At 36.6% G+C, this 71582-nt stretch overlaps 6 protein-coding genes across 17 annotated transcripts in view; 2 read left to right on the forward strand and 4 right to left on the reverse strand.

The window, feature by feature from the left end:
- Positions 1–3184: 3184 nt before the first annotated feature.
- On the reverse strand, positions 3185–14427 carry LOC140759080 (uncharacterized). Of its 6 annotated transcripts, XM_073095552.1 has the most exons (8): positions 13920–14426; positions 10948–11073; positions 10624–10824; positions 10347–10535; positions 7883–10268; positions 6229–6341; positions 5986–6077; positions 3185–3707 (listed from the first exon to the last, which is right to left on the reverse strand). In XM_073095552.1, the coding sequence occupies exons 3-8, from the start codon at positions 10742–10744 to the stop codon at positions 3597–3599; spliced, it is 3012 nt and encodes a 1003-aa protein (XP_072951653.1). In that variant the 5' UTR covers positions 10745–10824; positions 10948–11073; positions 13920–14426; the 3' UTR covers positions 3185–3596. The 6 variants fall into 6 exon arrangements, with proteins under 6 accessions (XP_072951653.1, XP_072951649.1, XP_072951650.1 ...); XM_073095548.1 differs by having other exon boundaries at positions 10624–11105; positions 13920–14427; XM_073095549.1 differs by having other exon boundaries at positions 10948–14427.
- A 5234-nt stretch (positions 14428–19661) lies between these two features.
- LOC140759101 (protein FAR1-RELATED SEQUENCE 11) lies at positions 19662–27656 on the reverse strand. 6 transcript variants are annotated; one of them, XM_073095577.1, is made up of 7 exons: positions 27515–27656; positions 23154–23220; positions 22916–22988; positions 21638–22147; positions 21137–21550; positions 20629–21072; positions 19662–20345 (listed from the first exon to the last, which is right to left on the reverse strand). In XM_073095577.1, exons 3-7 carry the CDS (start codon positions 22916–22918, stop codon positions 19731–19733), a joined length of 1986 nt encoding a protein of 661 aa, XP_072951678.1. In that variant the 5' UTR covers positions 22919–22988; positions 23154–23220; positions 27515–27656; the 3' UTR covers positions 19662–19730. The 6 variants fall into 6 exon arrangements, with proteins under 6 accessions (XP_072951678.1, XP_072951672.1, XP_072951673.1 ...); XM_073095571.1 differs by having other exon boundaries at positions 21137–22147; XM_073095572.1 differs by lacking the exon at positions 22916–22988 and having other exon boundaries at positions 21137–22147.
- A 648-nt stretch (positions 27657–28304) lies between these two features.
- On the forward strand, positions 28305–32863 carry LOC140758569 (uncharacterized). Its single transcript, XM_073094765.1, has 9 exons — positions 28305–28394; positions 28482–28601; positions 28698–28765; positions 30557–30665; positions 30768–30836; positions 31027–31084; positions 31898–32133; positions 32448–32499; positions 32582–32863. The coding sequence occupies exons 1-9, from the start codon at positions 28392–28394 to the stop codon at positions 32647–32649; spliced, it is 783 nt and encodes a 260-aa protein (XP_072950866.1). The 5' UTR covers positions 28305–28391; the 3' UTR covers positions 32650–32863.
- Positions 32864–36829: 3966 nt separating this feature from the next.
- LOC140758596 (protein WVD2-like 2) lies at positions 36830–46733 on the reverse strand. The gene is made up of 7 exons (XM_073094815.1): positions 46581–46733; positions 44673–45114; positions 44061–44149; positions 43872–43965; positions 43706–43777; positions 39662–39772; positions 36830–37416 (listed from the first exon to the last, which is right to left on the reverse strand). Exons 1-7 carry the CDS (start codon positions 46655–46657, stop codon positions 37138–37140), a joined length of 1164 nt encoding a protein of 387 aa, XP_072950916.1. The 5' UTR covers positions 46658–46733; the 3' UTR covers positions 36830–37137.
- A 4167-nt stretch (positions 46734–50900) lies between these two features.
- On the reverse strand, positions 50901–57200 carry LOC140758924 (uncharacterized). The gene is made up of 2 exons (XM_073095329.1): positions 56368–57200; positions 50901–51125 (listed from the first exon to the last, which is right to left on the reverse strand). The coding sequence occupies exon 1, from the start codon at positions 57093–57095 to the stop codon at positions 56379–56381; it is 717 nt and encodes a 238-aa protein (XP_072951430.1). The 5' UTR covers positions 57096–57200; the 3' UTR covers positions 50901–51125; positions 56368–56378.
- A 13965-nt stretch (positions 57201–71165) lies between these two features.
- LOC140758779 (myosin-binding protein 1-like) overlaps positions 71166–71582 on the forward strand; it is a 7723-nt gene continuing 7306 nt past the window's right edge. Inside the window, exons 1-2 of one of the 2 annotated variants that reach the window (XM_073095072.1) lie at positions 71172–71268; positions 71434–71582. The exon at positions 71434–71582 is cut by the window's right edge and continues 11 nt beyond it. The gene's annotated coding sequence lies outside the window, so the exon portion shown is untranslated. The other variant, XM_073095073.1, reaches the window with a different exon arrangement.

The raw sequence follows: 71582 nt of genomic DNA on the forward strand, positions 1-71582 counted from the left end.
AAGATGCCCACATAAAACCCTAAAACCCAACATTTTTATTTATAGGGCCGATTCACATTGGGTTTTTCCGCGTCGCGTTTGAACGCCCTCGGGGGCACATTTGAACAAGCTCAATATTAAAGCAGTAGAATCAAAGGGGCGTTTGAACGCCCGTGGGACGCGTTCGAATACGTCCAGTATAAATACAGATTGGCGTTTGAACGCTAAAGCCCCGTTCGAATGCTTGCAGAAATAGCTGCTCTCGAGTTGGCTCGCGTTCAAATACGACTAGGTCATTTGAACGCCTATATCACCTAATCTCTGTTGCGTTTGAACGCACTGGCACACTAAGCCTGTAAAATGTTGAAATTTGAATTTGAACAAAGATCAACAAAAGGCCCTCGCCCGCCGATGCCAGCGGCGGTCTTCCCTCCTCTTGCCGAGCCGTCGCTGTGGCCGCTGGTTCTGTCAACTTCTATAGAGCCTTTTCCGTCCTCGACGCCTCTCTCGCCGACTTGAAATGGCTTCTCTCCATCTATTCCTCCTCCGACGCCCTTAGCCTTCCTTCAATCGCAAGCACCGACCCCATACTCGCCTGGTTCTGGTCTTACATCACCGCTCTTCAGATGTCCCCCCCCCCCCCCCCCCCCCCCCCCCCCACCCAATCCATCCACCGCAATCGAAAGATCATCGTCAAGGAGGACGGTGTGCCGCCGCTCCTCACCCTCCTCGACGCCCAGATTGCCGCTGCCATGGCACTCGCTAACCTCGCCGCCGACCACGACCTGGTTGAGTCCCTCCTCGCTGAATTCGCTGTCTAGGTGATCGCCGACTCGCCTATGAGGTTGCAAATGCGCGTCGCCGAGCTCGTTGGTCGGATGGCCGACCATGACCCGGGGCGCGCAAGAGGAGTTCGTGAGGGAGAACGCCGTGGGACCCCTCGTCTCCTCGCTCTCGTTTGAGGTATCCCTTGATGACTCCGCTCCGTCCGCCACCAAGAAGCCCACCAGCATCCATTCCTGGGTGAGAGAATCAATCACGACAGCAAGGGGGAGGGCTCCTCATCGGATCGCGACCACCACTGGTACCACCACAAGGAAAGGGAGGACGAGAGCAACGAGGTGAAGCTAACGCCGGCAGTGTCGAGGCTCGTGTACTTAGCCCCCGTTGCCTTTTTGAATAAGAATAAGAATTATGGTGCTGTAATATAATAATTTATCATTCTCTTTCATTTTTTTCGTACCAACTTTAAAAAAAATATATAATAATAATAATAATCCATAATTAATATATTTTCTTTATATTAGATATCACTTTATTATATGTCAATCTCAACTCTTTTTTCTCTCTTCTTTTTTTAAAAATAGTCCCAGCGCACTAAAGCGCATTATCATACACTACATAAGCCGCTAAATTATCATGCACTATAGTGTATTATGACACATTACATAATTACTATATTGTTATATTCTACAGCGCATCGTCACGCACTACGTTACTACTATATAGTCAATACATTATTATACATTGCCACACACCATTATGCACTACTATGCACTACTATGTATTTATAAATTTACATTTATTCTTAATGCAGGTATATAAAGCATTTAAGCCAGTATTTATAACAAAAAATAATATTATTTTAGAAATATATTATTTACTACTACTTTATATACTCAAAGGCTATTTTATTATTTGATTTAAACACCGTCTATTTCTAATACAATTTTATTATTCTTTAATACTTTAATATTAACTTTATATTACATCAAATATAATTATTACTCTTTATATTATAAAGTATTGAACTAAATATTAGATTAACTTATATTAGTAGTAGCTCTCTTCTTTTCGTATTAAAATTTGGAATATATATCTATTGCACCCTTATTCCAAGTAAATGAGGGCTTAATATTCACTTTTCTTTTGTTCTAAAGTTGAGAGGGACACTATAATAATAAAAAATAATTTAGGGTCTCCATAAAAATTAGGTATAGTTCAAGAGTGGTAGGTGTAATTAACCCTTTAATAAATGAAGCTGGGACACCATATTATATTACTCAAAACCTATATAGCATCATTGTCGATACTATTGTTAATAGTCACAAAATTTAATCCAAAATAATAATAAAACTTATAGATCACATAATATAGTATTCCAGACAAATTGGGTCTAGTATTCATGGACCAACAAATAGTCACAAAATTAACCCAAATAATAATAAAATTAAATAATAAAACTTATAGATCACAGAATATAATATTCCTCACAAACTGAGTTTAGCATTAAACATTATGTCCTTAAGATTAATTTTTCATCCACCGATTATTTCTAGATCAACTTTCTAAGAGGCAACGATTGTTTTACACACAAAATAAACGAACAAATTCGAGTGCAGTTATGTCATTCTCTTATTGCATTAACAAAGGACTTAAAAATAATGAATGAGTGCATTATTTTCTACTGTAAACCAATAATCTATATATAAGGGATGAACAATCACTACAAAAGGGGTGCAAAAATCCAATCAGCTGGGAAAACTGCCAGTCGAAAGGAAGCATCTTTCCTTCAACAGAGACATTCTTTCGCAGAAACATCTCACCACAATTACTCGAGCCAATTGGCAAATCGCTCGAGCGAATCGATAACAGGCTCAAGCAAATCGAAACTTATAATTGTTCAAACAAAAAGACACTTCTGTGACTAAATCAGAGAAAAAAATAAGAACAATTTGAACTTCGAACATGCATATAGGTGATGCATCTAAGTGTGAGTTGAATTGCATAGATTCTTTTACCACAAAAATGAGCACTCTCTTAAGGTCTAAAGTTCACTAGCAACTTAGTACCTGCATGTATTACTAATATTTCGCTAATTTCTATTCACTTTCCTTCATAAAACTGAATAAGTAAATATATAATATTAAAATATTCTTTGAGCTCTTTTTCTTCCATCATTAATTCATCATTAGTTAATGTGTGGACCCCCTCAAAGTAGTTCAAATCATGATTTTTCCTACATATAAAACTTATGTCATTGAGAAACTAAAATAGTGATCATACATATTTTATTCCAGAAAATATAAGATTGCAAACTTGACTAATCTCCGTTAAGAAAACAACCTTGAAACCCCCTGTCTTGATTTTGGTTTAGGAAAATTTAGGACTCCTAAGAAATATACAGCATACTCTTGAACATCTATGCTTTGAATCTTTCTTTCTTCCTCTAGAAAAAAAAATTCTGAACAGGTATGAAAACCTACTTTATACATCCATAAGCCCACAACGGAAAAAAAAAACCATAATGCATATACTTGATCAGCTGGCTGTATAATTAAAACTCTGAAGAATGTATTCTGAGATCCTCTAATTGTTTCATGATGCTTGTCATCAGGTTGGACACATAAATAGAAAACTCAACTACTTGAGCCGACGGCATGCAGATTTGCAGTAACAACTTACTGAAAGTATTTACTGATTCCTAGCCGAGTCATTTAAGAGATTTGTCGCAGGATTAAGAATGAGTTTTGCAACTCGAACAGCTCTATCTGCTACAAATAAGCCTTCTTAATTGTCAAGATGTAGAAACTGGTAATCAAAAGTTAATTCACATGTCACTTGAAATCAAGCAGCTCCATCTCTTGAAGCTTCTTGTTCAATTCTTCTCTTGATGGTAATTTGATATCACCTCGCATTACAGCAGACCACCACGCCTTTAGTTCATCCTGCAAGCATCAAGAGATGTGGCTGAGGACTAGTTCTGCCACTTCTAGGAACTGATGAATTTGAAAGCATAAAAGTTCACGGATGATTTTAGATGATGGGATGTAATAATACAAGGATTTTACAACATGGCTAGCAATGTGTGTTGTCCAAGATAAACGGTTAGTAGCCACATGATGTCAATACTCAATACACAAATAACTTAGCATATTTTCTGTAGTTCAAAATCAATGCGTTTCTCCTTATATATTATATATAAACTTTATTAATGTAGAGAGAGGAAGAAGGCCCAAAACAACCTGATAGGAGTTTGAAGAAGACGGGCCTTGGGGTTTAAGGTTACAAAGATAAATGGGTAAAATTTGGAAGTTGGTAGATCTTAAGTCAACAGATAAGAGTATTTAATATATCAGCAAAGATTAAGATCTAAAAGATATTGTAAATCCTTCACTACAAACCTTATTCGAGGTCCAATATTTCACTCAAAAGTTTACGCAATAGATTTGTAACAAATAATATACATATGTATATTCTGCAATTACAATTCAGAAAAGTTGAACATCAGTGACCTAGACCTTACTCATGTTTAACTTATTGATCTCAAAGTACAACGTAGATGTATGTGAAATTGACTCTCGTCCTTCTCTTCCTCAGTTAGGAAGTATTGGAGTGGAGCAGATTGGCGGAACCCTCTTCTTTCTTTCCATTTGGATCATTAGAGACCCATATATTAGATGGCAGATTTACTTTGTATTTTGAAGAATGGTAATTGTTATACTTATATTCTGACACCCCCCTCATTTATGGAATTGAGATATTTTGATAGGTCCAATAAGTGAAATTGATTTAAATTTATGGCAGAATTTGAACTCCTGAGCTCTAACTTTAATATTATATAAACTCATAATTACTCTAAAAGCTCAAGCTATTAGAGGACAGTGATTTTTATATTTATATTCTAAAACTCTCATCCATTTCTAGGCATGAGATTCCTTGATGGTCCCAAGAAATGGACTTAAATTAAATAGGTGGAGATTTTATAATTTAACAAAAATGTGACCGATAGGATTCGAATTCAGAACCTCTATTCTATCACCATGATGACTTACCACTCTAAAAGCTTAAGCTATTAGAGAACAATAGTTTTTATGTTTATATGCTAACAATATTCAATTAGTCAAAAGCATGGATTCTAGTTTAGCTCGATCCCGATCCTGGCTAAACCAGCCCTTTGGCTGGTTAGCGACCGATGCCCGAGTTATTTCGGGTTTGAATTGGACGCATCAGTCAATCCCGATTCGAAATTAGCTGGAAGGTTGGCTCCGACCCAGGCCCCTCCCACTCTCCTAGCCTTTTTCTCTTATTTTCTTTTTCATTCCCTCTTTTCTCTTCTTTCTCACCTCTTCCACGGATCCACCACTGGTGACCTCAACCTTCGGTGGCGTTTCTGACCAAGATCCGATAACCTCGATCTTCGATGGCCTTGGGTGAGCTTTTTTTCTTCTTTCTCTCTTTTCTCTCTCTTTTCCTGCTGCTGCAGTAGAATTCTGTTACGGCATGAAGTGAAAGAGAGGGAGAGAGAAAGGGGAAAAAGGGGAGGAAGACAGAGAGAGAGAGAGAGAGAGAGAGAGAGAGAGCGTGAGGTAGACAATAGAGGGATGCGGCATTAAGAGGGAGAGGGCGGGAGTGGGGAGAGAGAAGAAATAGAGAAAACAAAGAAATACAGAAATATTCTTTCAGTGATAAAGAATTTGAAAGAGGAAGAGAGAGAATAGAGAAAAAAAATTAAAAAAAAATGGGAGAGAGAAGGTATTATTTTTTAAAATAGAGAATAAAAAATTTAAAAAATAGTCCAATTCGATATGAATGGTGGTCGATACAATCGATACATATTATTTTTTCGGACAGTTGATCCCGATTTTAATACTGAGTTTTGGAACCTTGGTGAGAAAAAAAAAACAGAATTATCCAATTTAAGCTTAACCCACATATTCAGTCCAAAATCCCAAGCTTTTTATGAGGCAGTTCAGGAGTTCCCTCACTAAGGTTGCTTGAACATGGTTTAGTAGATTGGAGACCAAGCTATGCATTAGATTAACCTTCACAATCTCTTTACTCAGGGATTGGAAAGGACTATATTATCCTTCAGAATCTTCATAATAGAGGAAATGTAACAAAAGATCCAATTAGTCAGAAGAAGCTGGTTGTACCATTGCAGGTGTGATACAATCACAATTTTAATTGAAGCAGTATATACTACAGGATCTGATGCACTTTTACCTCAAGGAAGTCATGATTAGACACGAAACGGCAATCCACTAAGCATGTGAAATTTCCTATGCAAACAGAAAGGCGATTCTTACATGTTGCACCTGCAAAATAACAAAATATTACTTCGAAAGAAATAATGGAATTGACTTGCAAGTTGTAGATTTTCTCCAACTGTTTTATAAAGCAAAACATCTCAATTTTCCTTTGCGAAATTTTCTGCAAGAGATTCATAAATGTGGTGTAGATAAATACCATTAATGCAAGCAACATTGTATCCTGTTCCTCCAAATCCCTCCCATTTTCCAAGTCGTAAGCGCAAGAAAAACCCCTTCAGGGTGACATTTGCAATTGGTGATTTCAGCCATCTAAAATGAGCAATAAATTAGAAATGACGGATCCATAGATTACAAGTATATTTCGATACCTTCTAGCTTCAGAGAATCAAACTTTTCTTTCAACAGTTTACATATATCAGAGTAAAGTTATGTGAAACAATACTAATTTTAAAAAACATGCTAGATTTTAGAGATGAAATCTTTAATCCACACAGGAAACTGGTACAGCTTCAAGCAAGAAGTGCGGATTATATACCATCTGGCATGCTTCAGCAAGCTATGGCTTACTGTTACCACCTTTCCATGCAATATATGAAATGAATAGAAGAGAAAAATATAGATCCTCAAAAGGCAAGGGAAGTCAACTATTACCACCCTTCAATGCAATTAATGAATAAAAGAGAGAGATGAGTTCCTCAAAAGGCAAGGGAGGCCAATTTACATGCTGAGAAGTAATGATACTGTTCAACATTTTACACAAAATGATGTTCATTCCAATTAAAAATATGACAATGGTGAACTGAAAAGCAAATCAAGCTTAAGTGGGGAAAAAAATGGCTTTTAATCTACTGTACGGGCAGGAGAAGCGACCTCAAGATTTCAGCTTTGAATTTGACCAAAATTTGTAAGAAGTCCCTAAATCAAGGAAATCGAGCTTATTTTTTATAATTTAGTATATTACATATATTAAATCGGCATTGAAAAGAACACTAGTGACTGGAATTTCCCCATAGAAGACAGAAATATAGTTTGATGGTGTCGCCCATGTAATCACACACCTTGTCAAGCTTTTAAACTTTCTATCAAGATCACCATGATAGTTATATGATTGGATAACTCATGTCAATAATGTAACTTTAAAATTTTACATGATATTACCTCAACAGCGCATAGGACTAATCACTGACGTTATGTTACTGGAGGTTTACATAATGTTCTAAAGAAGTTGGGAAAGACAAGCATGTTAGATAACAAGAGTGTCTTTTGCACATACTAGAATGTATTTTAGAAATTTATCTTGTTTGTTATTTTACCTAGGTAAAGACTATCTAGGGCTATTCCCTTTTATTATTCAGAAAGAGATTTTGGACAATTTTCTAAGAATGCAGACGTACATAACAAAAGATTTACTAGATATCACTTTTATCACAGTAATGTAGCATTCCTGGATACTCTTTGTCAGCATACTATGGTATCTCACAACTTCAGATAGATCTATGTTTTCTGATCATGTCCAACACCACAAATTTCTATTCTAACAAGATGATTTCCCCAAATTATATCTCCTAATTATTAGGCTGCAATAAATGGTATTGATGCAACAATGAAACATAACAAAGAGGAAACAATCGATATTTTTTCTCATCCAGGAAGAATGTAACTTTATTTTCAATTCCATGCAGCTATATAAATAAAACCTAATTAATGCTGGTAAGAGATGCAACTATTTCAATTTACAATTCCGTGCATACATAAACGAAACCTAATGAATGCTAGTAAGGGATGTAGAGAAAAAACTCAAAAAAGAAAAAAGAAAAAGAAGAAGAAGATGTGGAAATCACTTTCTCTACCTGATGATATCCATGCGAGACAAACGAAGCTTCCTCAGGGTTCCAAATATTGCAGTTGGTTCACCACTTACTTTGTTAGGCAAAATGTTGTAGTATGACACAATCTGATTTCCCTTTGACAGATTCTCCATAGAATCCGAAGCCATTTGGTGTCCCTCTAATGAGCTTTCTGCAAGATCCTCCCGGACTGGATTTGAATCTGCAACATTAGCACAAGGTGTCACTAGTTTACCTGTGCTGCTGGCTGTATGAATCACAGGCTTATATTTTTGTATAAGGCCTCCTTGAGGAAATACACTAGCATGCTGTTGATCCTTCTTTTTGTCTACAGACCACAAAATTATCCTCCCATCATAACTAGGAGAAGTGCTAGTTACTGGGTTTTTCTCTGTCTGGACATGACTCACATTGCAGGTACTGGAAGAAGTAGTATTATTATTTTTCCCTTTCAAGGATGCATGCCTGCATGCAATGCCCCGGTGCTTCCTCTGAGAACAGAGGATGCATCCGTCAGTGACACTGCATGACTTATTTTCAGGAAAACCCTCAAGATTAGAATTAACTATGTCTGAACATTCTTTTAAGTTGTGGCCAGTCCTTCCACAGAAAAAACAGATTGTGACTTCATTTGACACGTTATTCGAACATGAGGGCTTTATGTGTCTGAGGGCATCCAATCTCTTTGCAAAATGAGAAGCTATAGTCTCTGACTTCTTAAAGTTTTGTGAAGGCTGTATTGGGCTCAATCTAGATTTGAGCTTCTGATCCCTTCTTTCGGTAGGACTAATTGGATAACTCTGTTTTCCTCTACTTTGATGATATTTTTCACTTTCAAGGTAAACGAGACAACAGTTATCTGGACTGTTGTGTTCCATGTTTGAAGCAGCATTTTCTTTAGAGGAAGAACTTAACATGTTAATAGTGCCATTTAACTTCTCATCAGCTAAGTCACTAGTTGGACTGCATGGTACCGACTCCTGCAAGGTTGACAAAACTTTTGGAAAAAGCCTAGTTATCCATAAGCTTCCCAAGAATCCGCTGCTGCTATCATTCGCCAAAGTTGAAGAGCTCTGCCGAACAGAACCAAGTACTTCAATTCCTTTTTCAGCATGAGACCCAGAACCATCCTTATTTGATGAGCTCGAAGATCCCATTTTTCTCAGTCCACGAGTTTGTCCTATGCCATTCTCTTCCTTCTCAAGAGATGCAGATTTACTGGTAGATCCATTAAATCTTGACAAGGGGAGCTCTTCAACTTCATGGATATTCTGATTGAGCTTCCCATCAGAAACTACAAATTGATTTTTTAAATTGCCATCCTCATGATCAGAGACAACATGAAGACTGCCAATAGCTGAAGTTCCACTATTAACATGAACTTTCTTTGAGCAAGAGTCCATATCTTTGATTGTCACAGGGGTGAAGCTATTTGAACCGATCTTCAGCCTATCGCTGGCTATATGATGACTACAATGACCACATTCTTGAGTGGCTACTTTTAGTTTCTCCAAGTGATTCTTGGAACTTATCTTGACACTTGGGCGGGAAAGGGACTGAAAGAGAGAGTTAAATCCAACAGTTGCACAGGTAATTTCCTTGTCATTATTATGTGAGGTGGCAGGAGAATCAGAATTTACTTTCGCAGCGCTAGATGATTTCTGAACAAGTGGGACAGGTGTGGATTTATAAGACATGGAAAGACTGTTGGTTATCGTAGATATCCAATGCAAGAAGGAGCTATCCTTTCTGAGCAAAGTTCCTGAGTAAGAACTCTCTCCTGCATCATTTTGGAATCTTTTACTTCCAAAAGGCGCCTCTAGACTGGAATTCTGTGCTCTTTTTCGTTTCAAGGTTAGCCTCTTACTAGTACTGCTTTCCACACTTTCATGGCTGCCCTCTCTCTCTTTTGCGATGTTTCCACCATCTTCGTCATCATAGAGAACTTTCTCTTTACACTTTTTGTGATCCGTAGGTTTCGAATTGTATGCTGCCAGATATTCACTTATTGGAGGATTATCCTTATTATTTGCTTCTAAATTTTCCTCTTGGCATACATCTAGAGATTGTGAAGCTGCAACAGCACCAAAATTAGTTCTGTTTTCCATCTTTTTAGATTGTTCGTCATCTGAGTATTCTCCACAATTCAAATTAATATCTAGAACTAAATCAGCACGATTCTGATCCGCAGACGAGCTTGATGCTGACCTTACTTTTGTCACATCTTTTGTCATAGAATTTTCATAAGCTGATATTACTGCCGAGCGTGAAGGCTGACAATTCTTTGTTCCAACCTGTTTCTTAGCTGCACATGGAAGTTCTTTTGATGCAACATCAGGCTTTAGTCCCTCTCGACTATTGGACGACTCAGGACTTGGGCAATTATTATCTGGACCAATGAAATAACATCTAACATATTTTAGCAGTCAACTAATAAGAAAAAAGTATAATTCCTGGCTGGAATTACCTGGACTTGAGATCTTATAGTGAATAACGTTATCATCGACTTCATCTTTTTCAACACTGTTAACACCACGAACCTTGTCACTGCTTGAGGAGCATGTGCCAACTTCCTCCTTCAGTTTTTGATTATCTTTAAGTTCATCATTAGAAACTTCTTCGAGCTTGTTCACTATATCGATGTCTCCCCTGGATCCTAAGGATATTATTGACATAAAACAAATTTAAAGAATTACCTATAAAATGGTCATAAACATACATAAAATAAGAAACTTCATACTTACTTGAATCTTGCTCCTGTGACCTTGAAGGAGATACCGAATGCACATCAGCAGTGCTTCGAGGAGAATGGATCAAGCTTAACTTCTTGGAACTTGCATCCTCAGCATTTAGTTCCAACTGCATTTTATCTACAAGTCCTACAGAGGGATCTCTCGTCCCATCATTCACATATTGTGGCGAAGAGATTATTATGTTGAATGACTCTGCATTCCATAAAACGGAAGCCTTCTTTTCAGCTAAACTGGAACCAGCATGTCTAAGGCTCAAGCCTCTGTCCGGAGACCACACTAGCTCCGAGAGAGGGCTGGTGGCAATTAATACCATACCTGCACTTGAAGATGCATTTGCACCTGCACCTGAATCTTTATGTGTTATGTTTTCAACACATTTTTGGGCAGAATCTAGGAGATGTTCTATCTCTGGCAATGGTTCCTCAAAGAAATTCCCTACATCTGCTGAAGGATAAGTATTTTGGTTGCAGTTTCTGGAAAATTTAACCATATGATGAAGAATCCATTCCATGTCTATAGATGCAACTCATGCTAATACATGCATAAAATAAGAAACTTAAACAGTAAATATACCTACAAAGCAAATGAGGAAAAAAGAACAATAAATAATATGCTGAATCAACTTCTATCTGAACCATTTTTACCAAAATAACACCACTGGTAAGTATTGGATAATTCCCTGATGCATGAAGTAAAAGTAAGCTAATAATGTAAATTTACAAGTTAAAAGTTCAAAAGTATTCTCAAGTGCAATACAGTCAATGTGTCATGATCTCACAATATCCATGGTTTTAAGACATAAGAACAAGAAGAAATTTAAATACCTAATATAAGATGATGCTTTGCTACAAAGCAAACTCATTCATTGAAATAGTTTAAATATATCTGTGGATCTAAGGCAGTGATATGTCCCAGTTTTGGCTGGCTAAGATGGAAGGAAATAGTGTGGTTTAAGGGTACTAGGGCTACGGTGGTGGTGGTGCAGTACGGCTAGGGTTGATGGTGGTTGAGGCATGGGCAACAAGGGTGAGGGCTTGGTGAGTGGATAGATCAAGGGATCTGAAAAGAAGAAGGGGGAGAAGAGGCCAGCCCTAAGAGTCTAGGGGGATCGGTAGACAAAAGAGGGAGAAGGGCAGCTGGTTATGGTGTGCTCAGCGGCTAGGGATGAGCCAAAGAGGGAGATAGAGATAGAGAGGAGAGATCAGGGTTTGAGGAGATAAACTTTAATACTTGCCTAATAATATAACGAGCTGCTCTCTACATATATATAGAGGTTAACTTGACTCAGACTCGAATTATGACTCCTATTACAATAAGTAACTGACTTATCCAACTAAATAACTTAGCTAACTAGGACTCAAAATAGCAAGTGACTTTTACATAGGATTCTATCAAAAATAGCAGGTGACTTAATTAAGATAAGTTGGCTCGACTCATCGAGCTCAATGTCTTTTAAGATGATTCAATCAAGTATGAATCACATCATGTAGCAAGTGGAGACCCTCCTTGTTAGAATTAAAAAAACTATCGTTCTCTAACAACTTAAACTTTTAGAATAGTTGGTGAGTTATTATATAGTATAAGAGTAGAGGTCCTAAGTTCGAATACTGTTAGGCTATTATGTCATTTAAAATATAAAACTTCTACCTATTTAAATCAACTCCATTTTTTAGGCCCATAAAAATATCTAAGCATCAGAAGTGAAAGAATGTCAAAATATAAAATATAAAAAACATTGTTCTCCAGAAGCTGAAGCTGTTAGAGTAGTAGGTGAGTTATCAACCCTATATGTTACTCAAATAGATACTAACTCTTTACATATTGGAGCGAACATGGACATAACAAAGTAGAGTAGACCAGCTGGTCTCCAAAAGGAATTCTGCAGAGCTAAGCTATCAAAGCATGAATATAAGATAGAGAACAACTTGTAAGAAGCTCGCAAACCATTAAGTATGATAACAACAGATTGTGGACCAAAAGGTAAAGGTATTTCAGACCTACGAAGAAGGTGGTTAATGATCTGTAAGACTAATAAAAGGGGATTAAATCACAAGAGCCAACAAATTTGCAGTATATCTGAAACTCCTTGATAAATTAAGCCAATGAATATGGCTTCACTGAACCAGTTTTTTATATACAAGAAACCACATAATGGGAATTTCAATTTGGCCTTTGATGGCACCCAGACCTTTGATTCAAGTTGTTGAAAGTCGAATTGACCACAAATGATACAAAAAAAGAAATATGGACAAAGAATATACAATCTGCAAAGACAAACTCACCAATTAAAAGAGAGAAGGTAAAGCCTTTAAAAGTCTCCACACAATCACTGCAAAGGAGCTCATACTAAAATTTCTCCATCTCTCAACAATCCATGAATAAGCATCCGTATATACAAGCCATAAAGGAAAATCACACATGGTGCTGAGTATCCCAGTGACACTCCTGAGCTGGTAGGAAGTACTAAGACCTATTTGCAATTTCTTATGCTAATAGGATTCCAGCATTGAACTAAGACAAAATACTAATTAGGGCTTGAATCCCATTCAATCATCAGTGACTGTTAATATCTGAGTAAAATCTCACATGGTTTACATTATAAAGTTTATAAATGCAGCAGGCTGGAATGTGATAGAGATCTTAAGACAAAAATAAACACATGCTTATGCTTAACTTCCTATTGTTCAAGTGACTGGAAGGTTACATGTAATCAGGTAGAGGTAGGCCATATATGTGATGCATTGACAAATATAACCCCGAAAAAAAGATAATCTCAAAAGAATAGTCATGTAAAACAACTTAATTTAAAGCAGTTCCTTCTGGCTCTAATGATGCTCAAATTGAGGGGAAAAAATTAGAACAGCAGAGTTGCAATTTATTTTTTTCTACTTTGTTTTACTCAGAAGGAAATATAGTTCAATAAAACTACAGGATATCTACGGAACAGACAGGAAAGAGACCCAATTCCAGAAAATCATCAAATAATCTGAAAGTACTAATCTTATACATCTGGACATCAACAATTTAAAAGAAAAAAGAACCTTTTATCCCCAACTCTGAATCAATTCAGGGCACTTTCTAGGGTTATGAACAATTGTGCCAAAATATATCCACGAACTACAAGCATACAGCGGAAAACAAAAAGAAGCAGATAAATGTGCAGAAAAGCACAAAAGAAAAACATATTCCAATTGAGATGAGCTCTTAAAACCTTCGTAATTGAAAAGAAGAAGAAGAAGAAGAAGAAGAAGAAGAAGAAGAAGATTAATGTCTTTTTTTATGACTACCTCTCTGAGTCCTCAACTCCAACCATGTCGAAGGCAAGGTCCTACAAATCTTCGAGCCGGAGAAAGAGCTTCCCCAACCAAGCAGACAACAACACAACAGAAAATAAAACTAAAATACCGCTCGAATTCGGCGAGAGAGCGGTCGAGGAGTAGTGACGGAGCAGTAGAGGAGCCCGCCGGGGAGCGGCAAAGCAAAGAACAACACAAATAATAGGAGAATTTAGTGAAATAAACTTTAAAAAAAGAAAAAGAAAAAAGATGCTCAGATCCGGCGTCTAGGCGCGAATCTAGCAAAGGGGTGACGAGGCGAAGGTGGAGGAGCGACAAGGACCACAACGGGGAAGGACAACGGAGATGAGGTGGGGGAATGACGGGGGAGCCGGAGCGGGCGGGGCGGGCACCGCAGAGGAGTGTAGAGGGAGTGCAAGGGAGAAGGCCGTAGGAGAGGAAACACGGAGAGATGAACGGGAAAACAGAGGGAGGGGAAGGGCTTCGGGGGATTGGGGGGGGGGGGCGGGGGGGGGGAGGAATACCTCCTATGAGAAGGTAGACGAGAGAGGAAGCGGGGAAGAGAAGTAGCAGCAGCAGCAGCTAATGGCAATGGACATGGATCATCGCTACAGTGGCCATGAAAGCAGGGTGTCTTTTTCTGTTATAATATTTGCACTTTTTAATGGTATTTTAATTAAAGAGGCAAAGGTTTTGCCACGTGGGCCTTCCACGGCCTCTAATTACGGTATGGAATGTACCCTCTTTTCTGTTTGACATTATCTATGGTGTGCATTACTTTAATGGGTTAGATATTTAGCTAAGTACCAAGATGGGGTTTGGTTTGGTTTATAAATATTTCTTTATGGATTAGAACTCTCTTAAGTATATTTTATTATTAAAATATTTAAGGTGATAAAGTAAGATTTTTTAAGTATAATTAACATACTTATTTATAATTTATATTTAATAATTATGTTTTACAGTCAAATAATAAAATATGAGTAAAATTATATATGTACTTAATTTATGCACGGAGAAAACAAGACCTAATTGTTAAAATGTTGCTTTATTAGTTGGGTGTGCCATCTACGGCACCGGTGTATTAATCGTGAAAATTTAGTGGTCTTGATTGCACCCGAAAAATAAATACGACGTAGCTCATAGAATTAGAGCAGGTCCCATGATAGACGTGCATGATCGATGTGTTAGCATGCATCGGACTACATAACTAGACTTATCCTACCATAACTTCAATTTTTAAAGAAAGAAAAGATAATGCTATTATTAATCACTATAGTTACAAATGCTCCACTTATGTTAGGGACTAAAATTTGTACAAGTTGTTCAGGATAGACCCCTTCTTTTAAGTGCAATCAAGACTCATAACATGAATTGAGTTCACGACCTAATCTATTACTTTGTTGGCCTCACGAAAACTATAAGATATAGTGCTGCTTTAAATGAAAAAGATAAGATAGCAACAATCTTCAATAAATTGGTCCAAGAGGCATTGTAGACCCCATGAAGTGTATTAACAGGATTAGAGAGTCTTGACTTGATCAAGATGTTATGAGGTTGTAAGCAAGACACACAGAAGAGAGCTTCACATAAGGCGACTACCGATTGCCGATGAGGATTGAAGAGCACAAGATGAATATAACTCTACTTGAATTAAAGGGATTAGTGAATGATCCATCGTATTGAGTTTGAAAAATCTTGAGGTGGGGTTTCACTGGATAAGGCGGTGTGACTACTAGAACTTAGAGGGAGAGAGGACAAGACGACAAAGAATTTAAAAGCCAAGGATAGGGATTCCTCCCAAACTAGCTAAACAAGTTCGCAATCGTTGTAGAAGAGAATATTATCTCGATGCTTCTATGTATGCTAGAGCACGATGCTAATGATCGCAACTAGCAGCATCTTTTTAAGATGGGGGCAAGAGTTGGCCCTCAAAAGTATCGAAGCCCTTTTTTATCATCTAAGATCAAGAGAGGAGATTCCCAAGTGTTGTAGAAAGTGCTCATCCTACATTGAGTGAGCACATCGACAAGCCTAAAGAAGGGGCAGCTATAAATATTAAGCTAACTTGGTCAAGATAAGTATAGTTGAAAGTTTGTTCTAATAAAGCTTCTAGAGGAATAGTTTGATTCTGGGAGGAATATATCTGTTGGCCCGATTAGGTAACCCAAAAGGGGTGAATTAGGTTTACAAATTATATACGAAGATAAAATCCAAGTATACAAGTGTATATGTAAATTGCAATGATAATCATATATTCAAAACTTTATGCAAATTAAGAAAAATGTACACAAATAACTTCATGCTTATGAGTCTGATTATACTATGAAAACTTTTATGAGATAAGTAAAGAAAAGAGAGGAAATATGACATCTTGATTTATAGTGGTTCGACCAATACTTACTTCACTCCTCAAGGTTCTTTCCTTTAGAAATTACTATATATTAGAAGATATACATCACTTGTTAACTAAGGTGCTAGCAACCTTTACACGAGATTATTCTCCAAAATCTCTTTTTTCAAAATTATTTTTGTTTTGAGTCAAAAAGTCTATCGACTTTTTCTAAGAGTTTTGCCTAATATCTTACTCACAAATTATAAAGAATTTTTCACATTCTTGACAACTAAAATCAAAATCATAAGCACCCCCGCAGGATAGTCACTTTCAAGGAATTTAACTTACAAATAAGTTTCACTAAAACAAAGAGAGAAAAAAAAAACTTGTCAAGTGGAAATTTCTCTTATTCTCTAATATGAATTGAACTATGTTGCTCCCTTCTGTATTCTTTAATCTTCAAAACTCTTACTTTAATATAATGTATATACCTCTTTTATAGGCTTAAAAATACTCTATCCTCGTTAAAATAGTTTGAAGCAATGAATACCATTTTATAAGCATTTAATGTGTTTAGATTCTAATTAGATTTTTATTTTAATTTGCAGCACCTCGTTGATAAACAAAAAGGTTGAATTGGACTTTACGGCTAGAAGATAAATTGTAGATATTCGAATTTTATTTTCTAACCTAATAAGAATTACATTAAAAGGGCATTTGACTTGAAATGTTATAGTTAAAAGAATAAACATGTGTCCAAATAATATCAGTATGAAAAACAACATGTATAGTTTAACTTATATGCCCTGTTGCATATATGTAATATTTAAATTTTAGATATATATATGAAAATTATAGAATATCGAGTGTAATTTTCACATATAAAATATCATATTTATTAGATTATTATATGGAAACTATAAACAAAAAATTAGACAAGCGTCAATAATCTATTTTCTAGAAATACAGGTTTGTAACATCTTAATTGTGACATAAGTTTAAAAACTAAAATCTGAGAATTAAAAATTATATATTATTAAAAAAGACGTACATAAATAAATCTTCTATTTAAATAAAAAAGAATTGACATTGATATTATACAAGAGAAAATATTGCTCGACCGATGAGTACTATTTTAACTTGTTTGGTATCATCAAAATAATATAGCTAACTCGTTTATTTATTATCATCAAAATAAAATAATAAATCATTAAAACCATAGGGCTAGCATTATGATTTCTAGAGGGTTTTCCACATTACCTAGTTGTTAGCACCCTTGAGCTTTAACTAAGTACAAATAAAAAAATAAAGCTCATTTGCTTGCGAGGCTCAGCTCATTTAGTTTTTAAGGTTAAAAGGCTAATCAAGCGGAGCTAGAGACCGCTTGCTCGAGCGCGGCTCAAATAGATTTGATATATAATATGCGAGATAATATTATATATATATATATATGACCAAAATAAATATATAAATATTAGATTGCATAGTTGGTCAGAAATAAATTTTATTACCCATGGGTACCTTTCGGACCCTATAAATTACCATAAAAACTTACAAAATCATTGAAATAAGTAAAGATTTAGTAACTACAAAATCATAATAAGAGTAACCTAAGCAATAGAATTATGCCTGTAATGAATCCTGGCAGACATGAAAAAAAAAAATGGCATTCAATTCACTATCACGGATCCAATTGACTCAGGATTTGCCCTGCCGCTTGAGGTTGATCTTATGAAGGAGGGCAACACACCTGCAATGGCCAGGGAGCAACTATTCATCCTCACAAAGAAGAGGGTCTCCCTCTCTCAACTCTAAAGCTGAGATGCATGCCTACATCTTATCTCAATTAACCTCAAGCCTACCCAATCTACTTAGATTCCACTGGGACACCAATAAAGCCACATTCAACAAACAAGAATGGAAAATGACAAAGGGGAATTTGGCTAATAGGCCACCAAACATCTCACCATAAATTGGCCACAATGTCTCTTACCTCAGGGTAGTTCAAATCAAAACAATTCGTACATAAATGAGTCCTATATAATTGTTCACATTGGCAAGAGTGACCAACAAAAGTGAGTGGTACAAGGCAATCACGCAGCAAATGAGCAACAATGTCGCAAAAAGCAATCAAGAAAAGGCAAATAAGAATACAAGCAAGTCCATATCAGTTGTTACATCAGGTGAAGGAATTCGCAGAGAATTACCATTGATAAAGTTCAATGTAAGAAATAAAACGTCTTAATGCTAAAACATAGTTTTTTTTTTTTGGTTGAATGAAGGACTAGACCGATGTTATAAGAGTAAGGTTGGATTACAAATAGCTTTCAGTTGCTCTCCTGACCTCGAAAGTCTAGGGAATGGAGGAGAGCATGCTGGGCTAAATTGTCGGCGAAGAGATTGTTACATCTGCTAGTAAAACCTAACTTAATCCATGGATACTTCGAAAGGTGCAGTTTGCAGTCGAGAACAACGTGGTGTGTAGATCAATCTGGAATGACATCAGAATTATTGATCCAGTTAACTGCTGCTTGGCGGTCACTAAAGAGTCACGTTTCATTAGTAGTATGGATATTGCCAAGCTCCCTTAACCCTGCTAGGATAGCTGAAACATAGTGAGTAATAGTAAAAGAGCAACCTCCACTTTTGTCTACTGAGGAAAATGTAATTAAAATGATATGGCATTAATCAACCATTGGTTAGGGAGAGTCCTCTTCTTCTGCGAGGAGATGCTGTTCATCCATCCCATCATCAGCTTCATCCTGGTGCTTATCCCCACTTTATTGAGTGGAGTAGACTCTGCACAAAGTAGTCATTTTCAAAAAGTAAAAACTGTGTTCCTATCCGCTTATCCTAGAATAAATAGTTCCATTTACAAAAGAAGAAAGAAGAGGCCAAACTACTTTTATCACCGTATTTATCCTATTCTATTCATGCTCTTTGGCTAATCAAAAGAGTAAGCTGGGGATAATCAGCAATTCCATTTCCAAATGCAATCAACCCGGAGGGATTCCTCACGCAACCTTTGTTGAAAATTTGGATGTTGACATAATGCAATTACTGCCTCCTGCTTCGGCATCTATAAATGTGGGGTCCAGCCATCAAGAACAAGTTATAGGAATTTGTTCTGCTAACTTAGAAAGCAAAGCACATATAGACCATTAATGGAAAAAGAAGGTAAGCATAGGATGAACTCATGGCGCAAATTACACATTCAAAAGAGCTGTGGAAGATACATCATTGAGGATCAAGAAACTTCAAAAACTACAGAGCCTGCATAATGTTCTGCGTCAGTGGAGGTGCCAAAATCCAGTTGCAGTGTACTCAGCTCCTAATTGCGCCTATCAGCCACTTGAACTCCAATAGCTTATATGCAGCCTCCAATTCTTGCAATAAAAGGTCGGCAATCTCTCGATGAGCTAATCTTCATCTTTTCTGCGATAATGATCTGAGAATGAAACAACTTATTAACCTTTATGCACACCATCTCTTGAACAATTTGTTGAAACAGGATGCTGTCTTATGCGAGACAAGAGAATAGATATCTCTTGTGATGCAATATCCGTTCGCTCTTTTGACTTGGCTGCTTCTGATATCAGACATGAGACCATTGACTGCAATGTATGTACTCTCTCAGCCTGCTCAGTTGAAACAGCTCCATGCACTACCTTTGAAGGCAGTGAGTTGATTCGACGCCATCGAACAGGTAGATAGTGGTCTGGAATCTGAAAGCAATTGAGCATTGAAAGAACTCGGAGAGCATGTCGGCAGAGAATTCCTGAAAACTCAAACATACGGCAGCTGCAAGAAAGCAATTCTTCCCCTGGGATCCAAATCACCTTCCGTCCACCATCCATCTTTGTATGATGTCTGACAAGAAAGCAATTTTCTTCCATCTGGAAAGACGCATAGTGGGCAGCCATGACAAGCTCGTCTTGCAGCTTACTGAAAGCATAGGGAGTGAGAACCGCAGCTGCATGAGCTTCCATGGGAGCACCTGTTTTGAGGGCAACATTCTGTAGAGTTTGTTGCATGGTTTGCTGCTCACCAGCTTGGTCTCTAAAATCAACAGCTACAGCAACCTATGAAACAAGAGGTGTCATAACCATTTTTTTTTTCACTTTGGGCAGTTAAATATTTAAACTTCAATGAAATAAAACATTTAAATATACCAAGATCCATGTTTTAGGATGTCAAGAGAAACCGTAGTGTTAAAAGTTAAGCTTTAGTCACTTATGAGTTATGATCATTCTTTGATTTTAATGCCCAAGCTGTATGCTTCCACATATCATGCACAAATTTTGTAATCTAATAAAGAGTCTTTATCAACGAGTAGATAAAAACTCCAGAAACTCAGAGGCACACCTGTTCTATAAAATGTGCGAGACGTTTTTGTGCACTTAAGAACCGCTGAATGAAAGCATTTATTGACTTTGATAGACCTGTCGCAGTCATTCCTGCAAAGAAATGACTTCTCAAATATGGTAATGCCCAGAGTGTTCGAAAAGCAAACAAATTAGCAATGTGTCTATTTGTGTGAAGTCCAAATGAGTTCACCATCTCCCGCCATCCCAGTTCAAAGTCATCAACACTTTCCATATTATAGAGCTTATAGAACTCGGCTTTCCATTCATTGTACCGTTCTCCAAGAACTGCATTAAACCAAGATGGAAATTTTGCAACTATAAGCCATATGCAGAGGGCATGTTTCGTGCTTGGCATCTCAAGAGCTAATGCTTCCTTAAGAAACATATTCTGATCAGTTAAAATTGTCCGTGGAGCCTTTCCATTCATGAAGCTCAGGAAAACCTGCCACCAGAAGAAGGCTTAGAGAAGAAAGAGTTAACAAAAGATAAGGGCTTTAGAATTTTACCTGTAATGCCCATGTGAAGGATCGGACATTCTCCTCTCTTAGAAGCACACAACTGAAGAAGCAAGGCATTCCATAATTGTTCATGCCAACCCAAATTCCAACTGGCATATCAAAAGCAGCCAAACGATGAGTCGTATCAAACACAACTGCATCACCGAAGACCTCATATAATTGGACCGATGAGGCATATGACCAAGCAATATTCTCCAGCCTGTTATCAGCATCTACACTGAAATCATACTTGAAGTTGGGATCCTTTTCCTTGATATTCTTGCACATTTTGAGGAGGTCAATAGTCTCCTCATCCTGGTCTACCTTTCTAAAAGATTGTATGAGATTTCTCACATCCTTTTCAGTAAAAGGCAAATTTCCAGGTTCAACACACTTCTCTAGCTCCATTAGTCTCATCATTTGCTGCACAGAAATGCCGGTCTTTGTGAACATCAAGATGCGGTTTCTATCAGTGTCTGAAATGGTGCGATAAGCTGGAAGAAAGCGTACTTGATCTGGTTCCAGCAGTTCATGATTGTGGTGGTTAGCAAAGCCTGTGACACGCCATTCAGGAATGCCCATATCCGTGCTTTTGCTGATCCGCATGTATGCTTGGCAACCACAACGAGAAGATTTTCGATTTCTTTGTGGTTTAGTTTCACTTGCTGCTTTTGAAGGAGTATTGCCAGCACGATGGCACACAAAGTACCGCCTTGTAAGTCCCTTTCCAACCCCATCTTTTCCTTCTGTACGATGACGACGAATAGAGAAGCCACAACGCTTTGCAAATTCACTATAAAACTCATATGCAGCATCATGTGTCACAAATCTTTGGCCAATATAAGGGATGGTGTCATTTGAAGTTTCCAATGAAAGCCGTGTATCCTCTGGAGATTCCTCTGCGCTGCTAGTGTCTTCCTGAGAGAATGACCTTTGTTCTGAGGGATCATCATAAACCTCTAGCATCACTCTAGCTTCTGACATTATTCTTGCATCTGAACAATCGATAGAATGACAACCCTGCACATGACAAGAATATACACCTGAAGAATCTTGGTCAACAATTTCTGCGTTTAAAACTAACTGACATAGTTCCTCAAATTTCAGGAACTTTAGAAAAAAAGCAAAGACAAAGTGATAATGATAATGGCTTCAGTCATAAATTAATATAAGAGTTGCTCCTCAGCATCACAACTACCCCATTTGTTCAAATACCTAAGCACAAGGTTGTCTATTTGTATTGTCAATATCAGCCATTTCATTGACTCAACACCAACAACTGAATTTGATTTATATAATAAAGTAGACGGAGAATGATTGAAGATTAGCACCATAATATCACCAGAATGTCCATTTACTTGTCATTATTGGGTAGCGAAAAGCAAGGTTATAAAATTGCAACATTAAGAGAAGCAAAGTGAACAAAGTCATCTCCACATGTGAAATGTAGATTTGCAAAAAGAGTACAAGTTTGTTCTTTATCATCATGGGTCCTCAGACAACCAGTGGCAGGTGGGATTTCTAAAACACATGATTCTACAGAAGCCCTAAATATATTAGTTATCTTCATGAACAATTATTTCCAATTTCACCAAAATGAACAGTTTAATCCTAATCTGGTCAAAGGTCAGTAAAGAATAATAGAAGTACACACTATCCCATGCATGTCATGTTGCTTTTAGTCCAGGCCGACCCATATTAGGTGCTGGAAAAGAAATCGACTATGTAGAAAAAACAATGCAACTTTATAGTTGTCATGTGCATACACTGGCATCGGTGGACACTTACCATATGCAACCGCAGACCTATATGTGGTTGGACCTCACAAGCTTATGCAGAGTAGTTTACTCATCGCCACCACCTAAGCAAGCACATGGCCGCTTTTTAAGATGGCGATTCCAATAACTATGTTGAAGAGAGAAAAGGAACAGGCAGCCAAGTACAAGCCTAGTATAACCAATCAAGGTAGAAGAAAATAGAGTCTGAAAAAATTCAGTGGTAGATAAAAATAAAATGTGTTTGATACCTCATAAGTTATAACTTCTGACAAGGTATTATAAGCTTAGTCCAGCAAAATACAGAAGCTCTATTATCTGGAATTCAGAACAAAAGAATACCATATTGTTAGTGAGTACTTATTGGCGGTAACATGTCTCGCTGGTACCTAAGTGCAAAACAATAGAGGAAACAATTATTTGCAACTAAGAGAAATAATTTTGAATGTGTAATATGTTATGCTATATAATAGTAAATGAACTTCCTCTCCACAAATAGTTATTTGCTTGAAAATGCCAGCAACTTTAGGTTTAGCTATGAATTGTCGAATCCACATTGCTTGGAACTTCACATCCTTCAGTCGACTTGCAAGTCCTTGCAGAATGATGACATAGCATCAGAGAGATTGGTGCAAGGGGGACATTAGAAATAACCGTCCTGTTTGGGATTTCCTAACAGGTAGATTCTGAGTATGACAACTTATTACATTGCTAGTATGGATGACAGACTGTCTAAAGTGTAGTAAGTAATTCATATATCTACAAATTATTGATATAGATTGATCTGATTTGAATGAATTCGTGGTTTTTTTCTTTGAATGCATTCAGAGGTTTTCCAAGTTAAAGAAAAATTATGGTTGTGTGTGTTGTGTTTACTTTTTCTATTTCTTCTCGGCTTTGGCTTTCCTACTCTTAGTTTTTACTCTCAGACTTGAGTTTGGTTTTCCTAGTTTGATTAGTATTCAATTTTCCTAATCCCAAAAGGATTCGACTGTTCTGATCAAATTAAGATTTGTATTTGACTGTTTGACCTTGATTTGAATTTTGACGTTTTATATCTTCTTTACCTAGTCAAACTAGGATTCTTATCTCTTCCATGAAACTTTAATTAGTATCGGTGCATACTTTGGCTTCACGTTTTCTTAGATTTTACTATCATAATTATCAATATGACATAACTTCAGTAGATTGCTGAAATTCCTTTGGCTTATTTATTTTAAAAGAAAGAAAAACTCTAGTTATCAAAAGTTGTCGTTTTCACCTATCTTGTGCCTTCCCAAGTTTTGAAGATATTTCAGAGGTCTAAATCCTATTGTATGATACTAAAATAAGTTAAGAGTTGCAGTTCAGATATCCAATTGTCATTATGAATGTAATTAGCATTTTGTCTTTCAGTGGTTTCACATTTTGGCAAAGTTTAAAATAGAGATAAAATTTAAAAAATATATAAATATATAAATTAGGAAATCTAGAAAAAATAGAGAACACGGATTTTACAATAAATGTCACCACTACTATGGTACCATCAAAGAGCAACATCCAAATAGATCCAATTATCCAATTAGAAATAGTTTTGAAGTTACAATGTAGTGACATACAAATCAAAACAAGAAGAGATAAATCATGAGCAGTCTGAATAATAAATCACTAGACGCCCCATCAATAAATTGTTTGATCATGCAGTCCACAGGGTCATTGAACCCCTGTGAAGTATGGATACGGATACGGGATATGGGGATACGGAGATACGGATACAGGGATACAATAAATTTTAAAAGTAGGATATGGATACGACATGGATATGCCAATAAATAAATAAATAATATATTTTCGATTTGATGTCAACCAATATAATATATGGTAAAAAATAATTATTCCATAAATGATAAAATAAAAGGAAAGAAAGCTACTTATTTAATATCTATATGCCTAAAACTTTAGAATAATATTGTAATAGAATCTGATTGAAACTTAAAATGTTAGTGAAACATTAAAACCTAATTCAACTATTAGTCTACAACTAATTTAGATCTTTAAATAGGTTTCAAGTTATATGTTTAGTTCATTATCAAATAAACAAAGCCTTAAAGTATTATGAAGGATTAGACAATCGTATATACATATAAAGTATATATTTTATATCATCTTTTAGCACAAAAAGAAAAAAAAAAGGATTGGATGATCAAAAAATGTATCGAAGCCGTATCCCGCCGTATCGAAGTCGTATCGTGCCGTATTGGAAAAGTAAAATTATTTTTTTTAATTCGGATACTCCTCTGGCCGTATTCCATATGTATCTGGCCGTATTGAGGTCGTATCGGTATCCGACATGTATCGGATACTGGTACGGAGGGCAAACGAAGTATCCGTACTTCATAGTTGAACACACATGAAACCCATTATGTAATTTTTTCTATTAAATTTGTTCACGCATAAAAGTAAGATGATACCTCCTCATATGCACAAAATTTCTACTAATCGTTGAAATATATATAATTTTTGAGGTGATCTCCCCTAAATAACTTCCTCGTTAGTAGATTATTGCATACACAATCCTCCATGAGTTAATTGGTGGATTATCCAGGAGATCATATCGTGATATTTCCAACAGTTGTACTTTCTCATGTACATCAGTTGCAGAACTCATTAAATCAAATTTAACTGAAAACTAGACGAGCTTTCCATCATGCAAAATGTTGTTATGCTTAGTCCCCTTTTAAAACAAGCCTCTTTAGCATGGACAATAAATCAAGAAAAGGTAATTCCTTGTCTTGCGTGGTGTATTGTTCATTTGATCAATAAATCCCAAACAAGAAACACCTTTCTTTTCCTTCTTTTCTGTTTAAATGACATAGAGAGAGATCTCAATCTTTATATCCCATCAGTTATTGGTATGTGTCTTCTCCCTTGCTTATTGTGTTAATGTGCTTCAAAGGGAGACAAAAGTATAGTTTGGACAGTGGAGGATTTGATATTTCCTAGAATCTGAATTTGCTCTTTTTAAGTGAATCTACATCAAGAGGGTGTGATACAAAGTAGGAGATTAGCCAGAGAGTGAGAGACGGGACATTTGGACAAGAAGGAACAAGTCTTTTGGACGTTGGAGGATTTTATCCTTCCTCAGCTCTGCATTTGCTCTTTTTAAGTGTCCCTACATCAAGAGACCATGATATGAACATGAGTGAAGCCACAGGGGCAATGAAGGGAAACTGCATCGTGATATAAGCAGGAGTGAAGCCACAGGGGCAAGGAAGGGGCACTACACAACCCCACCCCATCAGGTGTCCCATAAAAGAACTGTTACAGATTAGTCATTGATGGTGGTATTCTGAGGCAAAAATGAAGGAGGTTAAACAAACAGTATTTTAGAAAAAATTAAACAACCTCATGATTTGAAGCAATAGCCTGCTCTTTGTTAATACCAACTTATGCCAAACAAGTGTGATTGGAATATTAGTATGACCTCCCCTTTGGCTCCTAATTGGTACTTTCCAAGAACAGACAAATTAAAATTCCGGCTATTATGGTTCCGCTCTTGTCAACTACAGTTGTTATTTCCGTATAAATGAATTGTACTATATTTCTATTAACATGAATTGAGAATTAAGGGAAGATCTTGATTTAAGGCAAGGTTCCATAAGTAATCAGAACTAACCCATACCATTAAGTTAAGAAATAGTGTGTGTGTGAGAGAGAGAGAGAGAGGATGCCGATGAATGGGAGATAAAATAGAGTTCATGGCATATATACTCTGAATCCAATTTTCAAAGTAGACATAGTTATCTAGCATCAAACACTATGGCACTTTATTAGTCTGGACATTTCTTTCTATCATATATCTGGGTTTAGGTTAGAATCTTTAACTCATTCAATTTGGATCCTTCAAATTGAAGGGAAAGAGTATAGTATTTGCCAAATGCAATTTCGCAATAGTACAAATCCATGAGATCTATGCTTTATTTTTTAAAATTCTAATTGCAAAAAACAAGATGTTGCATTTATCTTTTGAGCAAAATGTATAAAGTGCAGAATCGAGAAAAATGCAAGCTGGTTAAACATCTTATAGATGCAGAACAAGAAAAGGAAAAGAAGTTGACCACGAGGTAAGAAAAACAAAAAGATCCATTAGGCACACTAATCCAATTAGATATAACCACTTACTGCCAAGTTGGATCGAAAAATATAGAACAATAAAAGACCAGGAAACCCTTAAAAAGCAACTCAATGAGTAAATCTACAGTTAAACTAGTAATGTCGCCAGCGATCATTGTTTATCTTTCTACTTTCTACAACCCGTTCCAAGCTATCTGAATTTGCATTAGCAGGCGAAGCTTTCGTTCATGGGTCATTACTAGATAAGTTAGCAATGGAGGAGATACAGAGGTCATAGGACTACATGCAGAAACACAACCTAAAAGGACATAAAATCCACCATGATCATTCGCTTCTTTAGTAATTACTCCTTTCGTCTTTCCCTTCTACATCTTACCCTTCCCTTTCCTTTCAACTACGATAGCGGTCGCGAATCAACAACGAAATCGATTCGAAGGGCATCCAAACAAGTAAACAAAAAGAAATTGGTGTAGTAAGATCAGCAACTATTCCCAAGTACCTCGTTGTTGCCTCGACGAACTCTACTTGCGATCTTCTCCGAGGAAGAAGCTATCGAGAGAGCGAAAGAGGGAGAGGAGCCGATCGCCGGGAAGAAATGGAACTATTTGAGCACTCGTTTTGGGGAGAGAGAGAGAGACACTAAACCCGAAGGCCGAAGGTCTTGTAGGAAATTGGGCCTCTTCTATATAAAGCCTATTGGATAAGCCCAATCTTTGTACTCGAATTTGTAGCAAAATTAAGAAAATAGATTAATTATACTTAGATCCCTAAATTAAAAATTATTACCATATTTTCCACATAAATACCTACTAGTTCTAAATTAATTTCACTTACTCTAATTTTATTTATGTTATTTTTAAATTTAAATTTATTTCTCAAAGGCAAAGTCATAGATAATTGGATTAGATTTTAGATAATGAATATATAACAAATATTTTTAATATATTTTTATTTATTTTTATCATCTGAAATTTAATTTATATTATTTTAAATATATTAAAAAATTTATCTAATTATTTATAATAAATATTTTTAAATGCAATCTTTAGACTAGCTAAATATGATAGAAAATGTAATAATTTTATTATATCCCCCATCACCCAAAAAAAATAAAAATAAAACAAGCCCTAATCGGATCAGAGAACCTTAGGATCCGAGAAAGCTAATCACAAACGTCGGGTTCGAACCGAATGCCGGCCCGAATCCGGATCCGGATCCGAACCCGAACCCGGCCCTGCCCGGCCCGTAAGAGGACGATAATCGAATTGATTCTTTTCTTATATTGAAGAAAAGAAGAGTGGGAAACGCCTCTTTCTTCTCCACCCAAAACCCTAGGTAGGGTTTCTCCTCACCGCCGTTGCTCGCCGCTTGCCGCCATGGTTAGTCGATTTTTTATCCTTCCTTTTTCTTGTTTTCTCTCCTATTTCGGCTTCTCTTATGGTGCATCTGCAATCTTGTTTATTTAGCCGCAAGGAGATTACATAGAGCTTCACAGGAAGCGCCATGGCTACCGTCTCGACCACTTCGAGCGGAAGCGGAAGAAGGAGGCTCGAGAAGTACACAAACGATCGGCTATGGCCCAAAAGGTGAGAGCTTTGAATCCTAATATGAGCAGATTTCGTTCCGGTTTGATACGTTATGGTTGGTTCTTTACGATGCATTTTGTTGTATTTGTCTGTCAGACCCTTGGTATTAAAGGGAAGATGTTTGCCAAGAAGCGGTATGCGGAGAAGGCGTTGATGAAGAAAACGTAAGCATGCTTGCATTTTTAACGACCTTTTTCTCCTGAAGTTTGATTTCATCCGTCATTTTAGTATTTTTCATGCTGAATTTACTTGTTTGATCAAGATAAAGATAGAGAATGGTACATTCGAGGAAATTTGAGAAGCGATAACTGGTTAGGGCAATAAGTTAGTGACATGTAAATATTTTCTTGATAACTTGGTGGATAACTGTCTAGTAGGAGTAAAGTGAGACAATCTGAGAAAACAAATAACACAAATTGTTGAAAGAGGTTTAGGAACAATCTAAGGTATGTTCGTCCCTGCTGGGATTATTGAATCTAGTGATAAAATAATAAAAAAATTTGCATCTGTAGAGACCTGGTTCATTGACATAATTTTAATTCTTATTATGATCTATAATTTTTCCTCCTATTGTGGCAAAAGGGATTTGAATTCAGAAAATATAAGTATATAACTACATGCCTGGGGTACTTTATGTCACACCTTTTGGACTGATCATGATTTAGTAATGATGGGTTGTTGGGAAGATACAAGGTACATTCTTATGTTAGCTCCTAACTATTGTGTTATTAATTTTTGCCTCTGTAGATCTTATTGGTAGATTGTAGGCTATTATCTTCTAGTTTTGGCTGATTTTAGCTTTGTTATGCCTTTGTATTGTTTCCTCTTCATGCTAACAGTCCTGCAGTTGCATTCATATTCTGTATTTCCATTTCAAAGTTATTCTTGGATGAAAATGACAAACAAAAACTATCAGTTTTCATATGATGGATTATTTAAGTTGATTATTGGGAAAATTTTCTAAATTGTAGAATAAAGTGTGTTTTAGATTAATATATTAGGAAGTACCTTTTGATGGAAGGCACAGACATGGTGCCAAAAGAAAGCTAAATAATAGTATTTGATTCACATCATGAAATACAATGAGGAGGATGAGGAAACCTTTCCACATTGGAAGCTTCCATGTGTCACCTCTTATTCAGAAGCGTAATGTGTAATATATTGTGATTCGTTAAATTGGTTTAGGTTCTTCTGCACTTGGTCCAATGGAACTTTTACTTTTATGCTTCTAAATCTGCATTGCTACAATGTTTAGATTGTAGATGTCATATGTGATCACAATATTCTGTATCAAGGTAGATATGTGTATGCAAGAAAACGATTTTCTCCCATTTGGATTAAATTTGTGGGAGAAAAAGAGAGAGAATAGAAAAGAATATATAGGCTATCCCAAGTGCTTGCTTTAATGGAAGCAGAGTCTTTCCCCTTATGGTTCTCTCCAGAATTGGAGAGAACAGAAGAGTAGGGAAGGGAACTTTCGTAGTTCTCTATTCTGATATTATCCAGATAAGCGAAGAGCAATTGTCATTTTTCTTCTATCTTTTTCTCTTTTGGAGTTGTGCTAGGGAAAATAATTGGTTACAAATGTCTACCTACTATAAGAAAAAAGGAATTCTCATAGATGTGGAGAATTAGATGAAGCAACATATCCTCATGTAACGTTTGATAGTACATAACCTGAGTGCCTCCACATCTCAGGTTTCTGGAGAATGTATTGCCATCTTATACGATATTTTAAGTATTTGGTGATGTTTATGCGATGTATAAAGTTTTTGAGTTGCACTGTAAAACAATCTTTGTTCTCCGTAGCCTGGATAGTGGACAATAAATTTTCCTTTCTTTTCCTTTTACATATATATAAATGCATTTGATAAGAAATTTAAGGTTGTTATGTACTCAATATTTCTGCCATTTGTAACTTGATATGCTAGCATTGCTTTGCTTTGATTCTTTAGGCTTGCTATGCACGATGAGTCATCAACCAGACGCAAGGTGGATGATGATGTTCATGATGGAGCTATTCCCGCCTATTTGCTAGATCGTGACACAACAACACGTGCAAAAGTAATAATTTATGCTTATTTTTAAGTCACATTCTTATGTTTGAGTGCAAATGGTACACTATGTTTATCTGGTTGATACTGATTCTATTTTTTATTCTCATAGGTTCTTAGCAATACAATCAAACAAAAGAGGAAGGAAAAAGCTGGCAAATGGGATGTTCCTCTGCCAAAGGTATGCTATCTTATTCTTTGGACCATTCACATAACCGAATGTTTGATTGGGTACTATTCTAAGAATCTTATCATCCAATTCTCTTCGAGGTGGTTTCTTATTGCTAATTCTTTTATGGCCAGCAAACTGTTCTTCTCATCATTTAATTGTTCTCATTGCTGAAAAGTAAATAAAAAAATCTCCTTTTCAGGTCAGGCCTGTTGCTGAAGAAGAGATGTTTAAAGTTCTTCGTACTGGCAAACGTAAAAGTAAGTAACTGTTGAAGTTTGTTCATGCTATTATTTTCCAAGGACACCTGGCTCTTAATCTGGGAAAACTAGTATCTAGTAGCATCATTTTAACAACAAGCGTCCTGTATTGATTTATCTCTTGCTTTTCCTTCCATACTTATTTAAAGTTATCATTGCCTCAAGAATTAAGCATAATATATCACTTTTAAATCATAATATGACTATGAGTGGAGAAGTACTGAAATTTTGTTATAGGCAGTTCATTTTAACATTTGTTCTACTTGCTTGGTGAAGGAAGAACATTGTACAGTAGTTTTTAGTTAATCCAACTATTTTCCTGGATTTGTACAATCTACAAAACTTATAGTTTTGTTTATGGAAGAATGCCTTAAGAGAATCAAAACGAAAAACATAACCAGCATTCTGTTAAATAGAATCTTTAAACAAGACATGCCACATTTCAGACAATTTGTGCTTTTTTCAAAATGAATATTTATGTAGATATGACTACCCTTTTTTTTCTCTCTTCTCCCTATTCATCTCGCACTAAATCAATTATAGAATCCTGTGGACAAGGGTCTTATTGTAGGTAGTTGTTAAATGCTCAATTATTAAGTGTTTTGTTACTTCTAAGATTCTGATCTTGTACAAGGTCTAGTATGATTTCTAATTGTGTTGTTTTATTGTTTTTGTTGAGAATTTCTGCATTATGATACTAGTCCAAATTTTGCTTTATGTAAGATTAATTAGGATTGCTAAACTTGGGGAGTTAGAAATTGCACAAGTTTTGACCTGCTTATGATATCTTCTTATACTTTCTTTGCCATACAGCCAAGCAGTGGAAGAGAATGGTCACCAAAGCAACCTTCGTCGGACCAGGGTTTACAAGAAAACCACCAAAATACGAGCGCTTCATCCGTCCTATGGGCTTGCGGTTCACCAAAGCTCATGTGACACACCCTGAATTAAAATGCACTTTTAATCTTGAGATAATTGGGATAAAGAAGAACCCGAATGGTCCAATGTACACATCTCTTGGTGTCATAACAAAGGGAACCATCATTGAGGTAAAAAATCTTCATCTTTTGTTTGTTTTGTGCTGGTTCCTCAAAATAGTCTTAAGAGACTTAAGTTTTACTTGAAAGCATCTTTTCTTACCTGTTCTATTACATGCCTGTTCTGTTACATGCAATGTAAATGCAAATCTTTGTTGCTTTTTTTTTTGTTGAGAAAAAATGTCTGTAAACAGATTTCTGCTCTTTTAATAGACGGTTGTTGTGTTTAACTCTCTTAGATAACTGAAACGACATATCAAGACATTTCCGTTATGTATCTATTTTGGTTGCGGCATCTCTTTAAACCTCACTGTTTCTCCTGTCAGGTGAATGTTAGCGAGCTTGGTCTTGTTACTCCTGCTGGAAAAGTGGTTTGGGGTGAGAAACTTGTCCCCTTTGCATTCGAGCTAACTCTCCATTTCTCCCAGTCTTTTGATCACCCTCTTTCTAATGGTTGTAGGTAAATACGCTCAAGTTACAAATAATCCGGAGAATGATGGTTGCATAAATGGTGTGCTACTTGTATGACAAGTTTTGCCCAGCGAGATTTTCTTTGGCAAAATCTGCATCCATTTGATAGATGTGGAATTTTTATGCCCTTATCAAACAATGTTCCTACTTGTCCACCTTTCTTCTGCAAGAGCTCACCACCTTAGCAAGCGTTTGCTATTTTGTACTTGTGATGGTACGATCTAATCTCAATTAGATTTTAATTAGAATTGAGGTTATAATTTCTGTTGCATTGTTTCCTTCTTCATTGCGTTTGTCCTTTTAATAAAGTAAATCTAAAATCCAATTCATACCAAAGACAGCATAGATTAGATTAGATAAATTCCCATTCACTATAGAAGGAGAACTGAAGTGAGTTTGTGACCGAAATTTATCTGCTCGTGTAGTCCACCTCTCAAATCAAAAGGTGTTTTATTATGTTATAATCGAAATAAATTAGGAAAAAAATATTGAATTTAGAATAAGATAAATACAAATTAAATAATCATGCATTTCTCGTGTTCCTTGCATTAAATAATTTTGTGAGGATGCATTGTTTGGTCAAGATCTTGGCAAATGATGCTGGGTTTAAATTTTGGTCCAAGATGAAAGAAAAATAGCTCAAAAGGTAATAAGTATTTTTGTTTTTAATTTAAATTTAAATTGCTCACATCTGGGAAGGCTACGATAACTTTATATGAAGACCCTAGTTAAAATTTCAGAGGATTTAGTGATGTAAAACAATTTCAAAGGATTAAAAATGGTTTTAAGACCAATAGGTATGTCAACCAATCTAATGATCTAATATATATTGTCACTGAAATTTTTTAAAATATCGTAATTATTATTATATTTTTTTAAAATATTATAAATGCCACTGAAATCATTATGCTCTTTCAAAGATACAATCCCATTAGATAGATTTTCTAAACCCTTACATTAGAGAAGGGGAAAGAGAAAGGAGAAGGAGAAGGTGGAGAAAGTGATTGAGAAGAACTAGAAAAAGATTACTTAACATCTCTTTGCATTGAGGGTTTGATTCCCCCATAGCTGGAGCAATTCAAGGACACAAAACTAACAAAGAAATTTGAAAACAAAAAGGGTAGAAATTAAGGAAGAGAGCCTGGTTTGCAATTGCTGAATTGATTTGTGATATGTACAGAGCTTCAGGTGATTAATATTAGAGCCCAATCATATATTTTTCATCTGTCTCAAATTGAAGTGTTATTGGAATTAGTTCATGAAGTAATATTTCGCTGCTGAATATCTAATTAGTCTCCCAGGAGTCTTTTTCTCAAAGCTATTGCTATCTTGATTCATTTTACCTCCTATGATTTCAGACCGAGTTGGAACTATCGTATTTTTCAATCAAAATTAACGGTGCGAATGTTAAAATCAATATACTTTTACCATCCTCAAATGAGATTGCATTTCTGTTAGGGTATGATTAAGTTTTTCTATACCTTAACGGCTTACTAGCGATTGCATGTTAGTTAACTACATAGGGGTTTAAATGCTTAAGTTTAAAATATATGATGATATATTAAAATTAGATCAAACCACATAAATAAACTGTACTCTATCCTTTATTTTATTTTATTTGCAGAAAAAAAAATGGAAGAAACACCCACGGGAAGCTTTTGTAATTTAATTATATTTAATTTGTTAATTTATAATAATAGACTCTAGTGTGCACTATATATGCGAATTATAATATGCACTCTGTTATAATAAAATATATATTGGTATAAAAAAATATATACTCCTATTATTATATGTTAAATTAAAAAATTAAAAATATAATTAAATTGCAAAAGCCCCTTTCTTGCATCATAATTTTGACTAGATATTGAAAAAAATGGCACTGTTTATTTTGCATATTGGGAGAATTATTTCCATATTTGCAAAGATGTCAATTATGAAAAGAAAAGAAAAGAAAAAGAATAAGAAGAGAAGATGCGAATTACGCCCTCCAATGAGTTACTGTAAAACTGGCGAAGGATGATGATCACTTCAATATGTCATTGTAGATGATGACTAGGCTGATACTTGAGATGACTAATTTGCAACATTTAAGAGCTGTAATAACTCCATATTTCTTTGATTGTGAATCATTTTTGTTTGAATTAGAGAATAATTTTATTAATATAATCGCAGATTTAGCATAATGTCATAATGTTGGGTTGTCAAAATAAATGAGCGGCTTTGACTTGACTATAGCTCGGCTGGATTTGAGCTGAGGTAAGTTTAAGTTAAAAACAAAGCTTATTTATTAAACTAGCCAAGCCGAGTTGAAGCCAGCTCGCATACACTCATCTCAATTGGTTAACTATTATATTTTTATTTCAATAACTAACTCATTTAAAGTTTGTTGGCTTGTTTAAGGCTTGGACTTGTTTTGTAAATGGGAATTAAAGCTTGGGCTTAGTTCGAGCTCAGTGTTGCTCGACTTGGTTTGAACTAGTGGTTTAGTCGAGTTTAAGCAAGCTGCCCTAGCTCAACTCGGCTTGTCTCTAGCTTGATGAGACTCAACCTCAGCTAAACGGCTTGTGGGATTGCAATGTTAATGAGGACAAAGAACTTTCTAAAACTCACTTGCCTCGAGAAGTTATCTAGGTAATTAAGAAACAGTACAAATATTTGCTAATATGTTCAAAAGATGCTACATTACAGTTTTATAAACAAAATGACAATACATTGAAGTAGTTCAGGCTTGAAAATTCACATTGAAGTGCTAGATCAATAGGAAGAATCAACTTAACACTTGCTATAAATTCAGATCCGGACTTTTCTCCTTATTCTAAGTCTAAACTGATATAAGAAATCTTTATGGATACCTAGATGTGCCTACGTGAACAAAAATCTATAAGCAAAACTTAGAGTAAATAGTGGACTTGGAGCTTGGAGATCAATGGGAGATGGAGATGGGTTTAGGCTGAGAGAATTTGGGGAGGGATATTAGGGAGATTTAGGGTTTTTAGTTATATATACTTCGTACTATCCATTAAATATAAGATTCAACGGTTCTAAACATATTATATATCTATAAATATACGAGCATCACGAGCCCACGGACTTTTTTGACAGCTTTGGTTTGAACTGAGCCTAAGACTAAATCCAAAAAATAGAGCTTGAAGCCTGAGCGTGAGCCGGCTCACTTAAGCTCAGCTCGTTTACACCTCTAGTTATACGAGATTATCAATTACATATCTTTCTAATATTTGATTAAATACTAATACAAGGGTAAAATGGTTACTCACAGGTTCAATTAGGACATCAAATAGCTACGTGAATTCGTGACCATGATCTTGATCGATGAGGTTAGAAGACATTAAACCTGGTTGCTAAGTAGAGTAGATAAGATTCAATTAATCCATTCAGTTGTGATCAACTGAGTCTAATTCGCATGTTATGGCTCACTCACATAGGTTATAGCTAAGATATAACATGAACTCTATTTAGGTCAATTAGATGACTTAATTGAATCGAGGGCTCTAGTTTCACCCAAGTTAGGTTCATAAACCTAAACCAATCACTTAACCTTAAATTAGTTGTGGACCCTCATTTTTCCTTTAATCTCTCTATGAGAAAAAAAATATATATTAGGGTTAGGCCATGAACAAATATTTAAGCCCCATTGGCCCAGACCAGGTCCGCCCCTAATGATCACGTCTATGTAAGACTATAAATGCTAGCAGTAATGTAGTGAGACTCTCAGAGGGTAGTAAATGGTATTCTTGTGCTAAATCAATAAATGAATTTAATTTAATTGATTTTTTACTTTTTTTTATACTGTCCCAATTTTGTGTCACATAAATAATTATTATACTACTATTCTAGATTGCGAGAAATATAGAAATAACTATTCCTAAAATAAAGTGACATTTTAGAAGTAAGTGATATATAAATATATATTCTAAATTGAGCCTTATTTGCAAAGCAAATGGGCCCAAGCGAACGAGTGGTAAGATGCATTGTTCATTGAGAGAAGAAACACTAGTAATAACTCTGCTGCATTTAAATTACTAGAAGCAAACTGAAAGCAAATGGAGATGTCAGAAATGTGCATTGCAACTTCTACCAATAAATGAGCTGACATAAGGATTACAAAAAGAATCCAAAGGCTTATACTTTGCATCACAAAAGTTATATAACAAGCTAAAAATGAGGATCTTCTATCTGTTTCATCCTTCTCCTTTTTGGTGTAATCACAAAACTCTTCCAAAAGAATGATGCCATTTATATACAATACCAAGTCTATTTTCTGACTCAGTCATATATACCAAACATACAATAATCATTCCAGCAGCATTCTGAACTGCCGGAAGAGTTGTTACATGAAGCTTTACGCATAACTTAGAAAATTTACAACATTACACAGATCATAAGTAAGGTCTCAGCCGCAAAGTTCGAAAAAAAAAGTTAACAACAATTCCCAAAACAAACACATTGATGTCGGGGAGATGCAAGAGGTCATCTTTAATGTAAGATAAAAAATGAGAAAACAAAATAACATGAAGCCGTGAATCAGGTCTGGGTGCTTATAGCTGTCTGCCCTGCTCCATTGTCTGAAAGAGGCTTAGAATCCTCCCTCTTACCAGATTTGGCTCCTTCCTTGGCTTTAGGTGTAACTCCAGACTTGGGACTGCTCTGTAGTTTGTTAGTAGCTTCTTGGCAGCCTCCCAGACTATGACGGTGGAAACGAGCGCACATAATAACACCATTATCCTCATGAACCGGATCACTTTTGTCACTGCAGCTCTTCCTTCTGTTGAGTTTTGGTGATTTAGCCCGAGTTGGAGGGATCTTTTATTGTGCAATGCAAGAGGAAAGCAAAACACCATTTAGAACTCAAGCAATCAACAATCTGGAGAGGTATTAAACATTTGAATAGGAGAAAACATTTAAAAAAGGAAAAGAACATAGTGCAAGCATGAGATCTTTGGTCTAGCAGCCAAATCACCGAGTACAGGAAGCTGTGAAAATCTCACCCTAGGATATACAATTGCTTCTTTAACTGCTTGTCACTGCTACTCAGATAACAATTATTCATAAAGGTTGGACATTGTGTAATGCTTGGCATTTTATAACTTAATAGATGTCAATGCCATCTGATTAGTCATGAATGCATGACCTTCAGCAAGAAAAGACTGCAAACTACCTGTACTCTTTACATATTGTTTTGTTCTTAGATAATTAAAACCTAAGTTTTCCTAGGAAAGCTACATTATAGTGCACTGGTATTCTGGAAGAGAAATGACAATTAGAAACTTGTTGAATTTTCTGAAAGCAAAAAAAAAGAAACAGGAGATTGGGATGTGCATATTTTTCCATTTCTTATTTTTCCTATCGTCTCTCATACACATGAAAAAAATGAGTAAAGTCAATGCACAAGAAGCAGAACTTCATAGTTAAAAGTCTAGTCACTTCACTAACAAATTAATTGGAACCTAGTATTCCTTAAATCCATGCAGCAGGAAAGAAAAAAAAAAAAACATGTAAAACAAATAAAAAGCTGAAACCATTATTATTTTCGCTGCTCTTTACCTAATAAACACATCATAATCACTTGCGACTTATCTAGTATGTTATCCGTTAACCCCACAGGAAAATCAGAATGCTCAGAGAGATTGCTTTATCCACTAAAATAACCCTTAGATTAATAAGTATATAATATATATTTATTTGATGCACTTAAGTTGAAATTTCTAGAGGATGGCCATAAGACTGCCAATCTTTCATGGGCTGGAATGTTGTTCAACTATAGAAAATATATATTCAAGGATAGGGTGTAGCCAAATGAGGGTGTCAAAGATTGAGTGTGGTTTTAATAGAAAATATAGAATAAAGAATGATAACATTAGACAAAAGGTAAGGATAGGACCCATAGATGATAAATTACGGATAATATAAGGTTCCTTTAGAGAGGAAAAGAAAGCCTACCTAGGGGAAATTAGTAAGAAGATATACGATAATGGTTGATTAGACACAAATCTATGCACTAAATTGAGATGAATACAGAAAAAAGGATCCAAACAACTGATCCCAATGGGACTAAAAATTTATCTGTTGAGGTTATTTGAATAATTCTTGATAATTGTAAAACGCCATTCTTCCAGATGAAGTTTGAATAATTTTTATAATTGAAAATTATTTATTCTTCCTCATAATTGTATTGATATTGGAACACCAAATCCCACTGAAGCACTGCATCTGCAATTCTGCATCCTAGACCATCATGTGCCAGGCATGTATAAATTGCTGTTCAGGCATCATGTTTTACCAACTATCATTCAAATAATGAAAAAGAATGACAGCAAGATCTCCCCAGTCAAGAACTAGATACCCTATGTGGGTATGAAGTTTCTAGTAGAAATAAGAATTGCTTAAGAAGATGAAGGGACAAGGAGAGACATTCAAAATTATAAGTAAGCGGGACGTCATGTTCGAGCATCAAGATACAAGGCATTAATCTTATAATTTTCTTTTCAAACAAAGAACATAAAAAAGAAAAGAAAATTAAAAGGCAAATGATCACATGTGGATTGAGTTAAACATAAAGTAAAAAAGAAAAATCACATATATGCTCTATACGATATGCCACAATGGTTGAATGCAACAGTAAGACTTTAACACAAAATGTCATTCAAGCATAAGAAGAAAATATATTGCTCTTTCTTGTTTCCCAAGAAATGATTCAATGTCTAGCAAATAATAAACAACATGAGCCTAAAGTTGAATATAGTCACAAGGCAAAATTTCATAAGTTCTTCTCAAAAGATATTGAATTGACAAAATTTTGCTGTTGTCTTGTATGTAAGGATGCAGTAGTTAGTAACCTCTGACAAGACATGCTGCTTTATTGATTGATATATTGGAATCAGAAAGATTTCCTTTATTGTATTTGTGATCTATGTAATGTGACGAAAGTTACAAATAACTGACAGGAAGTATTATCCAAGCAAAAGTAGTCTTGAAATCTAGAAACATGGAAAATTCCATTTTTAATTTTCTTAACAGAACAAGTAAAGAACAATGTACAGTAGGTTACCTTCTTAAGTTCAACCTTAGGAGGAGGACCCTCATGGTAGAAGCTTGGAACTGGTTTTGCTCTAAAGATCAAGGTCTTCCTTAGTTGCTTTAAAGCTGCCTCTTGCTCTTCCTGGAAGTCAGAAGGTTAGAAATAAATGCAGTGATGACCTATTAACCAGTAAACGCTTATTTAACATCACTGTATTCAATCATCTGCATGCATGTCATGTCACAAACACTCTACAAGTTCACGATCTGAATATCAACTGATACACGTTGAATTGGTAATAGCGTAAAAATTAAGAATTGTTAACAAACTTGAAAGTACCTTTGTTATAATAATTGCTCACTTCTCATAGTAAGGTTCCTCTATAAAGCTCTTACATAAAGTAAGTAGGTGCACACAGTTATTTGCAGCGTTCTTGTAAGGGTGCCATGTTGTTCTTTCCTTGTGAGGTTCAACTGGATTGAAGTTTTGGCTGTATCACTGAAATGGATTTGGTCGGTCATATCGGTTTTTTTTTTCTTCCAAGCAACTGATCCTAGTCCCGAAACCGATACTTAAAACCTTGCTTCAAACAATAAAATCATCAGATTCAGTACGCATTCTAGTACTATCGAGCATATGAAGAACGAGCTTCCCAGATGCAATTCCAGCCTCTACTGATTCCAGGTACTTATACTGATTTCTTCCTTATGAAAGATAGGCTTTCAGATCGATCCTAGGTCAAAACCAAAGGAAAATGGCTCCTATCTTGGATCACTCTGACTGATATTGATATGTATCATTCCACGCTCCGAACCATGACATCACAACCTTACAAGGTCAGTAATCTGACAGTTTGACTTTTGTCTTGAAATGCCACACATGATTGGAGATGGAAAAGTTGCCTCACCATTGTCAAAATAAGGGCTCATTCCTTATTCGTCGATGGACAAGATAGCTTTGCCACCAACACCTTATCCCATCTATTCAGTTTGTTTACTAAGTTATGAGTAAGACATGGGCTAGACTTCCCAATACGTCAACAAATTCCCATATACAGATGAGGTTGGAGAGTTTGTTGATGGTTACAAATTCTATCATATTTATCTAGAGAAAAGAACATTATAAATCCTTCTTTTCGACTATTTCTAGCTATCAAAGTCCAAAATTTATCCCTTGCTATCAAGTTTACATTCCCACACAAGGAGAAAATGTGTGTTACAAAATATTTTCATCCCTCACACCTACACATTTCCCATACACTTGAAATGCTTCTGTTGATTATCCTACCACTTCCTAGGCAATGTTGTAAGGCTTTTCATTCAACCATTAGAGAGGATATTTATGGTACAGATCATAATTAGCAAAGAAAGGCACCAATAGATAGTAGTAATGATAATAAAAACTGACGAGGAAATATATTTTGTAACTCTTAGAATAAATACATGGTATCAGGCACTAAGGAAGTATTTGAAAACTGTTGCCAAGCAATAATTATGCCTACCAACTTGAGACATGCAAGACAAAAATATTGTATGTTTTGGTAAATAATTAGTAAAATGTGGTAAATATTGTGAATTGTGGCAAGCTTCAAAATAATCTTTTATAGGTAAGGAAGAAAAAACTGATCTGCTGATCTCATCTAAGAACATACAAGAATAGGCTGTGTCTTGCTGGGATATCAATTGAGACAACTTTTGCCCAGCACATTGATCAGCTTCAATCAAGAAGAGAAGACAATGTAGTGTTCCATATTATATATAAGTAACGAGTAATAACAGTATAAATAGAAGATCTTATAATACATACACCACTTTGTCATTACACACATGGAAGTTCTACTCTAGAAGCATGTATCATGATGACACCATAGGAAGAAGCTCTGAAATTTTTTTTCATTTCATACAAACATTAAAAATTTTCAAGTTGATAAGGCATAATATACATTGTCAATTAGTTTACCTAATAGTCAAAGCTTTTGGATCAACTGCCTAGTTTTTTTGTTAGGTCATGAATTCAAATCTCGACTAGCTCCATATAAGTCTATCAAAAAACTTGCTGGTTCATGAGGCTTGTGAGTTTGACTCGAGCTAAATTTTTTAGCCCAAAAACTTATTCGAGCCTAGCCGAGCCAGAGTCAGCTTGCTCGAGCTCGGCTTGATCAAGGTTCAATTACTGTAGTATATCTACACACACACACACACACACACACACACACACATATATATATATATATGTATGTATGTATGTATGTGTATATATATATATATGTATGTATGTATGTGTATATATATATATATATGTATGTATATATAACCTTAGGGAATCCAGCCTAGCCCTAGGTTATTGGAAGTTGTAATTATTCGAGTACACACTACAAAGAGAATCCCAAAAAAATTTCTTTCGTCTATTCATCATCTTCACCACTATACTTCAGAATTGATAACGCATATTAGTTGGCTCGCAAACAAAGATACCATGCCTCATCAAGAAATGAAACCCATCTTTCCCAATTCTTTCTAGCATAACCATCATGCGAGCATATCAATAGCTAGCTAGTACCTTTTTATCACCCCTGTAAAAAGATTAGAATGCTTCTCTTAGAAGATCTTTGTGAAGATGGTGAATTAGAATCTCTACTCCAAATGTTGCGTTTCCTTACTTCTTTGCAATGTGAAGTCAAAGGTTGACATATCCACTCCAAATATCTGCTTTGTCTACCTCCAAGAGAGGTGCGTGCAGCTACGATGACTCAAGGAGGACATTGACAGCGCCATAGGAGCGGGTGCCTTTGCCTTTACCTTTACCTTTCCCTTTTTTTTGGCAGTGTCGAGAGAGACGTCAACGCCGGTGTCGAGGGAGATGACACATCAAGCTATCAAACCGAGCTTGAGATGAGCTGACCCTAGCCAGTCTTATCCAACTCGTCTCGAGCTCAAGCCGAGGAAAAATGCTATCAAGCCAAGCCGAGCTAGGCTTAGCTTGCTAAAGCTTGACTCATTTACACCTCTAGCTCCATAAGAGTTCAAATCCTTATTTCTATGTTCAATTCTGGTGTGATAGATCATCAATCCACATGGAATGCGAAGATCCACACATGGTGCATGCTAAGGCATCGTAGTTATCAGCTTAAACTTTTATGTTAACCGGTTGTCTAACACAAGTAATATGTTGTAAAAAGACATTTTGTGCACTTAATTGTAAGTTGATGACTTGCTGACATGCCATGCCTTTCTACATGGCACCAACTTCGTGTTTGGATCCATAAGCACCCCTAGATAGTTTGATCATTATTAGAGGGATTGATCATAAATTTGTTTCATATCAACATAAACAGCTACATAACGCCATATGGCACACCACTTTTTTGGAAATTAACATGCCAAAGCAAACAGCTACATAACGCCATATGGCACACCACTTTTTTGGAAATTAACATGCCAAAGCACATGTAGCATTGTCATGCTATGTATGTTCACTATCAAGTTATACGTTTCTTGGTTTCTGGAACATTGCAAAGCAGAAAGAAATTTGACATTCACATCAATCATCAATCCACATGCAATGCAAGGGTCCACACATGCGGTGGATGCTAAGGCATCACATACATTATTAGTTAGTTGCCGAACATCTTAAAGCCTTAAACTTTTTTGTCAACTGGTTGTCTAACACAAATAATATGTAGTACAAAAGATGTCTTGTCCACTAATGGTAATTTGACAACTTGGCTAATATGCCATGCCTTTCTACATAGCACCAACTTCATGTTTGGATCCATATTAGTTCGATAATTTTAGAAACATAGATCATAAATTTGTTCATAACTTCATATCAACATAAACAGCCACATAATCCTATATGGTCTTTTGAAAATTAACATGTCGAAACACTTGTAGCATTGTCATGTTATGTATGTTCACTATCAATTTTATGTTTCTTGGTTTATGGAACATCACAAAGCAGAAAGAAATTTCACATTATTTCCAATGCTATCAAGATAATTAGATGTGGAAAGACATACACAGGTGGAACTTTCATGCACATCACAAGAATATATAGAAGAGATACAGAACATACTCTCATCCTAGCTTCCTGTTCTATTCTCTCTGCCTCCAAAGCCTGGTTCTTCTCTTCTAACTTAGTGTAGAACTGAAAAACAAATAATAAACTGCAAATTGAATCTCTACACTGATTTCCGGAAATTACAGTGAGAGAAGCTGTAATAAATTGATTATAGGCATACCTCCTTTCTCTTTTCGGCACGCTCAATGCATCTGAAAACAGGAGCACTAGGAACTGTTACCCTAAACTTGCTATTTCTCGTTGAAGTTGCAGTCCTATACACAGTTCAGGAGCACACAATAATTGTTCTGTGAAAGTACTTAAGAGAAGAACTATTAGAAAATAGTAATTGAAAGTAAAAGAAGGATACGAAGAAGCAACAGAGCAAGAATCCTCTTCTTCAGAGTGTCTTGCATTATCAGGTTGCAAAGGCTTCCTAGATGTGAGAGTTGAATTACCCTGTAATCCATTGCATAAGAACACACCATCATAAACTGCTTAACAATGAATAATAGAAAATTGTCCTCTAAACACAACTACTTCCTAGACCAAGATTTAAAATATATAAGCTGCAGCAACCGATCTGATTCAGAAGGACATTAATTGAATCTATGGAAGTAAAAGAATATGATGATGTTTAAGTAGGATATCACAAAACAGAAAAGATCAGTTCACAGAAGGAAGAAACCATCCATAACAGAATAAAATTATTGACAAAATGATCAAATACTAGAAGATGAGAGAAGCATGACAAGATAATCTTTCCGATGGTTTAAATAAAATAAGACAATTTGGTATTTTGCTGAAAACAATAAATATCATAAAACAAATTAGTTGAGTATTTCACCTTGAGCCTTTGTATAATATGTGAAATGTTTTCTATTTCATTTAGACCTACTGACAACTTGTTGTCTCAGATAGAGCAATAAATCATTACTGAATTAAGAGAGAATAAAACTATCACAAAAGTAATCAAGATGACCTGAGTCTTCTTCATCATGCATGCTGACTGTGTGTTGTTCATATTTGCAGGTTTCTCTCCATTCCCAGCAGCATCAGCAACAAAAGCACGATTTCCCCCTGAAGCCCTCTTTTCAGTTGCAAGAGCAAATGGCTGAGGAACAGTGTGGCTAGAGCGTAATGATCCTGCAATAGCAGGCTTTACTGTGGATTTAATAAGGGAATCTGACTTCTTGTGATTGGCTGATATCTGAGTATCATGGTCTGCAGATCTCCTTTCTTGTGCATCATCACCCATATTTGAGTCTCTGACACGAGGTACCGTTTGCCCACTACGAGAACTTTGATCCTGTCCTTCGTATATATTTTCATTGGTGTAGACAGATTTACCGTTGGGTGCACATAAAGTGGCACAACCTGACTCTTCATCCTGAGACATTTCTATTACTTCCTTCCCCATTGGACTGCAGTACATCAGAAAAGAAATATCACATTTCTACTCATAGAATAATATGGTGGATAGAGGAAATAAATAAGGGATACATTAACATGACATGCCAACAACTGTGCTTTATTACGTAATGAAGAAGAACTCATCCTCATAAATCGTAATATGAATTGAGCATCCTTACAAAACTCAGGCATTTTAACCTTTTAAAGAAACCATGCACATTTTAAAAACATATAGTTACAGTATATATAAAGATGACAGACATTCCAATTGAAATTTTCTAGCCACCAGGTATAGTTTGAGTCTCCAAAATATTGTTTTCATTAAAATTCAAGTCATAAATACATTTTACTTCCAAACTGTTTAAGGAACGCATGCCACAATTGCACTACTAGTGGCCATAAGGGTTAGGATACTAACCTTATTTACCTCCATTGAAGAATAAAAGGGTCACACGACGCTCATCTGCCTATACTAAACCATAGGACATCATATACCACCAGCATTTACTTTGTATAGTCCTTTTCTAAGGGGCAAAGAATATTTTCTATAGCTTAAAGACCTATTCAAGAAATGATGCACACAGAGTATTCAGATCTATAGTTTAGTGGAACAAAAAAGAGAAAATATGCAGTTGAGACATGCGGATCCATAGCTAACCAGAATGATCAAACAACATAAAATTTGAAGATGTCATCAGGAGACTTGTAAGAAGTAAGACTTTAATCTTATAGCCTACCCACTCACAGATAGATTTATACGAGTCTTCGCCCAAAAAGCTAGAGAGATATGATTCAATAATGTATACAACTTACAACTAAGACAGACGGCAAATTAAGTATTACATGATATTCATCAGTAAATATTAAAATCAGTATAAAAGCGACATTTATAGTTCTCTAATATGCATTATTCTTGGTCAGATTGCATATTTCAATTTGAAAACACCATAGTACGAAAATTTCCGTGGAGTATTCCAGCAAATCACGGCAAGAAACTCTCCTAAACAAATTTAAATCAACCAAAAACTGATGAAAAATTGAACATTCCACAATAAAAAAACCCAAATCTCTTAACTACAAATCGAATTATAAAACCGTTCTCACAAGCATATAGCAAATGAAAGCTACAGGTCATATACCATTATCCAAACCCGCGGAAGAAGGCCAACATTTCTCAAGCATTATCTTAATTTTAATTCTAATCGGATAGATTTAAAAAGAATTATAGAATAACCTTGCGTACGAAATTGGAATGAAGCAAGTACATTAATAAATTATTTTCACATCACAGCAAGAAGAAGCTCGAATTCCAGCAGCATTAAAGAAACACCGAGATTTTTTTTTCAAAAAAAAAAAGTACCAAATTTTACCCCAAAGAAAAGGAGCAAGTACCAAAAAAGAAAATCCTAAATTTCGCATTGAAACCAGGTGAATTATCCAAGAAACGAACAAAACTCTAGAGAGATTAATCCCTTACAACTCGATTCGAGAAGGAGAGTCTCGAGCTCCTCCGCCTCCGACCGCGAGGGCGACGACGTCCTCTGTTCCGTTCATTTATAGCTGCGCTTTCCCACACTAACGCCGTCAATGAGTCGTTAACCTGGTCGTTTCCTTCTAACAGCACTTTCTCCACGTTTCCTCAATAACCTCCCCTACTATGAGGTAGCCTTTGTGGCTTGATGGGTAAATTTGTCAATAAAAACAAACACTGGGGAAATAGAGAAAAAAAAAACTGTTTTTTAAGTAGGTAATAAATATTTCATTTTACACCTCATGTAATCGGATTTTATGAATCCATAAAAACCTTGTAATATTACTAAAATCTATAGTATAATCAGTGTATATATATATATATATATATATATGAATAGTGAATTAAAGATTTATTTTAAAATACTGGGGGGTTTAAAATGAAAATAAATATATAAATATATTAGAATAAATCAGTAATACGGGGTTTAAAATGAAAATAAATATGGGGGGGGGGGGGATCTTCTAGGGAACCCAAAGCGCCCCACCTCCACCGGGCACGTGCGCTTATGTGCGGTCGGGTCCTCCGTGGACGGAGTCGTACGTTAACGCCATTTGACGATCCCTTACGTGTCGTCCGAAGGACATCGTACCGACGGTGACGGGAACACCTCCGAATTGTCCGCTTCATCGCACGAGAAAAACTACCCCAAGCATACCGGGCTTATCGCGCGACAACGCAGCGAGTTAATCGCCAAGGAGCGGATTAGCCTCCACGTCAAAATGACTAAAATGCCCTCCAGGTCATGTCAGGGAATCTTGATCAGCGGATCGGGGCCGTTGATTGTGGACAAGTGGGTGGTGGACACGTCAGCTTTCGCAATAGGGATGGTGGTGCTTATTATACCTTGTACCTAACGTATACGATTCTTTTTTTTTTTAATTAAATACTACGGTTTGTTTTTTCATTTATACCCTTCAAAAGTCTTTATTTGCGCTAATATCCTTCCGACTTCAATATATATATATATATATATATATATATATATATATATATATAACTCCATTTAATAGATGAAAATGACAGAGGTGCTCTTAATTGAGAATAATGTACCCAGAAAAGGAATTAAGATATTTGTGTATATTTACTGTTAAATGGATCAAAATAATCTTTTTTTTTGTATACTTTTATATAAATCTCTAATCTATTATTCTCATTTATATTTACTTATTATAGTATCTATTTTAGTAATATCACATATTTCTCATGGATTCAGAAAACAAATAAATATAAATATGTTCACTATCTATATTCAAAATATTATTAGTATCCGATCCATTTTATGGTCTCAGTCAGGCTTGTTTGGTTTGAGGTTAATCTCCGAACCTACTTAATTGGTCTTATTTTTTAGTTTTAATTTTTTAGATATCAAACTTATTTGTATATAAAAAAAAGAATAAAAAGATGTTTCGTTATTGAATCAGGTTAGAAAATTCATAGAAGTATTAATGTTAGAGAGTTGATATATATATATATATATATATGCATAAAATAAAAAGTAATACATGCAAAAAAGAAAGAGACATGGTGTAATTATCCGTTTGCCTGACCCAATCCAATTGATTGAGTCCACCGAAAGGTTGGTTTTGTCCACTGATTGGATGCCCTAATATTACCATGGATGACAAAAGTGGTCCCCATGTTGTGATGGCAAGTCACAATAGGTTCCAAAGAGTGGGGACTGGTGGGACCCGATCTAGGCTCTATTAATTTGTTTCCTATTCCACGTCAGATTTTGGAGTGAGTGAGACGTCCAAACTGACGTGTGCTAGGGGGTGGACAAAATGAGCAACCACAATAGCAAGTTGGTATATTCTCACTCTCTCACTCTTTTTCTTCTTCTTTTTTCTTTTTTTTAAATAATAATTAGGATTTTTTCTCGTTAAGATTAGTGCAGAGGATCGGATTAGGTTTTATTTTTATGTAGGATCTTAGTCATAAGATGTGCCGATTAAGATACTAGCGCTCATCCAACAATACTTTTAGACCGACAAAATAAACTAATTAGCAGAGAGGTTTAGAGAGAGAGAGAGAGAGTTTAGTTAGGATTATCCTTTTATTCTCCTCGGTATCAAATAAAAGTGGGGTCATTTCTAAACAGGTTGGTGAAATTCTTCTAAAGAGATGCCGGCCTATATTAAGGGATAGGTCCACCTCTTGACTCCTTTAGCATCATGTAAAGAATGTTTAGTGGCAACTTATATAGCATATGGTATGGTAATGTGAATTTCTTGGTCATAGGCTATATATTTGTGGGTTGATGGAGATGTGGAATATTTGTAGCTTAGTTACGTATACGACTCTTCCTCATCGGTAAGGAAAGAAAAGAAAAGAAAGGAAAAGAAAAGTAAGACAGATCAAAGCGGTGGTTGTTTCTCCTATGCAAGAGATCTCAAATTAAAGCTCTTGAATGAATGATATCTCCATCGTAGTCGAGTCGTAACAGTACGGCGTAAGTTTTTCGGAAAAAAATTTCAAAAAGAAGTATCATTTTCACCTCAAAATGTTCAAAGTGAAGATTAGCCCCTCATTTGATGAATTAAATGTGGTAAGTGGAGTTCTCATTCGGATAAAGATGGATCTTGAAAAGATGATCCTTGTGCAGCAGCAGTCCTTGTCAAAAGGTTTGTTGGTGGATAGGATTAAGTATATCCCTTGAAAAGTCTTGAAGATAAAATTATCAAGGACAAGGCATCCTCCCAAGTGTCGGAATCAAACAACAACTATATAACCACTGTGTGATATATATGTCAGAATCTTTAATATTTTCCCTGTTTACGTTTTGGATGTTTTCAAAGTAGTTCAACTCGGGAGACTTAATTGGGTCTGGAAGCTGATATTGCCACGATAACTAACTAGAAATGTTCTTATCTCAAATGACACTATAGTCTTCATAGATTCTCGTACGAAAGATGCGTAGCTTACCGACCTGGGATCAGCATGGCATGTCTCAGGGTGTGATGGCACACAAGACAACTTTAATGTCAGGAAAAATAAGTCTCAGCACTACAAACTGATGTAAAGTGATGCTGTTTCTCATAAAATGTGACAGATCTACTTGAATCATACATCATTTATATTTTGATTTGAATATATTCTTATATTTTAGATTTTGTTTTTTTCTTCTTCTTCTTCTTCAAATTGAGAATACTCAAAATCTCTTTGATTTTCTCTAATTTGAAGTGTCAGAGATCAAACACCAAAAGATAGAAGGTATCAAAGATGATGAATACTCTCAGTTATCAGATTTATTTGAAGAAAGATCTCTTTAAACCTAAAGACATAAGCGACAGGCAGGCGGAGTGTGGGGTAGTATCGAGATACCTACCGCATATCGATGCTAATAATTCATCGAAAATGATACATATGCAGACCAGAAGAACAATCCATGGATACCCTTCTTAAAATAAATTGAATCATTAAAAGAAATCCAAAATTATTGTATTGGCAATCTGGCAGTAGTCAAAACTGGTTTGGCAATGTTATGACAAGCTCTGATAGATTAGTCCTCTCTACACGTTTAGAACAAGACAATGTCTTATTGAGAAATCTTATCAAATCCATCTTGAAGATACTGCCACAATGGAATCTAATAGAACCTCAATTGTCTTTTAATTTTTTTTTTCTCTTGTTCAATCAGCCCACCATGGCCTAGGACTTCAAAGGTGTCCCTTGAAACTAGAACAAGGGCTGCAGCTATCTCCAAACATCTCTTATGAATTGACATTTCTTCTTAAAAAAGGTGGAAAAAGAATATATTCAGTTAAGTTGTCATTGTTCTCCCTCTCTTTTTCTCTCTACAATGTTGCATGCCTTGGAAAACAATCTGCCAAGTTCAGCTTACGCATTAAAGGAAGGGATCAAGATTTCATCTACCAGATAATTTTAGAAAAAGAATCAATTGAAACATTAGAAAACTTATATTAACTAGCAGATAATTAAAAAGTAAACACATGCCAATGACAACTATACTCTTCTCTTTTGTAAAGAGTCATTGCCCCCACATGACAATTGACAATTCAAGACAGATTCTACATTTTGAAGAATTCGGCAACCCACAGAAATAGGCTTCAATCCGTGTGGTGAGCCTATCAACAGAATCTTGTTTTATTAGGCACCTAAGGATCAAATTACGCAATTGTGATTTCCGTAATATTTGAATAACTAGACAGTGTCACTTAAGATTCTCTGCTACAAAACAAATAGAAGTTGGAGAATAAAGGAAGAATCAGTGTGACTACTACACCTTTGTCTAAATCGAGTACCTGGAACAATCATTGTGACTATTAATCTTTTTTTCTAATCGGTCTTTAAAGATAGTACAAAATAATCCTGATGCTTGTTTCCTAGTATAGAGAATGATATTGCATGAGGATACAAGGGAAAAGTATGAACTCCATGTGTAGATATACTATTCTTATTCCTCTCATTACCTGATCCTGAAACTCAAGAACAGTACGAGACCTTCATCTTGACTGACCAAACTACTTCCTGCAGAAGAGTTCTAAAATGTCAATATGCATATAAGCAAGCCCAAAAGAAGAACACACAAACAAAAGGAACTGAATTTGAAAAAATGAATCGACATACTTTACAACCTATTCATCTCTCTCTATATAAGGTGAACCAAAATGGCTGGAATATTTACCAAAAATATGGAGAAAAGCAATCTCTGCAATAATGTCAAAAACAGATGTACTTATGCAACAAGAAAAAGCATGGCTCAATGAAGAAAGAATGACGGGTAATAACACTACATTATAAGAAGAACTAAGGTTAAGATCAATCTTTGCTGGAAAATGCTTATGCTTGTAATTATGTTTAATGTGAAAAAGGAAGTATTGCAGCAAACATAATATGGGCTTCTCAAATTTGTGTTGGCCGCATGAAAAATTGATCATATCTTAAAACTTGATGATCTACAGAAATAACATTGCTAGGTTAACACTGAAGCGAAGTCATGTCTAGGAGGTAAATTCCCCCAGCATACCATCACTCTCAAGGTGGAATTCGACAACCATGCCATCACTCTCAAGGTCACTCCACAATTGACTTGCTATTATCCTATCCAAACTGCAATCCAGCCATAATCATTCTCAAGGTCGCTCCACCATTAACTCGCTATTATCCTATCCAACCTGCAATCCAGCCAAAATTTCTTCCTCTTGTGATGTCCTTATCTTCTACATATCTCAAAGAGGAACTAGTCCTTCCATAACAGAATGATTTGTAATTCCAACCACTGTCACACATGATTGATCATCCAAATCCAAGCCAAATAGAGCCAAGGATAATTCTCCAGTATATTGCATTAAAATCCTCACTCCTCTCTTTAGGTCCCTTCTCAGCAATGAGTCAAAGACAAATATAATCCCAATTCAAACGAAAAAAAAAAAAAAAAAAAGCAAAGCAGAAAATTTATCTTGAATTTGTTTATTTTTTATTTCTTAACAATGTCAAGGAAAAAAGAGAATAACCCTGGAGTTAGAATGAAGTCATGGAGGGTAGTCAATGCCATATTACATGCACATGTATCAGTGCAATTCCTCTTTTAGAAAATTAGTCGTAAGTCAATTATTTTTATTATATATTTGTTATTTATGGTGTTTAGGATTATATTTACTTTTTTGCAATTGTTTAAAGTGTTATTTGTTTATTGTCATTTATAAAGTTTATATATAGGCTAGCTTCTTACTGCATCGAAGTTAATGAAGAAATTAATTTTTTTTTATATTTATAAGAGTTTTTGGTATAAAACCCTAGTTAAGAATGGAGATATGAAACCTCATTTCTGTTCTTCTTTTATCATCATCATTCTTAGAATCGTAACAATCCTATTGTTTCACATCAGGGTACCTCAGAGTAAAGTGATAACTAAGAAGAGCATAGATTCAATGAGCCATTATTAGGAGTCTAAGTTCTTATTCGGCTATTTTGCAAGAATCAGTTAGGCATTGAGTAGATTAACAATCATTGCTCAATCTTGATTTTATGTTGTCAACATTTGGTTTAACCTTTTGTTTTAGCCTTTCAAAGTAAGAAAATAAAGATTAGTGTAAATCGATGTCAATGTATGTACTAAAATTTTGCACTATTCAACATTTCTTTTGATCCTTGGTGAGTTATTTTCACTTTAAAACACCAAATCCATGTCAAAACTATATAGATGCTTATCTTCAAATTGTACTTTCACAACTTACTAGAGATTCCTAAACTGCCAAATTTTGTACAAGTGAAATTATATACTTATAAATAAATTTGTTGTTCTTCTCTGGTGTATTTTAGATAAACATCCCTGTATCTTTTGGAATGTCACAAGGGAAAACAATTTGTTTACGTAAAAAAAAGAAAAATAAAAGATGTCATACTATACGGAAAAAAAACAATTTACATGAACTTTCCCAAGGATGACTTGAAGCAACGAAAAGGAAACAAATAACAATAGTCAATAAGGAAAAAGGATAAAGGCCAGAAGATTACAAATTACTGAAATGGTAGTAATCACAGACTCATATTTAACCCATCTCCAGGACAACTGACTTAAGCCAAAAATATACCTCCGTTGTACATGACAAATTAGAATCCCCTTGAAAATGGGCAAAAATCCGAGAATTTACTGGTTACGGATCTAAATATGCAAAAGATAACCCTGAAGCACAGTCAGGATGACGGAAGAAAAATACTAAGTTTCTGATATTTCCATATTATCTTAAGAGAAAAGGTTCTATACAAGGATCTCAAATGCAAGTAAGGCAAGTCAATAAGAAGAGTATCAATTATCTGATTCCATCAAAACAATGAAATGTTTACCAGACAGTATTATGCTACACATATGGATCTTAGTATTCAATGGTGAAATCCAGAAAACAAGTTCAAGATTTAAGGACAGAGAGAAACAAATTCAAGTAAAAGATAAATAGAAATTTTGAAAGGGAAAGGAGATGAATATTAACATGACACTCAGAATCATGTTTTCCAAAATCAGCCGATCCCGATCCTAGTTCGGTCTGGGATTGGCTAGTTTTGACTGAATCGGCCAAATAAGCTGAAACTATATTTTTTTTTAAAGATTCAGATTAAATTTAATAGATCTAACCTAGGAAACATTAGTAATTTATATCCTCAACTTTTTTTTCTTTTCAAGTTTTCAGTTTTTACTATTTATCTCTCACACACACTCTTTTTCCATCCCTCACACTTTACCGAGCTTATCCAGTGAGTCTCTGACTATAACGCACTCTAGTAAACTCAGGAAGTATTTTGTTTTAATCTATTGCCTTTTTTTCTCATTTCTCTTCTCTCTTTCTTACCCACTCTTTAATTCCCCCTTTTCTTATTGTTGAAAAACACCAATTGAAGAGAGAGATCTATCTTCATCTTATTTTTATAGCAGTAATTTATGGGCATAAAAATTTAATAAATTTAGCTCAAAATTTATCATAGTTTTGAGTAAATTTTTTTCTTTAGTTTTTAGGCTTTATATGTGAATAATTTTTATTTTCTTAATTTTCTATTATCTTAAAAACTTTCGTACATTTTAAATAATATTTATAATTTTACATAATTATAAGATAACAGACTCTGATACGAATAGTTTATATGACCGATATAGTTGAAATTACCAATTCATATCATTTTTTCTAATAGCCAATTCCGATCCTGATACCAAATTTTAGAACCTTACTTAGGATAACAATTAACTATTAACCTATTAACATGGTAGGTGTGGATCAACATAGGTCAACTTGCATTCGTGTCAAATAGACCCGTAATGGCCCGAAATTAGATATCCAATTTCAGTATGAAGTGGCACACAAAAACCACATCTTGATATGCTCTGCCATAGGATAACATGAGACTCCCCTGTATCAACTACCAATAGAACAATAGCTTGGTAGATCTATATCAATATAAAGTTGATACTGGATTAATGCTGCTACACATTTTGTTTAGTATCAACACTCATCTTTCATTATTCAATCACATTATGTTTGGAGAACAAATGATAAAATGAAAAGACAAAACACATGAGAAAACATGCTTTTGCGTTCCAGTTGGAATTGTCATTGAGATCATAATCTCACTAGAAACTGATAAACCTTTTGGCTGTGGCCAGTCTTAGCCACCATTTTATAAGCCAAAATCCTAAAAATCCATTTGGGAGTGAGAAAGCAACATATTTATTTTGTCCCTCCTGCCCTTTACCTATAAATAAGGGTAAGAAGAAATTTTATCCATCTTTGAATCTACACCACAATCATGTCAAGATTGATCAACATACCCTACATCATCAAATGATTCATTTATAAATTGCGACAAATTCTTTCTCATAATATTCATAAGTTATATGAAGCTTCTAGAGTATGAATAGGCTTTTAAGCATTCTCTAAAGAGCGTTATGCATCCTAATCAAGTTCCCAGATCTTAACAGTGACCAGAAATCATTCGATTATTGGCAATAATAGTTTGTTATTGTGTCTGCATGTCCAAAGAGGCAAGAGAACATAACCTATCAAATTTCAATGTAAAAATCAGTGATAAAAATGAAATATCTTATTTTCTTATACTAGATGAATAATTTAGAATTTCTGGGAAGAAATCCGGATATGTCAAAGATAAAATATCAATATTGTGCAACTCTGTGGAAGAAATCAACCAGCATCAGAGCATAATAGCTAGCAAAAAGGTAAAATACTAAAAAGTACTCTAGAATTTAGCAAAACTACAAAATATGGGACGCAGCTCAAAACCTAAGAATTCCAGATTACTGTGTTAAATAACTGTCTGTCTAGTGGAGGAAACATAAACATCATTCACTCATCTCTTTATGAGAACTAGATGCATCTACCCTGAAAACAGCCCAACAAAACAAAGCAAAGTTGTTAACTGTCATGCAACAAAGCATAAATTAATAAAAAGACACTAAAAATTACCAAATTCTAAAGCTGTTTAGATATGATGAACAGAATTATGTGAAATAAAACAAAGAAGAATGCCAGTCGTCACTAAAAGTTAGATCTAAAGACCATTTTAGCTTCAGAATAACAGAAAAAGAGGGCTTGGAATGGACCTCCAAGTACTAAAACATTAACTTAACCAAATACAACAATAAGAAAAAAATAACTAAGAAGAAACTACTAGAGCCAACAATTTGGGGTCAGTAACATGCACACTTTTCTTCCATTCAACTTAATTTAAGTAAATTTCTACATTAAATTAACTAATTAAGTGCTTTCATTTCTTATCTGTAGTGAAAAGAAATTCGTGGTATCTCAGCAGTCAAGTGCACTGCAGAGCGCATATGCAGTATATGGGTATTTATGTGGGTGCATGTGTGTCTTTACTTGATAATATCTAGCTAAATAGTGTGGCAATAGGATCTCTTGCTCATGTAAGTGTTGCCTGGCTTGAGCAGAGCTAGGCCCAATGTGGATGCAAGCACTGGTTTCTAAAACATTGAATTTTGGTCTTCTCCACTCTCATGAACACCTATATCAATTTTCAACAAAACCTCTCCTCCTTACCAATGCAGTCCGTGGTCTCCTAGTCACATTGAAACCATCTGAATCTGTTCTCCAATAAGTGATTACCTATGAGTGCTCACCCAAATTTGTGTGAGACTCATCCATTACTTATACTATCTTTTATACAACCCCAACTTTCGGTTATGATGTTTCATAGTCCATCGGTACAGAAACTGAAAGAAGAATGACATGAAACAAAGTAAAAGCACCTTTCTACTCCTCAGTACATCCCGCGGCTGTTGTTGAGAATTGAGCTGAGAGTCCCGAGCACCGCAAACGCAAGGAGGGGGCTAACATCGAGGGTATCGAACACCGGGGGTATAATATTGCGGAAGAGGTTGAGGTAGGGGTCGCAGAGGTCACGGATAGCGGAGAGCGGCTGGCGGTCCCAGGGGATGTTGGGGAACCAGCTGAGAAGAACCCGAACCATGAGGACCCCGCTGTAGATGTCAAGCCACTTGGCCATGCCGGAAGCGACGACAGTGAGCGGTGTGTTGAGGTAGCCGGAGGGGCGGTTGCGGAGGGCGGCGAAGAAGAGAGGGCCAACGGCGCAGGCGAGATTGCCGCGGAGGGAGCGCAGCTCCGCGAGCTCTGATGCCGATGGAGCCGCAGCCGCCGCTGCTGCGGCGATCCGGGAGAGGAGAGCGCGGGAGGCGGAGACGACGAGGGCGAGGAGGGAGGACAGGGTGGCAGTGGAGCTGGAGAAAAGGGAGGAGGGAGGAGAAGGTGGAGTGGAGAGGGAAGAGGAGGATGCCCGTACGCCTAGGGTTTTGAAGGAGGAGGGGGAGGGTTTGAGGCGGAGGTGGAGAGGACGAGGGCGAGGGAGAGGGAGGCGCAGCGAAGGGGAGAAGAGAAGGGTGGGATTGATTTCAGGGTTAGGTTTGGGGTTTCGGCGGAAGAAGGTGGAAGAGGTGGTGGAGGAGACGAGTGAGGCCATGGCTATGGTCGTGAGGTAGCTCCGCCTGCTCGGGAGGATGATTGCGCCCGACTGCCCGAGAAAAGAAGGGGAGAAGGGAAAGAGAGGGGGAATGGATAACCGCTGAGGGTTTTATTTATTTATTTATTAAAATGGCAATTTATTACCTCAGAAACGGAATGTATTCAAGGAGATACCCGGTGCATCCTTATATACCAAAACTACATAGCTATGCGGATAAAGCATCAACTGAATTGCCTACCTTGTTTCCTTTGGGACAATGGAAGGGGGAAGGGCCTCCATCTCCTTCGCTGGGACACAGTGACGTAGCCACGAAGAGCCAGCGGACTCGGTGTGCGCAAGTTAGACGCTGCCAGATGGGGACTGATAGGGAAGCTCGTGTTTCGAGTTTAGACGAAGACACTCTATGGGTTCAGATCGTGAAAGCAAAGTATGGAGGCATTCATCCCTGAAAGTAATGCAAAAGGAAAGACACGTCGCAGCTCTAGCGAACCTTGTGCAGGACTGCAGAGGAACTTAGAATGGGTTGTCGTATGCTGATTGGCAACGGACAGGACACGAATGCGGCAGATAACCCGTGGATCTCGTCGGTTCCGTGGAGTTGGCAACCACGGGTCATTCACCCAGACCTCACGCAGGAAAAGCTCACGCTGGCTGAGCTTTTATAAAGGAGAGAGGTTGATGGTTTCGGGATCACTCGGTTTGAGGGGGTGTAGAGCTAGCCTGTAGTGTTGCGACCATTAGGTTAACCAACGCCTCCTGTACTGACCAATGGATTTGGTGGCCGCACTACATGGGTTTGTCAAAGGCATGATCTATCTATAAATTCTTAAATCCCATGAGCAAGGAGCAGAGGCGAGAATGGCAGATTCTTTGGAAACTTTGGGTTGCACCAAGATTTCAACTGCAGAAAGATTATATGGAACAGGTTACCGACGAAGGTAATGTTTCACTCCTTTCGGTTAGAATGCAACAACCGTTGCTGCCTCTATGTGCTATTTGCCGAGACCAAGGGCCACCTACTGTACGACTATCGCTTTGCTAAGGAGGTATGGGAGATTGTGGCGAGGATGCGACCAACTATAGTGAGGTGGGAGAGCTTTGTGGAACAGGACTAGATTATAGCTTCATGGGGGAGGACTGGTGAGGAGGACGGCCTCACAAAAGTGCTGATAGCGACCACGTGTTGGGAAGTTTGGAAGCAACAGGGTATACATGCTTTTGATGGGACCAAGGAAGCTGCATGTGTGGTGGCCCGGCGGGCAGTCCACATGACAGAAAGCTATGTCTACTCTTATGTTAAGGAGCTACAAAGGGTATCGACGAAAGGGATAGGTTGGTCCAGACCAAAGAGAGGGTGGATTAAGCTGAATGTGGATGGGGCCTACAAAGACGGTTTATGCCAAGCTGGTGCGGGAACCGTTATTCGGGATGAACACGAGAATGTCCTGAAGCTGGCGTGGGCTCCGTTGGAGACAATCTCACCTTATACGCTAAAGCTTATGCCATGAGACTAGGCTTAAGTCTACTAGCCTTCAACGTGCATGTGGAGGTGGAGACGAACTCAGAGCAATCGATGAGGATATTAAGGGAGGAATATACCTACCCATGGCAGATCCGTAATATTATCCATGAGTGTAAAACCTTAATCAAGGATTTTAATGGGTGTAGTGTGTCTCATGTATGTAGAAAGGGTAACGTGGCTGCTGATTGGACAGCGAACCTTGGAATGGGCACCACCTGGACTATGGTCCTTGAAATTGACGAACAAATTCCTCCTAATTTGTGAGTGATACACTTAGGATTTTATCTAATTAGCTAAATCCACCTCTGCACAATTTCAAAAAAATATTTGTAAAATATTCGACACATATCCAAATAATATCAAACTAGTTGGATAAGGTCGACAACCTTTAGATCTACAACTTTGATATAGATGACTTCTCCAGATTCGAAATATATCTATGATAAAATGAAAGATTAATCCAAAAGGTATTCGGAAAAAATAAGGAATACTGGTATAGTTGGTTTGTTAAGGGGGTTTCATATTGTTTTAGGACTTGTTGACTAGCCTCTATAAATATGTGGATGGCACCCAACTTTACATTGCTATTGGATTCTTAATTTCTTGCCTCATATTTTCTCTCTAGACTCCTCCTTCCTCCCTCTTCACCATTCTTCCACATCTACCGTTGGTAAGGTTTCTCCTCACTTCTAATCTCCCTCGACTGTCGAGCCACCCCTCTTCTTTGGGATCTCGACCACTTCATTCCCTTCGTCTACTTCCCTTAACCACTTCCACAATCCACCCTCATCTCCATACCCATCCATAACCCTAACATCCACTCCACCTATCACCACCACCATCACCCACATTATTCTATATTTTCGTCCCTGCTACAGTTTGAATCTGCGGAGGGCATAAATACAAAAGTTGTAGATTAGGAAGATATGGATCCAACCCAATTAGTTTCGTAATTTTCTAACTACCAGAGAATATCTGAAAAATATTTTTCATTGTTGTGCGGACTGTTTCCTATAATAAATTCAGATCTTAAGAAATTATTCCGTAGCCGATTTTTTGGTTCTAGATCCCATCAATTTGGTATCCGAGCTTTAAAAAATTGGTATCAGAGCCCTAACAGTGAGTTTTGATTGAGATGGAGGTTTCTTCATCTAGAATAGTTAAAAGATAGCTTAGTAAGCTCCTTTTGATAAAAAAAATTGTCAACCATGTCATCTACTTTAATGGTTAAGTCAATTATCTGGAACTACTGAGGTGTTCTTAAGAAAGATGCCCTAGATCGGTGTTGGGATCTCGAAAGGGACTATAAGCTATATTTTATCTATTTAGTAGAAACTCATACTAATTGGGCGAAAGGCCTAATAGTAGGTAGAAATTTTGGGAGACGTTGGTCTTATTTTGCCATCCCTACTATGGGAGCATGGGGGGAATAATTGATTTGTGGAGACCTACTATTGGGTGGGTTGATATGGTGGCGAATTCTAGATTCACAGTGCATATGATCATCTCTTCGCTGGAGGGCCAACTTGGCAACTATAATGTAAGCAAGCAACCACTTAGGCGAGCAACAAGTGTTATAAAGGGAGCTAAAATCCATGGGTTGTAGCTGGTGATTTTAATGCTATACTAACTGTGGAAGACAAATAAAGCTCTAAACCCACAAACTTAGGACCAAAAGCAAAAGCATTCAGAGCTTTTATGAATGGGGTCGGGTTGTGTGATTTGGGGTTTGAAGAGATACCTTTCACCTAGTGCAACAATAAGTTTGGGTCGAACCACACATGGGTGCAGCTTAATCAGGTGCTAACCAATGCTGAGTGGCTAGATCGATTCAGAATGAACAAGGTGGTCCATCTAGATAGACTGACTTTAGATCGTGCCCCATTATTCTTCACCTTTGCCAAGGATGCTCAATTGGGAGCTCGATCTTTCAAATTTGAAAAACTTTGGATGGAATATGAACGTTGTCGGGATATCATGGAAAACGTCTAGACGAAGAAGTGCAATAAAGGGCCACTGCATGCTTTTGTTCATAAGGTGGGTATCTTGTAAAGGACCTTGAGAGATTAGAGCAGACGAGCGATAGGGTACATGGAGCAATAACTTAGTAAAGCTAAACAAGCTATTAGGGAGCTAGAAGAAGATGTAAACATGGGCTTGGACGATTCAGAAAAGGCAAAGCTAAGAATTCTCTATAATTTTAAAAAGAACTCTGAACCATCACAATGAACTTAAAATGGCTTCATCGATCAAGGCTCCACTGGGTGCAGGAGGGTGATCACAACACGCGGTTCTTCCACCTAACTACAACGCTTCGTGCCCAAAGGAATAGGATTGTCGGTATAATGGATCAAGCGGTGATTGAGACGAGTTTCACCATGCACTATGAGAAGCTGTGGAGCCCCCTAAAGATAGCAAACATAAATTCTACACTATAGGAGACCCTACCACAACTACTTGTCCTCGACGACGCTACGGTAGTAGACTTGGTCAAGCCAGTCACAAAGCTCGAGGTTCGGGAGACAGTGTGGAGTCTACCGTAGGGCAAGGCCCAGACCCAAATAGTATGCAAGTTGAGGTCTTCACGACATACTAGACACCATCAACCCTTCCCTGTGCGCTGTAGTGCTGCAGTTTTTTGAGAAGGGGACTCTCCCGGCAAGTTGAGGTTGAACCTTTCTCACACTAATATCTAAGAAGGAGAATCCAGTGTCAATGAAGAACTACAGACCTATCACATTATGCAACTCGGCTTATAAAATAACAACAAAGTGCTAGTGCGACGGTTGAAGCCATTCTTGCCGAAGCTCATTGGGGAGGAGTAAGTGGTTCTTGTTATAGGAAGGTCGATACATGACAACACTCTAGCAGCATAAGAGATGGTGCATTCCATCATGCAAAAACATGGTGAGCCGCTATTGATGATGATTAAGCTCAACATAAAAAAGGTATATGATCGACTATCCTGGGAGGCTGTGACTCGCACCTTAAAGCTGATGTTGTTTCCACCTAAATGGAGGGAATGGATTGCAACTTGCATATGCTCACCGAGGTTCAGCATTCTGATCAACGACCAATCGAGTGACTGGATTACACCATATATAGGATTGTGGCAGGGGGATAAGCTCTTCCCCACCTGTTCATTATATGTTCATGGATCCTAACCTCGCTATTCAATGAGGAGACGGCGAGAGGAGGGATGGAAGGCTTCAGCGTGGCCAATGGGTAGATAACACACCTATTGTATGTTGGCGATCTATTGGTGGTTCCAAGGGTAAACGAGGCGAATGCGAGGGCACTATAACGTATAATTGATACATATACATTGCTCACTAACTAGAAAATTAATGTGGAGAAATTTAAAGTATTCCTCCCCATTTGGATGGAAGAATCGACAAAGATTAGCTCAGCCAACGTGCTGTCGCTAAAGCTTGCTAAGATGCCTTTCACTTACTTAGGAGTGAAGGTCTCTAGCTAGGAAATCCTTACCCTCAGACACTCAGACCTCATTAATTAGGAGTATCCTTGTAACAACCCAATCCCAAAAAAAAAAAAAAAAATTCATGGGCACGACGCGACCGGCCACACTGTGGCCGGCCTCGTGCCCATGCCAGCTGCTCATGCAGCTTGGTGGGGCGCCAAGCGCCTGCGGCCGCTGCCGCAGCCAACTGGCTGCGGCCAGCTGGGCGCGGTGGGCCCCGGCGCCGCCACTACTCCTCCTCCACCACCTTCCCTCTCTCTCTCTCTTTAAATCTCTCTCTATCTCTCTCTCTCTCTCTCGAGGCTCTCTCTCTATCTCTCTCTCTCTCGCCGAGGCCGGTCGTCGCTGTCGCCACCTCCACGAGCACCGGTGAGCTCCTCTCTCTCTCTCTCTCTCTCTCTCTCTCTCTCTCTCTCTCTCTCTTTCTTGCCCGCGGGTGGGCTTGTCGGAGTCGAGCCACCGGCGAGAGGCCGGCCGCTGGCTGGCTAGCAGCGGCCGGTGCCCTCCCCGCCGGCCCGGGTCCGCAACCGCCTCCCTCACCTCCCCTCTTTCTTCTCTTTCTCTTCTGTTCTTCTTCTTCTTCTTCTTCTTCTTCTTCCTCTTCTTCTTCTTCTTCTTTCTTTCCTTCTTTCTTTCTTTCTTTTTCTCCTTCTTCCTCAGCTCCTTCTCTTTCGCCCAGCACTGATGGCAGATGTGATTAATTTATTAATTAATTAGTTTATTTAGGTTATTTATTTAGGTATTTTTCTTCTTAATTAATGCAAATAGATTATTTAGACATGAACTATGTTAATAATATTATATATCCTTCAATATAATTTTATTAATGATAATTTTTATCATTAATGATTAATTGGGTATAAATATATGTAATACTTATATTTATATATTTATTTACATATCTATTAGATTAATAGATAGATTTGTAAATTATAATTATTAGATTTATATTCTAATATTCTTATGATCTACATTTTAAGTAATTCTATTAATTTATTATACATTATTATTTTGTAACAAATAAGATAATGACTACATAGTCCCTAATTAATCAAGATATAATTTAATTATAATTAGGTTTTTATCTATATTTATATTTTATTTATAATTAAAATCTAGTCAATCATAAAAATAAGTAGAAATTCTAAAATCTAATAAATCATCATATTTTACTCGAACGGATTATAATGGGATAAACAACTAACTTTATGTTACTTAAACATTTTCAGATCCTGAACCCCTTATTTGAGACCCCGTTGTCCTTGCTAGCGAGAAGTGTCACACGGTTGATGGGCGGATGTAAGGGATACGTGGTTTGTATCTTCTGATCAGTGTGAGTAGTCTTATCCCCTAGATCCCTTTCTCAAATTAGGTTATATTATATATTATGTACATGCATGTTTTGGCCTCCAGCATGATTATATGACTTTATCTAGAGATGATTACTGTCGAGCATATTTTTATCATGCATGTAATTAGGCTGATCTTTGATATGAGCATGATAATGATAAATAAGGATGGTTGGAGTTTGCATTACATCATTTTTCTCTTGATTCCTGTTCCACCTAAATTCCTGTTATGCATTGACTTGTTATCGTACTGGATATATGCATATGATCTATCATTTAGAAGGAAAGCATGAAATGTGATTGATAGGATAGTTGATAGAAAGCGTGAGGATACCCGAGTGGGCGCGAGGGTTAGGACGCGCTTGGTGGATGATTGATCGCTCGACATGGTCGCGATCCTGTTGGCCTTACGTCTGAGGTCGTTAGTCTGTGTGCGCAGCAGACATTCGGACACATGCCGTTCGCCAGGGCATATGTGGCGAGTTATCCTCACGAGATTTCTATCAGCTAGAAGGGTGCCCGGTCTGGATGGATGTTGATACCCTAGCGGATGGCAGGGTATGGTTATATTTAAGATACTCCTTGCGGATGGCAGAGTATGCTCTGAGCCTTCGGGCATGATGTTGAGACCGGGTACCGGGTGTTGACTGTGCACAGTGGTCTAGTATGATGATATTATACCGAGATGTCGGTGATGATCGTGATGTTGAGAAATGCATATGATTTCATTATCATTCGGTTACCTGATTATCGAGTGGTCAATATGCATCATATATGGTTGCATTTGATATCATAGCATAGTCATGATCGACATGCATCATGTGTCATATTTGAGAGAGAGTTATGATGATAGATGACATGGAGATTTGTTCACTCATGGTCGAGGATTATATACTTTTATCAGTTATGACATGTTATCTACTTTTCATTTATATATTATTGAGGATACATTCATATACTCATTCATGACATGATACTCTTTCTGATTCATATTATCCAGTACATGATTTACTCTCTGTTTGGCATCACTGATTTGGGGTAAGGTCTATTCACTGAGCCTTTTGCTCATGACTCTCTTTATTTCTTTTCTAACCCCCCTCAAATATGTGGTACGTGATAGCGACTTGAGAATATATTTTAGAGTGATGATGAGGTGAGCTATAGATGCGAGATGGTATAGATGATAGTTTATATAGAAATCGAGTTGTACCAATATTTGATATTTGTACTCTTTTGTATTAGACAATGATTTGTATAATACAGGTCAAATCATAGAGTAACCTTGTATTAGTTATTTTAGTTGTATCTTGATGGTTTGTTGTGGCCTGTGTGGGTCCTGCCAGATTATGTGGCGGTCTAGTGTATATTATTGTGGACTTTGATATTCATATACTAACAGGTTTATTTGGTTAAGAGTATGATTTATTTGGTGATGGATTATGTAATCATGGATATGTTAGTAGGTGTTATTTGATGATGTCATGATTGTATGTGCACAAGAGAGTATCTGTGCGTGACGGGCCCCGCCCGACCTGTCTTGTGCGCCGCGCGTGCTGTGTGGGCGCGTGGGCGTGCACGTGCCGTGCCGGGCGGGGGCGTTACAATCCTTTCCATGGCTAGTAGGATTACCTTGGTCTAGGGAGTTCTCACCACCATTCCTTACTATTGGATGGGATCAAGGTGGCTTCCAAACACGACGTTAGGCAATGTCATGAAGATCGTTGGCTCTTTCATTTGGGAGAAGGCGGTGAACCGATGTGGGCTACACCTAGTGAGTTAGGACACATTATCAAAGGCAAAAAAGAAAGGCAAACTCGGTCTGCGTTGCTTATGGACCACCAGGAAGGCCCTAATGGGAAAGCACGTGCTCAACATGCTCCACCGGAAGCAAGTTTCGTGGGTGACTGTCATGCTCCACAAGCATGACAAACTGCCGGCGTGGTCAGGGGGAAGGAGAAAAGAGCTTCTTGGATTTGGAGGGGTTTGGTCCGAACTATTAAGGATCTTAACAACGGGTTCCGAAGATGTATTGACAATGGGCAGGATATGTTGATGTTAATAGAACCTTGGATCACCGAGCTACCGCTTATTCGCACCCCATGCTACGTGCATGTAGAGCTTCTGGATGAACAAACCAAAGTTAAGGATATGTTAACCGAACGAAGTTGGAACGTGGAGAAGCTTCAATGGTGTTTTGGAGAGGACTTAGCTTTTAAAATATTCACGATGCACCATAGGGGAAATGAGCTAGACAATTTGTGAGTCTAGGTTCTAGATGATGACGACAAAGCTAAAACTAGTCCATCTACAACTACATGCGACAACAAACAACGGACAATTGCCTAGGTTGGGCCAAGCTTTGAAAGTTAAATTTGGCACCAAGGGTCTAGCTCTTCATCTAGAAAATTTTCTGGGGTTAGGTACTGATGTGTTTTCTGTATGGCACTGGTTGCGGGCCAAATGGAAATTGTGAGCTCTCGGTCTATTCAGAGAGACCATAGAACATCTATTCTTTAGCTATCGGTTTGTCGAGGAAGTTTGGAAAGAGGTAGATAGCTACCTTGGTATGGAAGGGAGACAACAAACGAAGATCGATGAGCACTGGATCCTCTCGGATTGGGACAGAGGTGGAGACAACAATGCTGAGGCAAAGGCTACCATAGCTACGAGCCTATGGGAGATCTAGAAGGCACGGAATGGAAGGATCTTTCGAAGCGAGCGGATCTCGATCATGGGTGCTGCAAGGGTGGCAGTGCAATGAATATGGCTGGAAAGGGAAGGCCAAGAGCAAGCAAAAGAGGTGGGAGGCGTGCGAAATGGAAGGATCTTTTGAAGCGAGCGGATCTCAGTCGTGGGTGTTGCAAGGGTGGCGGTGCAACAAATATGGCTGGAAGGGGAAGGCCAAGAGCAAGCAAAAGAGGTGGGAGGCGTTGCCAATTGGTTAGATAAAACTTAATATGGGCGTGGCTTATGTCGAGCATAAGTATCAAGGGGGAGCTAGGTATGTTATCTAAAATGAGAAAGGAGAGCTGGTTGTAGCGGCAGCGGAACCAATAGCCAAGGAGTCCCTGGAATTTAGTGAGGTAATAATGTCAATGGTCCATGGGCTATGGAAGCCAGTGGTAAGGGTGATAGGGTGGTTGTCAAATCAAATATAGAAGCCATTATAAAGACTCTATATGGAGTGAGGCCGATGCCGTGGTGGCTATGAGGACTGACAATGAAGTGTTGGGAGCTAGCTAAAGGGTTTAGGAGTATCTTTCATCATGCTTTAGAAAAGGGAACAAACTGGCAAACTAGACTGCTAGGAAGGGTAGAAAGGTAGTGTATAACGTATAGGACTACTTGGGATGGTGGAACCCCCCCTCCAGCCAAAGGAGCTAGAGTCTATCCTCCGGCAAGATGGATCTTGATTTAGTGTGCCGGTGTTATACTAGATAGTTGTTCTCAGCTCCTTAAATCACAAAAAAAAAAAGCTATGCTCACTTCTGAGGTTAACTAACTACTTAGTTAACTAATTAACCTCCCATAAAACAGTGAGAAAGAACAAGCTAAAAAAATAATAAAAATTAAAATATTAGATAAAATAAATAAACAAAGCCTCCTCGCTCCATAGAGTGTACCTCCGGCAACTCTTGGTGAATCCGAAACTCCATCATAGAAAAGGTGATAGTTTTTAAAATATTTCTGATGAAACACTACCTCATTCTTTGCCTTCTACACTCGACCACATTCCTTGGTGAATGATGTGTTTTGTCAATATAGCAGTCTTTTTGTTGGTTGTCAGCCCTTCCTTAATCCAATCTCCCTCTTGCCACTTATTCCTAAAGGTAAACCTGCAACCTGCTTGTTGTTCAATAGCGATCAAAAAATCATTTGCCTTATGACATGTAAAGATAAGATGGTCAAGGATTTCATCCACTTTTTACATATCAGGCACACTTTTTCATGGTCAAAACTAGGTTGTGTAGTTTGGATTTAATAGGCAAACGATTCTACTGCGCTTTCCATAATAACATTTTAGTTTTAGGAGCAATAGGCAACCTCCACACTATTTGCCAACCCATCTCCTATCATCTACTGTGACAAATTAACACTCGCAAGTATACGAATCTACGAAGTAGATCGGCAAGCAATATATCAACGCCACAATAGCTTATTTAAAAATTTAAAATTTTAAAAAATTATTTTTAACCTAGTTGGAAAATTAGTTTATGAGATTTTTTTTTTGAAAAATATTTTTTGTAGATTTTTTTTTAAAGGAGTGTGAGAGTAAAAAGGTTTCAGAATTCACTTTGTAAATAACTAATCTAAATATCTATTTCTATGATTTACCACGAAACCCTAGTGAGTCGAAAGATTATTTTTGAACAAACAATTTAATTTTTATAAAAGTTGAATTCTTCATTCCTTTAAGAAAATATAAAGTAAAAATTTTAAATCATTAGATATATTTTTAAGAAAAATAACTGATATCCAATATCTATCAATTAATTTATAGTAGAATAAAGAAGAATATATTTAGCAATTAGAAACAAATCAGAGTTTTAAATTAATAGAAATATGTCGACTACAAGCTTCATCCTTAACTTTAACGAAATTAGCAATCCATCTTAATAGTTAATATACAAATCTAATTAGAGTAATATTCAATCAGAAAATCCTACACAATTGTTGAATATGATATTCAAAGTTAGAATATTATAAAATATAATATTCCAAAATCTGACAAATTATATCATCTAAAGCAAACCGAGTTCACAAACCAAAACTTATAAATTCTAAACAATTGTTGAACAAATCCTGAATCTGAAAATAAAATTTCATTTAAAAATACAATTTCAGAATATGAACAATTTCATAATTTAATTAAATGGAGTTCTCAAACCAACTCCTAAACGAAAAGAAAGAGAAAACCTGTAAATGCTACAATAATTGCTGAGCAAATGTTGAAATTATAAAGTAAATTTTTTCAAAAAGTTGGACTTACAAATTGAATTTGATTTAGTAAGAAATAAAGAATGAAATTAAACAATTCCTAGAATTGAATTAGAGAATAGGGAAAAAATTAGAAATTAAACTACAAAAGCTCCTAAACTAAATAAAAATCTCCCTAAAAAACAGCCTGCCTCCTCTCTCTCAGAACCCCTCTATCTATAAACTTTTGGACTCATGAAAATCTAATCAAAATATACTCGAAATCTGTTAGAAATCTGCTGCAATTACTGTTGAAATGCATGAATCTGCCACAATAAATTTCAAAAATTTGCTGAAAATATGCTATTTGAAATCAAAAACTTGATGCTGCAATTGCCGGAGATACATTTTGTTTTGGAAGGAAAATGAAAGAGAAGATTTTCTTTCCGAACTCATTCCAGTTTAGATAGAAGAAGATGAATAGTGGATTGGCTTTGACTCCTCTACTTGACTTGAGTGAGTTAGGTTGATTTGAGTTGGTTAGTATCCATCAATTAACCTAAGTGACTAAGCCCAAATTTAGCTTGAGCGTAAAGTTGACATTTTTGTGATTAAATTGGATTCAATTGTTCAAAGTTTTACATATAACAGAAACATATTAATTAATTAAAATAAAATATTAACATATATATGATTTAGATATAACAAATATGATAATTATAAACTCAATAGAGACATTTCTCCCTCTTAGTCTCTATTTTCTTTTCATCTCTGTTATTCGCATCTTCTCCCTCTCTTCTTCTTCCCTTTTTTCTAGTCATCGATGACATCCAACCCCTCCTCCTCTGTCTTTTGCACCCATCTCCTCTCCGTCTCATCTGCTTTCTGCCTCTACAGTTAGCTATCCATGTGCCGGCGACATTCGGCTCCACCTCCCCGCTGTCAAATCCACCTCCTCCCCCTCTCTCCTCCCACCATGCCATGCTCACTGCCACTGCCTTCCTTCTCTCTTGCCTCACTACCATCGCCACCTCTTCATGTTCTTATCGTTCTCTTTGTTAAGCATCCGCCAAGACAGCTAGCTTTTGGATTTTGTTACTTTGTATATTTTTCTTTGTTGATCGATGTAAAGTGTTAGTGTGATTGCTTCGATGTTGGTATGGATCTGCTAGAGCCATGATGGAGCTAATGGAAGCCCCTATTCAATGACACAATCGTAATCGTCTTATCTTTTTCACCATTTGAGTTTGATATAATATAGTAAAATTTCAGTTACATTCTCTATGGCTGTTGGTGTATCAAAATTAAACATTTAAATTGCAATAATGTAACTCTTAGTTATTGAAATTAAGTTGCTGCTGAATTATGTTTGATTCAAAATATGTTTGACCCTGGATAGACAAGTTTATTCTAAGCAAGAGTTAAACTATATATATATCTTGAAACAAAAAATTTATGAGATGAGACTAACCAACCAATAGGAAGAAAAACATTTGATGATGTACTAATTGTTAGCATTCAATGTACTGCTCATGAATGATGAATCCACTCAAGTAACCAAATCCTCCCAAGTATTCCGGAGAGTACGATTGTTGCCCACTGTCATGGAGCTTACTGCAATCTAAAGCTGTCCACATAATTGCTGCAAAATAGCATCACAAAAATGTCACAGCTAGAGATCTACAACCTTAATCCTTCTTTCCTTGAATTGGTTCTCATTTTTGCTTGTAGGTAACTTTTTTTATTAACCAAGATTTAAGCTCTTAATAAGTTTAATGATGTGACAATGCATGTCATTAATCCATTTTAGAAGTCATTGCTCCATTAGTCTAACATCATCCAGATAATCTTTTGGATGAGATGGTTATTAAATCTTGTTGATAACTAGAATTTCCCATATAATACATAGTAAGCTAGGTTGATATTAATCAAGCAATATTAACAACTTTTCTGCGTCTATATCAATGCACCGATTTCTGACATGATAAAGATAAAAAATATATATATTCTTTTGCCATCAATTTTAATATAAAATACGTTTCTACCTTGTAATCCAGAATGGCAAGAGTAATTATAGATAATGGACTTTAGGATATATGTAATTTTTATTATAGATTATGAGCATATGGATTAATTCATAGGCTAGACATAAGGGTTAACAACATAATCTAGTTGGCTCCAATATATAAGTTGGATAACGCTCAACTCTCCTAATAAATTGGTAGCGAGTCAAATTCACATACTAGCTTCATACACAGTATAACCCACGAATTTGTTTTATAGTGGGGTATTCAGTTGCTATAAAGTATGAAAAAACTTATAAACTATGTTGTCTTTCTTTCTTTACTCTTTTTTTTTTAAGTAAAAAGTCACTCTTTTTGAGTCTGTCATTTTACTAAACTTTATCTTTTAGTAACCAAATATATTAGAAGAGCTAAGTTATTGAGCCAAACTATCACTAATCATTAAATAATTTTCTGTACAATAATTATTTAGAGTTGAAGTCGATCCTATGATCTTCTTGGCGACGAAAAAAATACCTAATAAATCTATTAGAGTTAGTTGATAACTGTAGCATTTTTCTTGATGCATATAGAATTCCGAGATGGCAAGGTTGGTAACGTTAATATGAGAGATGGTAAGTATTAGCAAGGCTATATAGCCTATAGAGTTTTAGATGCATGGAGACCCTATCGTTTACAACGGTCAATATTCCAACGGTCAACGGACGGCTTTACTCTGAACTCTACAAAGTTATCTCCATTTCCCCAATTGCTCTAATGTCCCTTTTTCTCTCTACTTTTATTCTTTTTAGTAGTCTTTCCCTTCTCCTCACCTAATCCGACTCTCCATCATTTCTCCAATTCCTCTTCTCCTATCGTTCCCCATGCATTCCATGAGGTACCCAAATCTCAGAAATTACCTCTCTTTCTTCCTTTTTGCTACCTTTTTTTCGTGAATTTTAGCTCGGAAAATTGGAATTTTCTTGTCATTTTAATGCTTGTAACACCTTTCGGTCTGTGTCGTTATCCTCCGCTGCAACCGACTTTTGGTTGTTGACGTCAGCTTTTTGGAATAATGATAAGAGTAGCCAGTGGAGATCCAGAAGAGGGTGAGGTGAAAAGCTAGCAGCTTTCGGTTGCTTTTGTCTCTCTCTCTTGTTCTTAATCACACAGCGTAGATCACGATCTCTCTTTGTTCATTGGATTCGGAAG

The sequence above is a fragment of the Typha angustifolia genome, chromosome 4 (assembly GCF_048772165.1).
Source record: "Typha angustifolia cultivar Huaian chromosome 4, ASM4877216v1, whole genome shotgun sequence".
Lineage (NCBI taxonomy): Eukaryota > Viridiplantae > Streptophyta > Magnoliopsida > Poales > Typhaceae > Typha > Typha angustifolia.

Bases quoted from the DNA above. Each gene is read 5' to 3' on its own strand.
- LOC140758569 (XM_073094765.1), top strand. The intron at 30,666-30,767 runs GTAATAATTTAT...TTATTCTCATAG, and splicing joins ACACAACAACACGTGCAAAA to GTTCTTAGCAATACAATCAA. The intron at 31,085-31,897 runs GTAAGTAACTGT...TTTGCCATACAG, and splicing joins TCGTACTGGCAAACGTAAAA to CCAAGCAGTGGAAGAGAATG.
- LOC140759101 (XM_073095571.1), bottom strand. The intron at 21,073-21,136 runs GTAAAATTCTAA...TTCTGGTGGCAG, and splicing joins CCTTCACATGGGCATTACAG to GTTTTCCTGAGCTTCATGAA. The intron at 20,346-20,628 runs GTGTGCCTCTGA...CTTGTTTCATAG, and splicing joins TCGCACATTTTATAGAACAG to GTTGCTGTAGCTGTTGATTT.
- LOC140758596 (XM_073094815.1), bottom strand. From the start codon at position 46,657: ATGAACGGAACAGAGGACGTCGTCGCCCTCGCGGTCGGAGGCGGAGGA. The intron at 44,150-44,672 runs GTCATCTTGATT...AATGGATTACAG, and splicing joins GCATGATGAAGAAGACTCAG to GGTAATTCAACTCTCACATC. The intron at 43,778-43,871 runs GTATGCCTATAA...TTTGTTTTTCAG, and splicing joins GTGCCGAAAAGAGAAAGGAG to TTCTACACTAAGTTAGAAGA.
- LOC140759080 (XM_073095547.1), bottom strand. From the start codon at position 11,143: ATGGAATGGATTCTTCATCATATGGTTAAATTTTCCAGAAACTGCAAC. The intron at 6,078-6,228 runs GTATTTATCTAC...GTTATTTTGCAG, and splicing joins CAATGTTGCTTGCATTAATG to GTGCAACATGTAAGAATCGC. The intron at 3,708-5,985 runs GTAAAAGTGCAT...TGATGCTTGCAG, and splicing joins CTAATCATGACTTCCTTGAG to GATGAACTAAAGGCGTGGTG.
- LOC140758924 (XM_073095329.1), bottom strand. From the start codon at position 57,095: ATGGCCTCACTCGTCTCCTCCACCACCTCTTCCACCTTCTTCCGCCGA.